Here is a 72089-nt window from a genome sequence, read left to right on the forward strand (position 1 = left end):
ATGGTTACTCGTCACTGCCTTGTGCAGTGGTAATTCAAGGATCATCCACCAGATAACATTTCGAAGGATTCATAAATTTAAAACATGAATTACCTACCAGCTATTGGAGAATTATGATGAAGCAGGTTATTCTTCAAGACTCCATTGTTCACCATTAAGAGCCAAGTGCAAGGCCCATACCTGTGATAAGTGTAATCAATCTGCCATTCAGGAATTATTCATGCATATGCAATGATAATGATAACAAGATATACACAGGTCTTGGAAGAATTAAGAACCATCATAAAAATATTATCCATTAATTTTTTTGGATGAGTTATAATGGAGGCTTGTAGTATAATATGTAATAACAGATAATATAATAGTATATAAAATGAATAGATATTAGATGATAAACTGATATTTAAATACTATATGCTACCAGAATACATGGATGTTATAAAACTTCAAAAATGCCATCTGAAAAATACTGTATTTCAATTTCATCAATAACAAATATTTCTTAACAATTTACAAAATTGTATTAGCATTACACTAAAATCAATCTTTCACAATAAACTGTACATATGTACACATTTTCTTTTTCTTATGGCCTGGAAATGAGAGATAGAAAACAGAGTAAAAATTAACCTTTAAAATGTACAATTAATATTAAAATTTTTTTGCTGAAGATATTTTTGGTTATATGATTATAAACAAATACATTTACAACATTCCTTTAAACAACAATTATTTTATGGTGACGTTTTAATACAATACAAAAATAATATATACACATATTCACCAATGCTTTGGTAGAAACTTAAAATAGAATTATAATGTTACAACAAAAAGAATAGACAGCAACATATATTCACAAACAGAACTTAAAAATGCACATCAAGACTGCCAAAAATAATTTCTTCACTAGATATGCTGTACTGACAAATTTCTGTACTTTCTTCTATTTAGTCTTCCATATAGTCTGGGTGGAATTGAAACAAAGTTTACTCAAAATCTGGCAGAATACTTCAGACAACTCCCACAACAACAATTGTAATGAACAGAAGTATTATAATCATCCAGTACACTGAAAAGGACAAATCACCCTGGATTAAAATATAAAACAAATCAAATTAAAATTGATTGCAAATTAGATTAAAATATGTAGCAAATAACCCTAGACATGTTGGGATGTCAGTTACCATTTCAACATTGCTATCAAAATTTGCCCATGACCAAATACCCATTACTTTCGGGTCCCCCTCGTATACTATGTGCATTCAAGACAATGTGTGTATGAGGATTAAATATAATAATGGTTTGTAAATATATTCATTTCAAACAGTTATGTTGATTGTAAAAGAAAAAAATACTATGTGCATTCAAGAGAATGTGTGTATGAGGATTAAATATAATAATGGTTTGTAAATATATTCATTTCAAATGTTATGTTGATTGTAAAAGAAAAAAATTACTATGCTATTTCATACATCAGTTAGTTGGTAATGACAATTCTTAATTATACAGTACAAATATGAAATGAGTGAGTATTTTCAACGGCAAATGAAGTGAGTTTAAATGGGTTTAATGCAAATTTAACCCTCAAAACTTACTCCATGTTTTGTCCTTCTGCACAATGGTTCCGATTTGTTTTGTTTCCCTCCGTATTCTGGAGTCCGTATTCTCCATGTTCTCTGTGAGATCATCAATGATATCTGCAGGAAGAAAAGTTTTGTAATTAATTTCACAATGGTAAGAGTTGCCTGATTGTGTATAAACTAGGTAATTTATTGACTGAGTTATGCAATTAACTTTGACTCTGGGAGCAAAGAGCAAAACATCCAACTCACTCCAACAACCTTTATCAAATGTAAAAAATGTTTATATATACAGTAAAACCATGGTTTATCATTGCGAATCATCATGCTATTCCCTACTCCAAGCATTTCAAAATTTTTACATAAATTACATTCTTAAAGATTATTTACTTTTACTTTTTACTATTTAGACTTTAAACTTAAATATCTTCTTTAAAAAGTACTAGTCTTAATTCGTCGGATTTCTAAAATGCTATTCATTTTGATCACAAAATCAAACGTTGGCAACTGTATTTGATGCTGTAATTCAAACTTTTACTATCCTCACTTTCTCATTATTATTTTATTAGCCATGAGAATTCCATATCCCTATAAGGTGAGAAAATATATGATTTTATGAGAAACCTGTCAACTATCATATCATCAACTATCTTACACTGCACGATTCAATCGGTTATTATTAATATCAAACATAAATCCATATCAACAATCCTTTGCCAATTGTTTATTTTTTTCCTAGCTAAGCGAATGGTTTAGCTTCCCGACAATACCTACTCTATTCACTTGATGCAATTCTGTGGTCTTGAGAAACTAAACTTCCACTCTAATGATAATGGTCGGAAAATAGAAAAAAATTGTACTTTCCATTGCTAAAAAATACATATTTATCACAATGAATAAAAATGCAGAGAACACTTGTTTCCTAGTCACAATCACATTTAGTAATACTATTTTGATTCATACGAACTGAATCTGTTTATATCATGACCATATTACCTGCGTATTCAGATATCAATGTTTTTTTGTTATCCATGCTTCACCATGCATCCAGTAGCATGAATAATTGAAAAGTTACCAAGCATTAATTAACATTTATAAACACACACTCTTAATGAGCACTTCACCAATAAGGCCACTTAAATCAGTTCATTTGCACGCTTCAAATGTTTTGGCCTTTCAGCTGGAGTGCTTATCACATATTCTTACTACAGAGGAACTTGTTCGAGCAGTTACATTAACAAGGAAATTAGAATGCCAGCAAAGTGTATCGACACCCATAAAACAAGAATCAGAAAGCAACTGTGCAAGACCCAGAACACAGTCAATAAAATGTAAATATTATTTATTTTGATACAGAGCATGGCTTTTTACGAAATAATTCTAAGTCATCCATTTCAGTATGTTTCATTATTTAAAAAAACTATTTTTCACCTTTTGTTACTGACACCACAAAAAACTTATTACAGGTTAAGATACCAAATTTTACCATCTTAATACCAGATGTCTAAACTTATGACTCACCATTTTGAACATCCACTTCATTCCCTATCACCTTGGCAAGCTCCTTCTGTCGGGATATAACTTTTGATAACACATCCAGACCTTCATCCTGAACTGCAGAGAAAATGAGGGGAGACTTTAGAAACTTGGTCAATCTTTACATATGAATGATTATGATATAATATGGCATGGATAAATAAAAAATAAAATAAGACAACAGTAATAATTAAGTGTCTTACAGAACCAAAACTACTTTTAAGAGGAAATTTGGCATGATAATACACTTTTAGGTAAATATTGCTAAGCTATTGTACTTCTAGAAACAGAATTAGAGGAATGCTTGGGCCACTTGTAGCAGTAAACACATCTACAGTAAGTTTTACTTTTTACAGTGTATAAATGTAGACCTCTTTGTTTTTTCGATAACTATTTAAGCATTTGGATGCATGGCTTCACTTTGATCAAACCAAATTCTACAACTACTCTGTCCAATAAATATGATAACTGATGCCATGAAATCTTTATTTTACAATTTTTAGTATACATTGATTTTGCCCCCTTCAAAGTAATCTCCATTCATTGCTATTCACTTATTCCATCTTCTTTTCCACTGTTTAAAGCACCCTCGGAAGTCCTTGGTAGTTAAGCTCTCAAGTTTTCTCGTTGTTTCTTGCTTCATTGTGTCCACACTTCCCAGTGATGTTCCCTAATCACATTTTTTCATTTTAGGAATAGGAAAAAGTGGCAGGGGGTGAGATCTGGCGAAGGAGGAGGATGATCAAGGATGGTGATTGAATTTTTTGCCGGTTTGGTTAAAATGGTTGAATTTCCTAAATTCAGTTCATCAGCTATCATTTGGTCAGTTTTTCAATGATCGGTAAGTAGCAGGGTCACAAGCACACGATGAAAGTTGTCATCAACACAGGTGGTTGAAGGTCGTCCTGGCCTTGCATCATCCGTGACGTCTTGTCGGCCATCTTTAGAATGCGAATTCAACTTGAAAATGGATGTTTTCTTCAGAGCATTATCACTGTAAACAGCTCTCAACATTTCAGTAATTTCTTGACAAATTTTACAGCACTTCACTAAAAAACTTGACATTGACTCGTCGCTCCGTGATTTCGTCAATTTCCATTTTCGACAAAGAGTAAACACAAGGACAACAGAAACTAACATAACTGGCGCCATATGCACAGCTCGACGATCCGCCAAAGCACAGACGGTGCATCGGGTCTCAGGCAACTAGCACCGCTAGTGGGTGGGGCTATAGTCTGCATCTTGGCCACCAGATTGCACCAGTTGGTGCATTTATTGCACAGACCATGTAAAAATCATGAAATTACATTGATGGAAAGCAAGTTTTCCCTCGAATATTCTTGGATTGGCATAAGACAAATTTTTGAAAAACCAGAACAAAAATTAATGATTCATCAAGGGAGCTGTGATCTGACTCAAGCTATGGAATTGTAAATCTGTGAAGTACATGAATCAACTCCTACATAAACCTAGATAGAAAATTCATTGCAAAGAGGCATGGGAACATAATGAATGACAAAGTAATTGCAATTTTCCATTATAGAAATTATATTTTTACCAGCTATGTTTACAAGAATGAGAATGTGGTTGTGTAATGTGTAGAGCACTGAGCTACTGAACAAAGGGTTAAATTTTGGGTTAGGTTTTTTAGCATCCTCAGCTTCATCCATGCTGTGCAATTTTCTGGTGAGCAGAAACACCTGGGAAACCATAGGCGGCACAGGAAAGGGAACTGGCCCTTAAGCGTGAATACCAAACTGTTTAGGGTTTAGTACTAGGTGAGCTCTATTCTGACTTATCAAAACTGATAACTGTGGTTTAGAAGAGTAAATAAATAATTATAATTAAGTAATTTCTAGGGGAAAATTACAATAATTTCACAATTTACCTATACATATATAAATTGAAAATGAGATATTATTGCTTTAAATTTCATAAAATGTACGAGGTCTGTCCAAAAAGTATTGCAAATTTTGAATTTCCGCAGGTTTCGTATATTTCATTTTTGATTTTTTTGTGGCATTATGGATGGTACTTATGTCTCTCCCTCAAGCCAAAAAGTTCGGCCTTTTAGAATGTCCTGTTAATTTTTGACAGCTGTTTTGCTGGGACGTGTTTTGGCTTGTCTTCGATTTTTGCCTGTTCCAAAAAATGGATCAAAGAATCTGTACCAAATTTTGTGTGAAAAACAAAGTTAAGTACACGGATGCATTCTGAATGTTGACTGTGGCATATGGAGAAGCTACCTTGGACCGAAGCAACGGTTTATCGGTGGAACAAAATGTTCTCACAGGGCCAAGAAATTGTGAATGACAAAGAGCGTGCCGGACAACCGGGCAAGTCAACGACGGACGAAAACATTGATGAAGTGAAGAAAATAGTAGTGGCCAATCGTCGAAACACCGCTAGAGAAGTTGCTGAGGAACTAAACATATCAACTGGCTCGTGTCGAGCTATGGAATTGTAAATCTATGAACTGGCTGGCTCATTCTATTTTTACCAATGATTTGGGCATGACACGGGTCACCGCGAAATTCGTACCAAAACTGCTCAATTTCGACCATAAACAGAAATGCATTGACATTGCTAATGAGGTGTTGGACTCAGTCCGCGACGACCCAAATTTGCTCCAGAGGGTCATAAGTGGTGACGAATCACGTGTTTATAGTTATGACGTGGAAACTAAAGCTCAATCATTCCAATGGAAGCTGCAGCATGAGCCAAGACCAAAAAAAGCTCGCTAAGTTTGGTCGAATGTGACAGTTTTGCTTACAGTTTTCTTCAATTGCAGGGGTGTGGTGCATCATGAGTTCTTGCCACAGGGAAGAACAGTAAATAAGCAATATTACCTGCAAGTTAAGCACAATTTGTGCAAAACAATCTGCCACCAACACCCCTGCTCACACATTGTTACTTGAACACGAATTTTTGGCGAAAAAAACACACTAATGATGCCACAGCCACCATATTCCCTAGATCTGGCCCCCAATGACCTTTTTCTTGTTCCCGAAACTGAAGAGGCCCATGTAAGGATGATGCTATACTACGATTGACGAGATAAAGACAGCATCGAAGGAGGAGATGAACACGATCACAAAAAATGATTTTTTGAAGTACTTGGAGGATTGAAAATAACGTTGGCACAAGTGTATAATATCTAATGGGAATTACTTTGAAGGGGACCAAATAGATATTCATGAATAATGACAAAATTTTTGGAAAACCGCATAAGTCGTGATACTTTTTGAACAGACCTTGTATAACAAAGGGAAAGTACATCAACCGGGAAAAAAGGTAGGAAAATATTGAAATGTAATGAAATAATTGACTTAGTAATTCCACACACTTTATTTTAAAAACACGACCCAGGTTTCGACGTTGACCTGATGATGACGTTCATCGTCGAAACCTGGGTCGTGTTTTTAAAATAAAGTGTGTGGAATTACTAAGTCAATTATTTCATTACATTTCAATATGTTATGCGAATTCCATAAAGTTACGCCTGAGACAACAAAAAAAGGTAGGAAAAGATTACTGCCACTCTGTTCAACAAACTATCTGGGTGCCTAGAAAGTCCATACTAAGTAGCATTCACACCAAACGTTTTACAGGAATAAAACATGAACATAATATGGGAACATACTCAATGGCAGTGGAACCATTTAAAAGAACTCCGATTTGTAATAACATAAAAAGCTAAAGCAATCAGGTTGTTTTATTAGATACAAGACTCGGAATTTATGAACCAAGAACTATTGTTCACCATATCAAGAGTATAGTGTTAATAATTTGATCAGCTAATACAAACCAGATATGACCACAAAGAGGAGACCTTGACTAGTTAGCTCATACAGAGTTACAGAGGGGGAGGTCAGGACAGATCCCTTTTGAAATCCAGATCCAAATGAAATCCAAATCCAGAGAATATGATGGAGATGAGGATAGCTTACTTGATGCCAAGATAGAAAGGGCATTGAAATCAAATAGCGCCGTGGGGGTGGACAACATAATAGAAGGACTTAGGCAGAACTACTTAATAGTTTATGAAAGTATGGAAGGAAGAGTGTTTATGGATTAATTCATAATATTTATGAGGGAGGGATTTGGCCATGCTTTGACTTGGTCATATCATTGTTAGTTCTTATTCCTAAAAAGGAAAGGCTAAATCATAGGAGGAGAACAGAATAATAAGTTTGATTTCACAAGCAGCTGAATTGGTTTTCAGAATCATCAATAAGAGGATATAGAGCAAGGCAAATGATTACTTAGGGGATGATCAGTTTGGATTCAGGAAGAAGAAGATGCCATTGCAGTAATAAGATCAATAATAGGAAGGCACATGGAATACAATCAGGATGTATTTGTCTCTTTAGTTGACTTAGAGAAACCATTTGACAGAGGTAAGTATTTGTAACCCCTTGGCTGAAAGACTCACGTGATGCCATTGCAGTAATAAGATCAACAATAGGAAGGAACATGGAATACAATCAGGATGTATTTGTCTCTTTAGTTGACTTAGAGAAACCATTTGACAGAGGTAAGTATTTGTAACCCCTTGGCTGACTGCCTAACTAAAGCTTGATCACCAGCAAATCTAACTGATTTTACGAATTCACCCTGATTTTCACTCCTTCCTCCAGTTCTTCCCATGCCTCTTTGACCATTTCCTTTACATATATATTGGACAGAACAGAAGATAATGGACAACCCTGCCTGAGGCTTCTTCCTAACACTGCCCATCCAGAATCTCCATCTCCCACATGCACCTGAGCAGACTGAGGCATATACAGGTTGTGGCTAAATCTCCTATCCCTCCAATCTGCTCCTACTTTTCATAAACAATCATTAGTTTTTCCAAGTTACTCTACCAAACACCTTTTCAAAAGTGGAAGGCCCCACTACCTTGACATGTGAATTTCAGAAGCCATGTTTAAAACCAATGTTTAATAAAACCAAAACATGTTTAAAGTCAGCTCTACCCTCATCCTTCAAATAAACCTTCCAGCTGATCACTGTTGTTGTAGTATTTTGCCCAAAACCAACATACTACTATGCTACTTCCAAGTAAATGCAATTAACTACAGTTGACAAATCAAACTATATATGATGTAATATTAAGTGAGCCCCTCAAAAGCAAGAAAATGAATTAAAACCACAAAATTTACAGTAATCCACCTAAAACTTGGCTTGCTAGGCAAGATTAAATTTCTCCTCCCAAACTAAGGTGCGTAAAATTTACACATTTTAGGGAGGGAGGCACTTCTGTTTCCTTTGTCACATGAAGCTTTCCTGGAGATGAAAGCCACAAGCAGCTGAGATTATTACAAAGTGAGCTCTACCCAAGTCCTTCTAACAAACTAGATTGGAGGTCTATAAAACCATCACCCAGACATAAAAGCAAAGCCTCTGGTCAGTAGCAATATTCCTAACCTATATAACCTCATTTAGAATAATTTCATTAACAAAAGCATATGTATATATTGAGTAATTATTAAAGAGTAGGCGGTATTTAATAACTAGGTGGGAAGGATGAATAAAGTCAACTCTCACACCATAAGCAACTATGTACTTACACAAATTACCTACTTTGGCTGTGCTATGAGGGCAAGATATATATTGACAAGAGTACGAAAAATCTAAAGCAATACAAAAATGCTGATTCCTGAGAAACAGTGAAATGGTTTAAAATGTCTAATGTGATGTGGATTGGGTTAGTCTGCTTTCACAAAAGGACAGCCACTCTAATTCTTCAGTATTCTTTAATACACTTATTTCCCTCTTGAATCAGTCATATCCAATGAAAACTGGTGGCCACTCACCCATTTCTGAGGTTCACTTAGGGAGATTCTATACTGCAAAAATCAGGGTAAAAGACTTGACATTTTAGAGCAACTTAGGGGATCAGGATGGTGCCATGGCTAACGTACTGGCTTCCTACTCTGAGGGACTAAGATCCTGGCGGCAGCAGATGCTTTTCAGTTTCAAACGTTTAAGTGAAAAGTTTCCATCAAATCCAAAAGGAGTTTTTGGCAGTGGTTAATAGTAATGCCCTAAGGAATATAATACTGATTTTATTTGCAAAACTAATAATTTTTCTTTTTAAAATACAGAGATATTAACAGTTGAAGAAAATGGACAAATAACCGAAGGGAATTGGGACGATGCGGTGACTAAAGTACAGGCTTCCCACCGAGAGAGCCTGAGTTCAAATCCTGGAGACAACAAATATTTTCCAGTAGTATTCCAATCCTTACAAGAGGTGCTTTGTGGAGGGCACTTGGAGTGAGTACGCTGTCCGTTGAATGGGACGTTAAGCTGCGGACCCCTTTACACCTTTTTTATGAAGGCTAATGCCGATGCCGTGTTTCTCTCCACCCTTCATCCTTTCCTGACCATCCCTAGTGGTGCAAATGACCTCAGCTGTCGGTCGCCTCCCCTAAAACTACTACTACTAGAGCAACTTGGAATTATACAATTAAAAATGAATGTTCTTTTCATTGAAAATATTTTTATAAACCATTCTCCTCTCTGCAAAATCCTGTTTCCACAGCAGACAGTGAAAATCCCTCTCTCCAACTGACTCCACTCTTTGCATATATTCCCATCCAACCACCCTTACTCGATAATGTCCTTCTTAGAATCACTAATACCTCATCTCTCAACCTGCCTCTATCCCTTCCATGTCCCCTTCCCACCTAACCCTTCTTTATTCTTCCCACCTTCCAACTGACAGAATACCAGCTACCTGCCACAGTCCTCTCAATAATGACCACTAATGCTTATCTTCCCCCCTTTCTACCTCTCCATTTCTTTAGTTTCTCTGTTTCTTTGGGTTTTCCATATCTTCCCTCTTTGTCCCCACCTACCTTTTCTCCTTATCCCCCCTTCCTCAAACAGGTATAAATATGATGTATCACATGCTGAATCTTGTCTTGTACCTGAGGATGGTTCGATGAACTGAAATGCGTAGTACATGACAAATAAATCGGTGGGAAAGTGCAAATTTGTTTTTCTCATAATCACACACTTCCACTATATCTCGTCTGAATCTGTTGAATGTATTAAAAGTTCATTGTGAATACAAATAATTACCTACAGATGATCTAATAAATATTAACAAAACATTAAAAAAGGAATATCATTCATCAGTACTGAAAGCCAAACTTCCTTAACTCACTAGTGCAAACAGTTCTAACTTTAAAATTTTGTGAAGGAATGAAATTATTTTTATTTCAGTAGGTATACTTTGATGGGATACAGCAATATTTATTCAGGGGCCCATCACTGCTTTAACTGTTGCATTGAGGCAGTGCAAATAATGCCAGTTGTCAGTCACCAGTTTTTGGTTTATCTTCATCATGTTTGGCTCAGTCATTTTCATTCCTTACAATTTTGACTCGGGGCAATATTAATAATCTCTCTCAGATATCTTTCCAATATATAAATTGCATTGCTAACTCCTACTCATGCAATGCATTCATTTCATATTTCATTTCCTTCCAGACTAAGATTGTGAGTATGCGTACGAGGGTGGACCCAAAAGTTATGGGAATTGGCCTGCGGTGGGGAGCGAGAGTGGGGGAAGCCTTTGTTTGGCCGGTCGCACGTCAGGCTCACGCCGTCTGCATCAGTATGTGCAGCGCCATCGCTGTGACTGGGTCGGTCTGTCCATGAGAGCTGTTTCAGGACAACAACTTTCTTCAAAAAATATGATGGCAGATTATCATGAGTAAGGCGCTGCATTGAAATTTTGTTTCCTGTTGGGGAAATCGGCTGCGGAAACTATTTTAATGCTCAAGGTTGCTTATGGGGAAGCTGCCCTAAGCAAAACTAGTCTAAGAGTGGTTTACATGTTTTAAAAATGGTGAAGTGTCAATTAAAGACCAACCCCATCCAGGCTGCCCTTGAATATCAAGAACTGACAAAAAAGTCGACAAAATCAATGCCCTCATTCGTGAAGACTGTCGCAGAACCATTGATAAACTCTGTGAGATGTCTGGAGTGTCATGGAGTTCAATTCAGAGGATTCTAGAGTGGATCTTTGGCACACAGGTGACTGGTTCTTCCATCATGACAATGCGCCGGCTCATACCGCCCTCTCTGTGATGCAGTTTTTGGCCAAAAATGGCATGACATTGATTGCCCACCCCCCCTACTTACCAGATTAAACTCCCTGTGACTTCTTTTTGTTCCCCAGACTCAAATCGGACATGAAAGGATAGCATTTTGATACTATGGAGGAGGTAAAACAAAAATGGCTAGAAGGAAGGAAGAAGCATTCAAAATTTGAAGCAAAATACGGTGTCCGTAATTACATTGACTTTATCAACCGTGTTTCTAAAGTGACTATCCCCAACAAGTGCTTCCTAGTGTCTTTCGATGTATCCAACCTCTTCACCAGTGTGCCGCCTAAAGAAGCTATAGACATTGCAGAAACCAAACTTATCCAGAATTCTGTGCCTTACCCAGTTATCTGTGAACTAATCCAACTACTACAGACATGTGCTTCACAAAATTATTTTAAATTTAACGGAAAGTATTTCAAACAGCCCAATGGCCTAGCTATGGGTTGCCCTCTGTCACCGATTCTGGCCGACATTTATATGAACCATTTCGAAAAGAACTTGTTCTCCTCGTGTAACGAACTAACAAATAATGTGTTGTGTTGGTATCGATATGTGGACGATGTGTTTTGTGTGTGGAGAGGCTCCAAAAGGCAACTTCGGCTATTTCTTACGCATTTAAATTCTTTGAACGAAAACCTAAAATTCACCTGTGAAGTAGAAGAAAATAATACACTGAATTTTCTTGATTTAAAAATTTCAAAATTAAACAACCGGCTTGATTTCTCTATCTTTCGGAAAACTCATACACAGATCAAGTTATCCATTTCAAGTCAAGACATTGCTTCTCGCAAAAACTCTCCGCCTTCCATTCAATGATACACCGGTTGGTGAACGTCCCAATGTCGCAATACAACGTCAAAAAAGAACTTACCACGATTAAATTGATTGCAAGAAACAACGGCTACGATGAGGAACTTGCAGAGAAACTATACCGCAAAAAACTGAATAAAATGGCATTGAAAGATATTTACAGTACCGAACCGCCACAGGACCCCGCAGCCAAGTGGCGCAGAACCCTTTATTTAGACGATTTTTCACAAAAAGTATGTAAGAAACTTCCAAAATGTGGAATAAAGATAGCCCATTATAACAAATCAAGCCTCAGGAGCCTGCTCTCCCACACAAAGGACGGAATCCCATATAAGTAAAAGAGTGGAGTGTATAAGCTAAAGTGCGATTGCGGAGCAATATACATCGGACAGACAGGGAGGAAATTCCAAGAACGAGTGAAGGAGCATCAAGCGTGTGCAAGAAATAAAAAGATGAACTCTCAATTCGCAAAGCATTTGATTGATAATAACATAAAAGTGATTTTGATTTCGAAATTTTACATGTTGAAAGCAAAGGCTATAGATTAGACGCCTTAGAACAGTTAGAAATTTTAAAGGGTTTATTTAAATGAAAATATTGTTAACGAATTTCTGTATGCCTCCCACTCTCCCCTCCTTAAAGTCCCAATCCTCACGGTGGCCGATGACACCCCCCCTCCCCTTCATCTAACCCTCTCTAATCCCCTGACTCACGAGAGCTCTACAATGTAGACTTCTCCCTCCTGCTCCACATTCCTGCAACCTTGCGGAGGTGACGCCAAACTGCCCTCCCCTCCGGCACGCAAACCCATCCTGACTTTACCCCTCCCAAACCTTCCTGATTATCTCCACCCCACCCCCACCCTGGCTGTATATATAAGAAGGGCTGCATATGTAGAGAACTCACCTGATGATGAAGTTTTACTTCGAAACCCGGGTCGTGTGAATAAATCGTTCATGTAGAACTACAAAGTTAGTCCTTTCATTTATTTATAATGAACCGGCTCCATAAAGTTATGCCAGAAACCATCAATTATATGGCTAGAAGGCCTAAAGGACATCCCCATTAACGAATTTCAGAAATGTTTCGAACAATGGAAGCATTGTTTGGAGAAGTGCATTGTGGTAAACTGGGAATACTTTGATGGTGAACAAAATTTAATGTAAATATATTGAGACTAAAATATCTATAACAACATTCCTTTTATTTTTGGGTCCACCCTTGGGCTTCAAATTTCTGTCACTAGTGGCACTCTGTACTGCCCCACTGTATTTAAATTATTCCCTACAACCGCTCACATTACTGCTCTATCTTGTATTTTTTAAGTGTGTACGTACAAAAAGAAGTCAAAAAAGTTCCTTTATAAAGGCTGACGCACAAGAGTACTAATTGTAAATGTGAATTTTTTTAATCCAGCATATAGTGATGCAAATAATGGAAAATTGAAAATAAAATCATACAAATATGGCATCCCATACATGTTGGAAAAATAGGAAGTTGCATGGGATGTGATAAAAATATTTGACATTGCAGGAAAAACTAATACAGAATTTGACTGCATTAATCCAAATTTTGTTTGAGCATACATGCATTAAAACATTTTTTATTTCATTCTCTGGTGTGCACCCTTTAATAATATATCATCTGTATCATAATATATCATATGTATCATAATATATCATCATATATCTATTTCATCTTTCTTAAGGTGTATTTGTTCATCCTTTAACTCCTTCCTTGCTACAGAACTTCCTTGGCTCACTTAATGCAGTACACAATTCATAACGTACAAACAACTGGTAAGAGATCAAAGCATCAATGACTTTGATAGCCTAATGTGGATCATATAATGACTAGTTTGGTTCCATTTAAAATTGATTTGCAATCTAATGATCAGTCTGATGTCTACCCTAGTGATTCCATTAGTCAAAAGTTATGAGCCAAGATGGAATTCAAACCCCAGGGTGAATCAGCAGTCCTTTGAATTATCAGGCCAGTTTTATCCAAAAATGAATTATCTCACCTCTGACAACAGCTTGTTGCTGCTGCCGAATTTCATTGATGGAATATTCACTAGAAGGTAAATCACTGCCCCCGATGGCATTTTCTTCGTCTTCATCATCTCTCCAACCACTGACACCCATATCAGCAAAAGGACGAGCCGCACGACCACCAACCAGTGCAGAATGTTTTCTAAAATGTACTTGAAACATTAATCTGATGTCACGGAATATCATCATATATTTTTTTTATTTGAACCATTTGACATATTGCAATGACCCTCATTTATTTTGAATACGATTATTGCTAAAATTAAAATGATGCAGAATAGTTCCAATATAGGGAATTTTTTCAGGTACTTTCTAAAGTCTAGACAAAATGTCTATTTGAAGACAAAAATTTTAAAAGAATTTAAAGAAAGAAACTATTACAATCAAACAGTTTCATTTGCTGATTATTTTCTATTTTCCAATAAATAATTTTTGTGGAAATGGATACACAGTTACTTTTACCCAATACCATAGTGTAAATTTATTTAAAATCAAAAGAGATCATAAAATATTTCTCTTACTTGCTAAGTTATCTGTCTTTTTCAGGATTTTCAGACAAATGCCTGTTTCCTAGGACTAACCTTGTGGGAAAATATTGCCTGCATTTACCACAATTTAATGCTGTGGATTGATATAATTATATAATATCATAATGATATTATACGGTGTAATTGAAGGGTTACTGGCACAGGAGGAATCATCGTAAACCCTCGGCGAGTGAGAGTGTACGATTCACAGAGGCTTCACACACCCGAGTGATTGACTGCGAACATGAACTTGGTCCTTTCTTTTTGATTTTTCAATTAATTTTCATTCCTGTGTGACGTCAACTGGTCCCTGACACAGGAGATAACCTTACAAACCCTGAGTGTGTATGTGAATGAGATTCACGAAAGTGACAGATATTCCTTTACACATCCTAGTGATCGTGTGGTTGTAATCTGTTTCTTTTTGCATTGTTTGTGTTTAATTGAGGTACACGAGAGCCACTGTTTCCCAAACACCGGGTGTGGATTTCCTTTTTCCTCTGACTTGTGAAATGGTTTTTTCCGACCCCCTTAAACAAACTATGCGCCAATCAAGTTAACGCTTTTGGATTTTTTGTTTTCCATATTAAAAATTGAACTGTAGAAATCACACAGAGAAATTTATGAATACCACGATGCATCAAACCAGTGCAATTAGATGGCATGAATTTCAAGGGAAAAATAGTTTGAACATATTAATATTCTCACATTCATAAATAATCAGTAATCTCTTAAGCTTGAGTATATAATAAATGTGTAATCACTGCGAATTAGTGATTGATTTCCTCACTGTAAATATAATTTCCAGCCCTTCCGAGAATGATGGTGGTATGGTGATAAGTTAAATCCTCTGTTAAGTCTTGTTATGCATTAATATTTGGATATCGAAGGTTCATTTCACAACAGTCATGTTAAATTCTCAGATCTTATAAGTGTACACTGCCACAAGTATATTAATAAAACTGTGCTATAATGACATACCTTTCATTGAACAACTCCTGTAGTTGCCTTTCCTTGCTTTTTAAAACTTCGACAAGTCGACTTCTCCTTTCAGCTTCTTGCTGGGTGCTACAATGTTAACAAGAATTATAAAAACACCCATGGAAATGCCTCAAATCAAAAATTCATTCCAAATCACCCATATAATCACGAAAGACTATAATTTGAAGGAACGATTCCTTTATTAGCTACTGAGATTTGAAGGGCACTTACATCGATCTCGACAAAGACGCTTCCATGATTTTATCCTTTAGCTGAAAAACTTCCGATGAAAACTGTTTCATTCTAAATCTAATAGACGACGAAATACGGGCATATTCTACGGAGGTTTTAAGTTCTTGACTTCGTAATGTGAATTGTTCCATGATTTCACGATACAATTTTTCACAGCCTTCATGTTCGATTGCCCTGTAATATCACAGTAAAATAAGTATTAACACAAGGTATTAGCCCCAAGAGCCTTCTACATTAACCGAAAATAGAAAATAAATATAGCTAATTGTGGCCAATTATTGTTTTTCGTACCAAGTGTCCTCTCCAACAGAAATGAGCGCCATATTGATTACACGTTACCAAAATACCAGATTTTCAGTCATGTTGATTTCAAGACTCATATTTTTTTCATATTCGGTGCTGCAAGGATTTACAGTATGAAAATGATATCCCCTTGAACTGCCAATTTCATAACAAAGGTGCGACTGACTTGTTCAATCATTTATAAGTGCTGACGAACCTATTGAATGAAGCGCGAAATCTTACTGCATTTTTTTATGGCAGGTTCGCGGAAATCCAATTAAATATTATCTCATAATTCTCAATACACGAAACTTCAGCGAGTTTTGGGTAAACTACCATGAAAGACGAATCGATGCATGGTCGGTTATTTCGCTGGCATGGAGAGAGGCATGCGAACTCATCTTGGAGCATGAAAAAAAATAAAATGACGCTGAATATAATTATATTAATTTTTATGACTTTCCCTGAATAGCAATAGTGTGTCCAAACAACACAATTTTCTTTCGGCATATGCGCCCACCTTGGTTTTTGTCGTAAAGATTTACGGTTAACTCTCGAAGGTCCACCCAAACCGTGACATCAGGATCCGCGAACTTGATTAAACAAGGATGCATATTTTGTTCAGAAGAGAGCCACAAAATTGGTGTTTTCCAATCCACAATGCGAACTCGCTAATTTGGCACATTAAATTGAAAACATCTGAGAACTAACACCACAATCATGAAGAAATTGAATAACTTCTACATGGCGACGATTAATAAAAATCTCTTCTCGTGATTATTGCTCCTTTAAGTCCAGATCAAGATTATGTTTTTAGAGGTGAATATGCTTACCAATGTCATTAAAATACTAATTCAAAGTATAAATATGTCAATTTCAAAGGAAAAGTGGGAATAACTTAGTCGCATTCTGACAATTTCTACGAAGGGCAAAATCTGCTTATCAACTCATATTTCGTAGAAATTAATGAAAACAAATAATTTGGCATCTTTACATCATAGGGCAGTGGGCATTTTCAACTGCAGGCATCCACTTTGCACGAAAAAAATGAGATTTTAGATTCAAAACTGTGGGATATGTAATTTAAAAAATTAGTTACTGCATGAGACTAATATGATCATTTAGGGGATGAGGAATAAGAGAGGGGAGAAGTACACACGTGCCAAAATAGTAATGACGGTACTAACAGAGAGGAACGTAAGAGTACAACCAGGGTGCATCTATCACGGCTTTCAAGAAAACCGAAGGAATTAAGGAGAAGATAGGGGGAGTGCGATTTCCTGCGCATTTCTCAGACTGTTCAGGTGCATGTGGCGAACAGTCAGGATGGGCAGTACGATGGGAATGCAAATCGTCACATTCTTTTCATAATATAAGCAGAGTTAATGGCTAGATAGGCATGAGAGGGCCAGCTGCTGGTGTGAAAGTAAGTCGATATTTTATAAAACCAGATTTGCAGATATTCCAAGCTTTACTTAGCTGTTCAGCCAATTGGGTGCAATTTTTGTGGATCACATTATTATAAAAGTGCGATATGTAAGGGATGAGAATAAAGGTAACCAAAACTAAGTTCAGTAGCTTTTAAGAAAGGGAGACCAAATTAAACAAAATTGGAGGATAAAAACTAGAGCAGGCAGAAATTTATCTATTTTGAAACAAGATGGTTGAATTAATTTGACTTGTATTAAGCCGATAATTTTACAAGGATAGATTGATATATAGTAAAGATGAGATTGGTGTACAGTAAATATTGGAGGGCACTGTATAGGCCAGTGAAGCTAGAGGGTAAGTGTAGTTTGGAGGTTTCTGAGATGTTGAAAGAATGAAAAAAGTAAAATGGATGGAAATGAAAAGAACAAGAAATACTAGGCATAGATGAGAGAAATTCAAAAGCCAGAAAAGTGGGTGCAGGGCACTTTGATGAGCAAAAGAATGTTACTCTATACTGGGACAGGAGGATGTTAGAAAAGCAAGATAGTGAAGAATATATGTAAATTGAACAGTATGGAGGCAGAAATAATGTAGAAGGGTTCAAGATTTGTGTTAGGTGAAGCTTATCAATATAACAGCTTGTTTATCTAGCAGAGCCTACCTGGTAGACTACCAAGTAAGAAAAAGGAGGCTTGGTTAGTTCTCAACCATTTCCAAGTTAGTCATTATATTAATCCAGTAAATAGAAAAGCAACAGCAGGTGAAAAATTCAACAGTAATAAATACATATGTGTTGATTTATTCCGGTGGTAGAGCTTTGGATTACTGATCATGGAGCCTGGGTTCGATTCTCAGGCAAACCTCTGGGCACCAGCAGCTCAACCCAATCTGTGTGATTTTTTGGGTACAAGATCTTCCTGGAAAACCATAACCAGCACAGGGAAAGGGACTCACCTCCCTACCCTGATGCTTGAATTTCACATGCCATTGGGCTACTAGGTGACCCCTACCATTACCTACCAAACCTCCCTTTGGGTTGACTACTGTGTTTATGGTTTTTTAACACAATGGATATGAAAAATCACACAGAGTGCCATGAAAATTGTATTTAATATTGAATAGGAAGAACTCACAAATGACTGAATACTCTTGTCTTATATCCTTAAGAACCAAACCTTATTGCTATGAACTTAATAGAGATTAGCATAGAGTTGTTAAAATAAAAAAGACATTCCAATATGTTGCAGATAACTCAATGGTCAACAGGCAAAGAAATGGAATCGCACAATATTTTGTATTATCACAGGTAACTAGTCCTTTATAAGAACTAGGAATGTATGTGGCATTCCATTTCAAGTAAAAATGAAATTGCTTTTGTATTTTGTGGAAAGCATAGCGATGCAGTCATCATCAAACGAGAAATACTCCAGTAAGTATATCATACCACAATTGAAATATTTCTCAAAAGGAATACAATGAAGTAGCATATGTGATATAAACAAAGAGTTTCAAATTATTCATTTATAACAAACTTATTTTGTACAAATTTTCCATAACACTCATCGCCATTACAATCTCCACCACGTTAAACAAATCTTGAGCTAAAACCTACGACAAACAATAAATGTTGGCAGTTTTCCTCTTGTATCCATAATAACACTTCCTTTTCCCACATAATTTAAGGTAACAAAGTCATCATACACACCATCCTTATAAAGGAGATCAAATTAAATTAATGCATTTGGAACCACTCATCACTTCATACAATTTCCTGTACATTTGTAGGAGTAATATTTATATAATTGTATTTGCTTAGAGTAATGGTATTTCACCCACAATAAAGTACCTTGAGCCTTTTAGTATTTATTCAATTTTGGATAAAAGAAGTTTTTTTTTACAGATAATTAAATTAAAAGTAGCAATAACTGGGCACTTCCTCCACATTTTTTTTTATTCTTCCAGTCAAGAGTTACTACCTTCAATAAGTATTCATGATAAATAAATAAGCTCAAAGGCATTACCTCTTTGGAAATATAAATGGCAAAGTCTAAGACCATCATTACCACTCAGCCATTAGCATGCTGACCCGAGGTGGCATTTGATGTTGGAGCTGATAAACTCCCACTACCAGGATGCTCTGGACTGTGTCTCTGTTTCTTTCTTTTCTTCTCCTTCTTTCGTTTTTTGCGTTCCTTCTCCTCATCGTGCCGTTTCTGTTTCTTGTGTTTCTTTTCATGTACCTCTGTCCCCACAGTGGAACCGGCAATTTCACCACCTCCACTACCGCCCCCGGGTGTTGACCCTCCTCCAGCCCCACTAACAGCCACACCAGGGGTACCAACTCCCCCACCAGCACCACCTGAGGCAGCACCACCACCAGAAGCGTCTTGTCCCCCTCCTGGAGGATCCCCACCTATTTTGTGCTTATGTCTCTTGTGGTCTTTCTTATGTTTCCTGTGAGGTGCTTGATTCACATACCTATACTGCTCTGGCAGCTGGAAACAAAAAAAAATTAAAATTGATCAGTTACAAGTATATTATTTAATTCCCTTTCCTTACAACTATTACAACATTTCCACATGGCATATGATGTGTTTATGGGAGTATGTATTCATACATTTAACATTTCGTTTAGAGAAGAAATTAACAGCTGCTGATGCTCAGTAATTAGCTTAAGCTAATTCCAACGATTTGGCCAAACATTTAAATCTCAAAATTTACTTAATGCACCATTAAACATGCACCTTTACCCAATAATGAACAGAAATAGGGTTGGCTATTCTGACATCTTAAAATTTCAACGAGGAATGTATTTAAAATATTATCATTAATTATAAATTACTGGTTTTATAAGAAAGTCTACAATTAATGACACTTAATCAGGGAACTGCATTATCAAATGTAAGAAAATTATTTAAAAAGAGCATACGAAATGCAAAGTCTCAACTACATAGTCGCATGCCTACAACATTGACGCACGCAGCACAAATTTAAGAAAATTCAATTACAAACAATTTTCCACAGAAAACTTTCATTGTGTTAATATTATACCAAAGCCGAGATTCACTCAGTGGCATATGTATGGGATAGGGTTATACTTTGTATTATGACAGTTGTGCAGTACTTCCATTACTTCAATGCAATGACTGCACCTATGAATGCAAACTTAAACTTCTGAATAACACCAACAAACCTGGGCTCATGGGGTTTCTACCTTCCTAAAGCCACGTAACTTGGGTCATTTTAAGACCGTGACTGCTATACACAAAACTTATAAGAACCTAGCTTATTTTATGATATACTTACTGGACCAGGATGAAGCCGAAAGCCTGCTAACTGTACGCTGGTTAATGGGAGAAGTTCTTTTCCTCCAATGGGTGGCTTATCGATAACTGAGCGCAGAGAACTAAATAAAAATCAAAAATATATCAGAAAATTATGCCCAAAACTTTATAATACGTATTACAAAGGGTTAACTTAATACCTGTTGTCTTGATTTCCAGGAGCATCTATCATACCAGGGAGATTTGGAAGGAAAGATGAAAGTTGTTCTTTAACTTTCTTGCCGCTGAACTTACTATAAGAATGTTCTAAACCATAGTATGCCATCAAGTTCGTCGCCCCGGTTAAGTCACTCTCGCCTGCAAAAGTGATTTCACGTAAAATAACCACTAAAATCCACATAATTAAGTAATTCCCCCAACTGCGTTACCCTTGTTTATCTTACCAGGCGGTTCCTTCATTAAGTAGAAGGGTCCGCTGTGGACGATGGACGGATTTTTCCCGAGGGAGATCGTCGTTTTCAGCGTTCCGGTCGAATCTTGACGAGAAACAACGGGGGACCGTGCCCCTCGGGGGGAAGATTTTGGCGAATATTGTTCCACCTTCCGAAACTGTTCAGCCATCATTTTCCCTCATCATTTCTCCGCTCCACTACTGTCAGAAAAAGAGTCGCTGCTGCATTATGGGATAGCCGCTCGGAACGCTACCTGCACAACAACCTACGCAACCAAATTTTAAATTGGTGGGCGCCAACTTCAACAGGTGGAGACAACGGGCACTCATTCAAGTGTATATAAAATTTATTACGGATTTTACCTTTTTAGTACATCTTATTAGATAGTCCTTTCTATTTCAAAAATTTTTGAACTAACTTTCCCATATTTCAGTATCTTCTGTGATTCAACGGCTACAGCTTTAGAGTCGGATTTTAATTTCCGAGAGATTGGAAATTTTTGTCGAAATCTGTCCATGAATAGAACTAGTTATACAACCATACTGTACAGAAACATACTGTAACACTCGAAACTACATGCTTTGGTTCCAATAAATTACCTGAGTAACTGACTTTAGGTAAACAACAAAATAGTGTACCAATGAGATTTAACTCCCAAAACCACGAACACTAAGAGATATCTTGATTTCTCCATACACCTAACTTATGACCTATTTTTTCTGCTGAGTTATTTTACTATTTTAAAAATAGGCAATTATCTCTCGTAGACTTAAATAGCAACAAGCAATTTAAATGCATTGATACAGGGTATAAGTCAAGTTCAGATGGGAATAACAAAATGAAGTATTGACTGGTTGAGTTACATAAAAAAATAACCTAAGTAATTTGGTTGCTCTATGAGGGTGATAAGAAAATTATATTCAAACAAAAACTATTAGAAACCTACTGATTACAACAAGAGGCCAAAAATAATAATGTGCACACATGCCTGTAAGTTTTCGTCTTTCTCCTCTCTCACACAGGCTAGGAAACCCCCTTCCATGTTCCGCCTAGGTGGAACAATTGTCTTACTGCCGTGGTATGGGGAATCTGGGCAAATTAATCCAAATGAAAATCTTGGGGTGCAGCTTGGGCACAACCCTGAATGGCAAAAACTATTAAGCTACAGCAGTCTCTAAATTTAAATCAAGCACAGTTCAACCAAAAATTGGTGAAACTGTCTCTACCGACAAGATACAATTCCTGATAGAAAAGTCCTATTTAATTATCATTTCGGATTTCTTATGGGTGTTCAATGCAATTTCCTCCACTGATTTATTGATGCTGTTCTCAACTGCCTCAATTATAATATAAATTGTGTCGTCATTGTTTATGATCTTGCAAGGGATTTTGATTTAATCAACTGTAAAATTCTACTTTAGAAAATGCACACAAATGAAATATGAGGTATTTCAAATGATCATGCCTGTGGATGACACATAGCACCCTAAAAAACACAAAGGAAACATTAAAGATGTAGCTAAAAATGTCACCTTTATGATGAAGAACTAGTGCATCCCTGAAAAGTGTTATGATAATAAATAGTCATGATTACAGGAAACAAGTTAAATAGAACCTTTCCTCCCAATGCAAAAAAATATTAACTTTGACCCATATATTAAAATGAATTACAGTCTTATGCATGAAATAGACCAGCGGCCTCTGGCTGCTTCACTTTTCACTACTGTGAATTTAGTTTTACCGCCAAGGACTAGTATAATGCAGTCACCTCTTTTTCCCTGGCCCTTTGACTCCCCACCAAAAACTTTTTCATCTTTTGAAAGTGTGTGAGTCAGTCTCCAAGAAGTTTGCTTATTCATTGGATGGAATGAAGGAAGTTTTTAAGTATGTTGGGCTAAAAAATGGTTAATTGTAATTCATTATGTTAGGATTACTTGAATCCACCCATTGGTTGAATCGTAGATTGGCTATTCTATGAACCATGATGACTTTTTGATAGTAAAAATTGTACACAAAGTCGGTTACCGGTAGGTGTTCCACTTTTAATATAGAAATTGTAGTGATAATGGTAAACTATTACTGAATTTGAGAGTTGACAAAGTTTAGGAAAGACAAGAGATGGGAAGTGACCAATGAGGATAATGTATGAGAAATAGCATAGGAGGTGGTTATATGTTAGGGGAATATGGAATATTTAAGGCTAGAGGAAAGAAAATAAGATAAGGGTTACAACCCTGTTTCAGGGGCAAGGATACATTCTCAGATCAGGTCAATGTGTTCATGCAAATGTATTGCATGCTACCACTGGATAAATTGTGGTGGTGATCAATTGAGCTATCCATATACACCGTGCTTGGTAATTGGCTGTTTCATACTCAAAGAACTCGTACTCTACCTAGGACATGTGGAATGGGAAAGCAATCTGTCCCATTTTTAATTAATTTTAAAGTAATTTTAACTGCATAATGTATATACAAGTTCTAAATTTTTATACTCTTTTGAGGCTCAGTTCACTTCTTGAAGCACTCACTGACAAGGAATGATTTTTTACAATAGTTTTTATTGAAATGTGAGTATTATCACATACTATAGATAAATTTCATTACAAACAATGTTGAAAAACGCTTGATAAAAATAACAAAATCATTCATAATTACTGAGTTACATTTCTTTTTCATTTTCCTCGATGCTTAGAACACTCTTGTTACTGCGTTTTGGTGCACCTGCAAAGTAGAATATAAAAGCATTGAGTGCATGAGGATCAACAGTGCATACATTATTTGTTCTCTCCAGTCATTTCTTATATGGTAAACTTGGCTAATTTCACAGTGCAAATCTTAATTTCATTTGGTGAATTGATCTAAACATGAAAAAATTTTCCATTATTTCTGGCTCAACCTTGTGGAAATTCATTTTAATGAAATTAAGAATACAAAGTAACTTTCCACTGTCCCTGATGATGACGCTTGAGCGTTGAAACCGGTTGTACACTAATAAAGAACAGTGGAAAGTTACTTTGTATTCTTAATTTCATTAAAATGAAAAAATTTGTTGGGTTTCTTGAAACTTAATCAAAAGAGAACATAATATGTATACTGACTTTCACTATAATGTTCCGCTGTTCTTTTCCGAAGTTCATCTACATCTTCCTCATTGGATGCCCATTCTAACACCAACCGCCTCCCGTACAGATGGGTGCTGAAGCTTAGCGCTTTGAATGCTTGCTATGAAAACCAAAAAGGATAACCAAGTTTTATAAGCAGTTAGTGTAGATGCAACAGATTTTTAAAAACATTTGGCAAATCCTCAAACCTTTGCAGCAGCCTTGGTGAGGAACTCCACAAATCCAAAACCACGATGGGATCCTGTGCCAACTAATTTCTTTGGCAATCTGACTGATTTCAAATCTCCAAAGGTCCTGTGAAGAATAAATACTTCTGTATGCTCAAAAATTAACTACCCAAATGCAGATGCATTTCCCACTTGTGTTAGAGAACCTAAAAGTGCAACAAATGTGGGAAAGTACTGGTATCTGACCATTTATATAAAACTGTTTATAGATTATTAAAGCTTTATCTAGCAATACATGTCTATCTATTGATTTTGTACCATCAACTTTCTTTTTCAAACTGAAAAAAATCATTGAGATTTTATGTAAAATTTTGAGAATGCATGAAAATTCATAAATTATGTGCATATCTTCTAATAAGGAGATACTTTCTTTTAGCAAATTTTTTCTTAGTAGCAAAAAGGCTACTGTGGTTTACTACATTATTGATGGCTTAATACCTATGATAGGATACAACTAAGATCTGAAGCTAGGAAATAAACTGGAACCAGAACCACGAAAAAAGGAACAGACTTCACTAGAATGAATTGCAAATTGAAGGTAAGTAGCAAAAAACTGAACTAGTAGGGCAGTTTTCAAGCTGAGGTAACCAACACATTTACAATACAGATAATTTGGTATTACTTACTGGAAAAGCTCTGTCACTTCCTTTGTTTTCGCCTCAAATGGAATGTTCCGGACTAAGATCTTGGACCCTGTTTGCTTGCCAGAAGCTGACTTTTTCCTAGCTGTAGCCACCTCAGATCTAAGCAAACAAAAAAGAATTATTTCATATCTTCACAATAGGAAACAAGAGTAAAGCAATGTTGAATAGCTGATAACTATATAATTTATAAATATAGTATTACTGGTATGGATATGATGTTCCACCTTTGGTATACGAATACTTACTGGACTGCTCGATTTGACCTCTTCAATTCAATGGTGTGGCCCTCAATGGATGAGTTCTGGAGCATCTTCAACGCTTTATCCGCACTGGCCTTCTTCATAAACTGCACAAAGCCAAAACCCATAGAGAGCAATTCTCCTGGCTTTCGAGCATCCTTCTTCTTAGCAATTGTAGCACTGTAGATCTTCCCACACTTATTAAAATGCTGAAAAAATACACTAATTATGATTTAAAAACAGTGACTGTAGGGAAACCAGTTTTGCAAAATTATTACGCTCAAAAGAAACCTCTTTGTTATTTTCCAGTTTTATTGTAATAACAGCGTGGAATATAACAATAATTTTAATTTAAACATGACTGAAAAACTCACAAATATCATTTCCCTGTAATGATTGTATGGTTTGTGGTTGGAATGTTTTTATAAGCAAATGATTATTTTTTTCTAAACCTTCAACAGTTTTATTTGAGCCCAACATTCCCACTAACAATTCATATTTTAATAACTAAATATTGAACAAACAAGGAAAATTTTTGTTTAAAACATAGTAAATTATTATCTAGCTGCAGAGGAGGTAAGTAAAACCAAAGGACAGAGTGAAGTGGCCTACTCAAACAGGAAATAAGAATCCATTCAAGGGCAGCTGTAAGACCAAAAAGCATCTAGCTGGACTGAGGGTTATCTTTTGCCATGTGCATATAAACCATACTAATACAATTATGAGGCTGTATCATCAAAACATAAGATAACAAAGAAAAAGAGCCTATTTATCATAACTATTAATCATAACCGCAAATACAGTGAAGAAATATGAGCAGGTGACCATTTTAAGGGAAAAATTGATTCAAAAAACGTGACTATTGACTCAAAAAGGGACCAATTGTGTATAATCAAAAGATTAATTTTTGATTCAAATTAGGAAGCTAAAAAAATGTTTACATTTTTAAAACATTATGCTAAAAACTCTCAATAATAACAACAGAGCATACTTTGAAACATACTGTAGAACTTTAGGACACATGGATCCAGGACAGCCATCAATTTAGGCGATTTTCAGATTTTAAAAATGGACCAATTAGGGACCTTTCTCAATAAGTTCATGGTTAATAGCTGGCATAAAAAAAATTAGGGCCTCGTAACATTTTATCCATTCATTAAGTAGCTTGCCTGCTGGCTATTCTATCTCTACTATACTGATAAACTTCAATAATCACACAATCTCAAAACAGAGGTACTATGTCTGGAAAATGAAAAATAGAGGTTGCTAACAGGCTAGTTTTATAGTTATCCTAGAGTTACAGAAAAGAAATTCCTAAAAGCAAAACTTGTTTTCTTCTAGCTTTATACTGAAATTTGAAAAATTCAGCATATTTTCAACTTCAATGAATGAATCACACTACAACCAGTTTCACTATCAAAGAAAGCATGAAGCACATAAAATAAAATACACAATTTGCATATCCAGTAGCTCAGGGTATAGGCATAAAATAGAGTTTTCAGATAATATACACAGATTACGATAATAAAAAAGATAAAATAGAACCTTTGAAATTGGAAGGAAAACGATATTATAAATTCACATGACAAAAGTTAGGGCAATACACTCTTATTTTTGGCATCCAAAACCAAAACAGACATTCAAAGAAGCCATACCTTTCACCTACTTCAACTGAAATATCACACATTATAAAGAGAAATGGCAAACAAACAAAGAGTTCTTACGACTCTATGGTGTAAGTAATTGGTTAGCCAAATGGTACAACCACTTACCTCAACTAAATCTTTCTCTTTAGTCTCAAAATTGAGATTTTTAACAAATAAAGTTGCATCTGGCTCAGGTTCTTCATCAATTTCATCTTCAACTTCCTCTTCAGCCACATTTGGTTTAGTATCTACGCACCAATTCTCACTGTCCTCTGGAAAAATAATAGAAATTAAAGTCTAGCCTGTTCATTGCTATACTTTATTGAGAATAATTCAATTTTACAAAATTAAAGTTTTAAATAAAAAGAGGTACTTCCATTCAGAGGATTTTGTTTAACTTGTGTAAGCAATAGAAAATAGGTGTGCAAGGTCTATATTCTTTCCAGAACTGATGCAATATAAAGCATTATCAGCCTAGTAGTTATGGCACTACAGGTGAGTTGCGGCATGTTTATTCCAGATGCCATAAGTAAAAACAAAGGCAAGAACAGAGGCTTGCCTTCGAGGCTCTGAGCATAATAGCCTAGGCCTACTTTTATCAATCTAAACAAGCCAGCACATATTCATTTTGAAAGGGCTACTTTTAAAGCCAGCAAAACCATTAACCATGACTGATCCATGAAATGGACAATTTAGTGAGAGATGGATGTCACCATTGGGTAGATGTGAGGATTAGGGATATAAATGTAACCACTCTTATGGTCTCCAATCATGCAGAATTGCTAGCTAAGAACTCAGAAGATTTACTGAAGGCCATGAATAGCCAACTAAACTAAGGTAACACAGATAATGAAATTAAGGGCAAATGATTCCAAAATGAAAGTAGTCTTTTGGTTAAAGAGACCTGCAAGAATGATTACACAAGTGTGGGGCAGCAATGAATCTATTGAACAGGAAGATGATTTTGCATATGTTAACTGAATGTTCATGAAAGATAGAACACATTAAAGATGAGATCAAAAGATTCCCAAATCATGACAGAATAAGAGAGTAAATGTACAAAAGGGTGCTCCTTCCCAAGGCAAAACTTGGGTACAACAGGATAATCCTTAACATAACCCTAAATGGAATTGGCATGAACTACTTGAGGAGTGTTTGTAGAAAAAAATGAGCGAGGGTTAAAAATAAAAGTTTAGGTTGGCTATGAAATAATGTGGGTTGGATGTTCCAGCGATTAACAATTAAGAAAAACATGTATTCATTTTATTTAGTGCTAACCTAAAATAGCTAAGTCTTGACCAATTTTATTGAATTATAGACATTAACAAAATAAGGACAATGACAACCACCAAAGCCCTAGGCGGAGGAAAACCTAATTAGGTCGAAATGGAACCGATGACCTTAAGGCAGGCAGGCAAAGATATAACCCCACTGCCAATGAGCCAGTTAGGTAAGTAATGTAATATAAAAGTGGGCAATGCAGACTTGGTCTTATGGAAAGAATGGATGACAAATTACCAAATGAGTATATGACAAAAAACTAAATGATTTAAGATGAAGGGATAGATTGAGCCAGTAATGGGTAAATATGGTTGAAACTAGTCTCAAAGTAAGCAATTTTAAAAGTTACAGAAATAGGAAACAATGTCAATGAAAGTGTATGAAGTATGCAAGGACAGGAAAGAAATAAGTAAAAGACAGTAAGTTCCTCTTGATTTTCATCTATGTTAGTCTTAAAAATAAATTCAGAATCAAAACAGGGATGCAAGGGTGGTGTCATACACTGTAACTATGAACATCATGAAACAAAAATCATCAGACTTCCCCAAATGAAATGTCAGCTGGTTTGGGACAAGGGCAACAGAAGAAATAATTGGTGACGAGCTCAAAGGGACCGGAAGAGGGGAAGGAATCGACTGCAAAGAATAAGGAAGGAGACAGGTAAGATTTACACAAATGAGGAATCAGACACGTAATCTCTATTCTTCAAACGGATGCCCCGAATGGAGGGGAAGGTGAAGTCTTCCCATGAAGGTGGAAGCTCTTTCTTTACCACATAGTAGGGTGTTTAATGAATGAATTAATGTCACCACACATGTAAAACTATTGGTAACCTTTAATGGACTGAACTTCATTTGTTCCCTGGTAAAACAGCAATCCTTATTTTAAACTTTAAGGAATGTGTGAGATACATGATCTAGTTTTAGGTAAAGTTAAGATTCCATCCCAAATCATAAGAAGGGGGAGGTAGGTAGAAGTAGGTAGTAGTATTTATTGTTAAGGGAGGTGACCAACAGCTGTGGTCATTTTTGCCAATAGGCATAGGTGGTTAATTTGTTCGGATGATAAGGGAAGTAGGAAGGGCGGAGAAAAACCGGACATCAACTTTAGCCAACTCTTAATGAATAGCAACAAGGGATCCGCAGTTTAAAGTCCCATCTGGTGGATTTGGTACTCCACTTGAAGTTCAGGATACTACTGAAAAATCTTGCCACCTTAGGGATTTGAGCCTGGGCTCTTGGGGTGGAAAGCTAGTGCATTAACCACCAAACCATCCTGATCCACTAGGATGGAGGTGATACATTTCTATACAGATATAATTCATCATGGCAGTCATGACCTGTGATTCAATGCTGTTGCATCATATTTTAACATGTTTGATATACATATATGCTTAATAGTTTACCTTCTTTTGTGCTTGCATCCTTCTCCACACCACAAGTACTCGGAGAAGAAAATGTGTCTTCTGGAGCCCATTCAAGGTATAATGGTAAACTCTTAAACTTAGTGTAGGCCACCTTTCTGAAAGTATTTCTGGCTTCAGTTGGGTCTGAGAATTCAACAATGGCTGAGAACAAAAGAAAATATTTTATTGCACTTTCTCAAACAAAATATGAAAATCAAAACACTAAGTAACAAGTACAAGTGATGGTCAATGCTTTACCTTGAATATTCATATCAAATTATTTAAACATACATAGGTTTAAGGCGAATAGCAAAAAAAACCACAAAAGCAAACAATATTTTAGCCATGAAGGTTTATTTAGAAGATATAACCACAACATGGACATACCTGTTAGCCCACTGGGAGGAAGAATAACCCGTCCCAACAAAGCATGCTTGTCAAATATTTCTCTAATTTCAGATGCCTCAGTTCCTGCAGGAAGATTTTTGACCAGTAGAACAGTTTTAGACCTCTTCTTTGGGGCCTGATCAATAAAATAAAGGTTCAGAATTCATAATCCAACTCTAAAGACTAATCATAACATCCACTCTAAATAAGTTCTTATGTATGGCTTAAACTACTACATCGTTTATATTTTTAATTACTTCACTCACCTGTTCAAAGGCACTCAGTGAAACTCCATTTTCCAGAAGGAAGTCTCGGGTTTTGTTAACTAATTCTGTTTCTCCTAAGGCAAGTCTAACAGCAACACTATTTCCACCACTGGAATCTAACACCTGCCGAGTAGCACATGAATTAAATGCATTATTTCACTGTCCACAATAAATGCATACATCCTGATAATATAAAAACATAATAGTTTAATTAAGCTATGAAAAGTCATTGAGTTGAAATTTCACCTTTTTCAACCACATACTGTGTGAGTGTCATGCGGAGCACTATAGGATTCACAAGTCATTGGCAGGTTACACATTACTTATGAAATTTGTTATGGAATGCATTTGAAAGCAAAGAATAAAATAGCTCCAGTATTATTTAATGAATGAGGAATTTCAATGAGATATTTTTTTGCCAGTAACCTAAATTACTTCCATTTTATGGATGAAAATGATAGAGGTCCCATCATTTGCAAACTAGTTCACAGGGATAACACCAAATAGTTTCTTCTTCAAAAGGTATCAATACAGAGATTCTCTTCACTGCATATGTATAAGCTCTGATGAAAACAAGGCCCATTTTAGTTTATTTACTGGATGATAATGATTTAGTGCCACAGACATAGTACAGCTGAACAGTGAAATCATCTGACCATGGTTCAAGGAATAAGGAAGGAGGCAAATATGGTGATTAGGATCCGAGTCACCAATTACAAAACTATACGACGCTTAGCCCATCCATGTTACCAATCACTGAGAAACAAAGCACTTAAGAAACACATGCTTAGCATGAGCTGTTCTAGAATTTGACCATTGTCCATTGACTAAACCAAATGCCAATATACATATGAACCATTATTATACTAAAGGTTAAGTGGCTGATATGCATATAGATAAATTCATCAGCCACACTTGAAAATGAACAGTTATAAAATATGTTAAAAAACTAAAGAGGACACATTTCACCTCACTTGAAACAAAAATGCAGCAATATGTTCATCAATTAATTCTTCTGTCATTAAAAGTATTCAATCTAATACGGCAGGTTTTTGGAGGGTCCTAATGCATATGCCTTCTTATATCAGCAATCTATAGAGAATCAGAATGACATAAAGAGGTTGGTCCCAGAAGTATCCGGCCTGACCTATAGATGGCGGTAGTTGGTTGAAAAATATCACAGTATCAGATAGTATGCAATCTATGAAGCATATGTTTCAAGTTTGAAGATGCTATGCTGTTTAGTATTTGTTTGGCAGCGATCAATAGTGAACATTTTCAGTGAATTAGTGAAAATGGAGAAAATTGGTCATCGTTATGTGATACTGTACTTTTATTTGAAAGGCCTCAGCACAACCAATATAAAAGCTGAACTGGATTCCACTCTGGGTGAGTCTGCTCCTTCATTAACAACAGTAAAATATTGGGTAACAGAGTTTAAATGAGGCCATGCGAGCTATCAAAATGAGCATCGCACTGGTCGACCAAATAAGGTGACAACTCCAGAAACGGTGAAGAAAATCCATTAAGTGATACTGGATGATCGTCGACTGAAAGTGCGTGAGCTAGCAGACACAGTAGGCATTTCAAAAAGTGCGATAAACTGCATATTAACTGAAAATTTGGATATGAGAAAGCTGTGTGCAAGTTGGCTACCGCGTTTGCTCACACTTGAGCAAAACCAGTGTCGTGAAGATGTTTCAATTGAGTGTTTAGCAAAGTTTCACAGCAACAAGGCAGAATTTTTGCCTCATTCATAAACATGGATGGAACATAGGGCCATTACTTCACACCCAAGACAAATGAACAATCAAAACAATGGATTCAAAAGGGAGAACCGGCTCCAAAGAAGGCAAAGACTGTTTCATCTGCAGGCAAGGTCATGGCATCGGTTTTTTGGAATGCGGGTAGATAATTTTCGTTGACTATCTTAAAAAACATAAACCTATCAACGGTGAGTATTATGCGAACTTACTGCAATGTTTGAGCGAAGTAATCAAGCAAAAGCAGCTGAATTTGGCTAAGAAGAAAGTGTTGTTTCATCAAGGCAATCAAGGCATCAAGACACCAGCTCACAAATCCATCATGCAATGACCAAAAGTCATGAATTAAAGTTTGAATTGCTACCTCAAGCACCCTACTCACCAGATTTATTCCTCTTGGATTATTTTCTATTCGCATACTTGAAAAAAATCGCTCGGGGGTCAAAGATTTTCCATCCGTGAACAAGTGATGTTGGCAGTTAATGGCTATTTTGAGTAGCAAGACAGTTCTTATTATAAAATGGGTCTAACTTATTGAACATCACTGGGAAAAGTGTATAGAGCTGAAAGATGAATACATTTTTTCCCAAATTTTTTGTGTTTTCTGTTTTGGGTCGGGTACTTCTGGGATTACCCACGTACATATGGTGTCATTGCAATTCTTTTAGAATCATTTTGTCACAAAGCTTGAGCAAAGAATTTCCATTTGAATTACCTTTTCCTTGGTAGTATCATAGGCTTTGGCAATCGCATCTGCTACAGCATTATGCCCCAAAAAAAGTGTATTCCAGTTGTGAGATGACTTGGCTTGACTCTTGAGCTTCTTTTCTTTCTTCTGTTTGTAAGTTAGTCCATCTGAAAAGATAGATACCACAGAAATAGCCAAATATTAGGGCATGGAAATTTGAAATATATTTTTAATAATTTGTTGCACGATGAATTTTCAAGCCTTCATTACTAAAACTATTTTATGGCTATTGTACAGGGTGCGGCAGCATAACTTCCTTTTTTAAAGGAAGTTTGCTCGATAAAAAAGGAAGTCATGTTGCCGCACCCCGTACAATTTTCGACTCTTGGAAACAATATAATAAAAAAATTTGATACATTTCAACAAATACATATTTCCTTTTTAGACTTTTACAACAGGCAACATTAATTGAAAAAGTGTATGGAATTCATAAACAATGCATCCCACACTGTATTTGATATTTTCAGGCTTCACTTTGTGGATATTCATTATCACTGAAGTAAAAAAACGATGTATCTTTCTGCCAAATACCTAATCCACCTAATACCTAATAATTACCAAATCCAAAACAAAGCTATAATTTACTTAAATTACTACGATTTATGGCAAAACATACCTAAACTCTCATCATCCTCAGGTTTGGCTTTCCCAGGTAAGAGATGCAGCATGCGACCATGAAAGACTTTCCCATCCAACTCTGAGAAGGCCTTCACTGCATGTTCTGGTATCATAAATGTTACAGTCCCATAACCTTTTGGTTTCCTTGTTATCCAATCCACAGGAACATTCACTTCAACGACAGGTCCTAAAATTTACCAATAACACATCGGTATAACAATTGATTCTGGGGGAAAATAATTCACACAATGAGATTGAATTAAGCAATAAAGATCCAAACACCAATTCTTTAAAAATTGCTTCCTTTCACATTCAACCCCACGAACTTAATTTTCTGTTAGTCAATTAGAAAAACAGAATCTGATCCCATAAACAGATACATCTACTTTGGCATGAACAAAACTTAAGTAAGCAATTCTCAATTTGTAAAACTGACCCTAGCACTTTTAATGCTTAATGTGGTCTTATAATAAGTTTATCATACTGTAGAATCTTTATCTGCAAGTAATTGTTTGAAAACTGAAAATACATAAAGACTGACAACACATCAATTAAAAAGTAAGTAAGTACTTTTGGAGAATAAAAATATGGTTCATATAAAATCCAGCTCTGCAGGTGATTAAAACACATTACCAATCTCTCTTCTAAAATTCACTTTTCTGCAAAGGTAAAAAATTAATATTTTAGAATTTTTTAAGAGCACAATTTTTTGTAATCCCTTGCTAAACAAGAAAAACATATAAATGAGCTATTGGTCCTACATTGTACATATCCCTAGAGATGTATTTGTATCCTAAATAAAAGTGAAGATATATTAATGAAATTCAATGGATCAGGTAAAACTTAACTCTTCTCAGCAAACACAAGGATGCAATTTGCAGTAGCTTTCAATTCAGCAAGACCGTAACCGATTCATTTGCAAAAACTTTCCATGTTTGTTCAGAAAAGTAAATGTAGGGAGTTCCTGTGTAAGCTTATTGCTAGTTTAAATTATTACTTCAGTTTATTTTTAAAAGGTTACCATAATATTTATATTTACTGCAAAAAATAGAATATAAAAAAAACACAATATTTTGTCTTAGAAACAGAAGAGAATGGGTAAAATAATTTATTAATATGACTGAGCTGAAACTAGAATCAAAGGATGGGACATATGGAAGAAATCACGGATATAATGGAATTTTCCTTATGCACATGCAACTGAAACCAAGGCTTTTCTTGACAGTTCCAACGCAAAAGGATTTTAACTGTCAAGAAAAGGATGACGGGAATGTTTGTATGCACTTGGTCTAAACAATTTATCTAAAGCATAACGTCTCTCTTTCTCCATCTAATTTTCTCAATCTTTCTTTGCACCAATCAAATAAAATGCCTCAATCATCAATTTTGTAACAATCAATCATCCAAATACACTTCCCCACATGTCCTCTATACCATGCACATTTCTAACCAAAATACTGCCCACATACATGTGGAAATTGTTACACCTACTCTAATTTCATCTTACTTTAATATACCTGTAAACCCTAGTTTGTCTACTTAATTATTTGATTTCATTTGCTTTCTTTATCTTCATCCCATTTATGCTTTCATTTATGGTCACTTATTCAATTAGAATTGATAAGTTTAAAAAGTATTTTAAAAGTATAAAAGTGCATATACTGGAGAGATGGGTGCCTCATTAAAAATCTTTTCATGGATGTCTTCTTCAGACTATACAAGTACGGGAAGCACAAGTAAAATCAGGGTTTTGTTAAGAGCAAAGGCTGCTACGGAGTTTAAGGACTCAATGCATTAGAAAACTCACCGTATTTTGCAAAAAGTTCCTCAACATTTTCCATAGTAACAGTATATGCCAGATTACGAACAAATATTCTTCCAGATTCACCAATTGTCTCTTCATGCTGCAAGCTTTCTTCTTGATCTTTCCATTTCCAAGAAGAAGGCTTATCTTGTTCTCCAGCGGCTATGCTATCTTTCTCCTCATATTTATTGACCATTATTTGCCGACCAGCTGAAAGGGATTATTTTTACAATAATAAAAGTGCACTGTTTATTGAAAAAAAAGCCTGATTCAAACATTGAAAACAAAGCACCAGAGAAAAAAGGGCCTAGTTCAAGATTTCCTAGCCTTTTATGAATTTAATGTTGGTATAATTTGGAAAGCCATAAGTGTGAAATACAAATAAAGGAATAAATATAGTTTTTATCCCACAAGGAGACATTTCATGCTTATGAGAATTCTTTGTTTTACTGATTACATATATGTAGTATATAGGGCAACCACTCTTTAAAACTCCTAAATTTGCTTCATTAGGCATTTATTCATGAATACTCGGAATTGTGCCTTCCCAACATATATTATGGTGTTGACCATGGAACTGCACAAAAACTTACACTAATGTCAGATTGTATTACATCACAATACTTTTATTTAAAGACAATACGTACAAAATTCAATAATTTCAAAGTATTTTGATTTAACTAACTGACATTCCCAATTCATCAACTTCCTTGAATTTTCAAAGGTTAAAGCAAACTTAATAAGCACTAAGAACTTGAATTACGATGCTTCCTTTTTACTATAAGTATGAACAATCAACTTTGGGGAAGGCTTACTTTTCACTAGAACCTTCATGGAGATGCAACAACTTCCAAGTGTAAAAATCATTCTCCTTGCCCTGGATTCCAACAAGGCAATTGATTTTCACATTTTAAGATTGTTGCATAGTAATGCGCATTAACAGATGACCCCATTAACAGTTACTGTTGTTCCTGCAGTCTCTTTGAACTTCTTGGGGATATTTTCCAACAAAAGAATACCATCCAGTGCTAGCTTTGACTAAATTTAACCACCTGTGATAAAATTGCACATTTTAAATGGTGGAGGAATTGGAGTCATGATTTGTCACTTGGCATCCTAGGAGAAATTTCAGATTGGTTCCATACTACAATCATTTCATTTGAAAATGGCAAATAATAAAACCTTGAGTGAACTTTGGTAGCACTCATCACTTATACAAAAACCAAAATCACATACATATTCTTTACACTTCAAAGTGTGCTATCTCAAAATTCTATTTCAGGTTACCTTTTCAATTTAAATTGAATTTAAAATAATTCCGTCGCCTATAATAAGACTTCTTGCCTGTAATTTGATTGAGTTTAATGATACACACCTAATTCAGGTCCCCACAATTAGGTAAGCATGTGATAAATCAAGGAAAAATGGGGAAGGGAAAGAATAAGCCCAACTATCGCAGGTTTATTCAAGTTTTTTTTCCATTCTCAATGAATAAGTAGAAACTCCAATCCTGCATTTTAATATTTCAGTCAATATTTTTATCTCATCAACTGTATCATTAACACATATCCTTATTTTATTGGGCTATTATCTAAATTTTAAGCAATTTAACACAAGGTTTTTGATGACATTTTTGAGAATTATTTAATGCATAACCTTTATAAGTGAAATTCAATTTAAAAAAATATTATTATAAAATGCCTCATTTCAACTGAATTTTTTTAAATTCTATCTATTGCAAATTACCAATGCTGAATATTATATGCTAAAGAGCTATTTATATTTTTCAATTTAATACGATTAAAATAATCTTCTCGTATGCACTATTGCTTTATTTAAATCTAAAAAATTATACCCTGATACTGAATTCGGGAGCATTTTGTTCTATGAGATACATTTAATGCTGTAGGCTGTAATGAGAAATGGCCAAGTGAACTGTCAAGAACATGTGGATCAAGTGTGTACTGTTTTCATAATGGGAGGGCAGCTGGGAGATTAATAAACAGATGATGAAAAAAATAAAGAATACACACACAATAACTCATAAAATACCATCATTGGATTAATTTACCAGTTAATCCATTACATTTCAGAAGAATAATTGCATACACTATGTAGATTGACAAGTTTACATAAAGTACCTAGCCATAAATTTTCACTGCTCAAATATTATGTCAAACTTCTGGTGAAAACAAAGTGATATTAAATTATTAACTCTAGGGTGAATCATGCTTTTCAACATCTTACCTTTATTGGCATAAACCATTCAATCTTGGAGAAATATTTTTTTTACGCTACACTGGATTATAAATAATGAACTAGCACTTGCACTACAACTGAAATTTTACATAACTCACGGTAAAAGGTGGTAGTTTAATGGGAGGCGACCGACAGCTCAGGTCATTTGTGCCATTAGGGATGGACAGGAGAGGATAAAGGGTGGAGAGAAACCCAGTGTCAGCATTAGCCTATTCTTAACAAAAGGCACCTAGGGGTTCGCAGCTTAACGTCCTATCCAATGGATGGCGTACTCACTCAAAGTGCCCTCCATAAAGCACCTCAAGTAGGGATCGGGACACCACTGAAAAATATCTTTCGCCCCTGGGATTCGAACCCGGGCCCTCAGGGTGGAAAGCCAACACATTAGCCACAGCTCCATCCCAATCCCCCTACACAGTAACAAACAAAATTCATGTGTGAAATCTATAACTGAAACAAAGAAGCTACCCGCATTATCTAGCATTAGAGTAAATACAATGTTGCACACCGCTAATGACACCAATGATTCAGTGAATTTGGGAAAAACAACAGAATAACATAGAACCCTGAAACAAGGTATAAATCAATAAGAGATTGAAAGACCCCCATGAAGTGGTGTACAGATTACTGTGAGATTTTCAGAAATTGCTGTGACTCACCTAAAAATCCTTTATTTTTTCCAAGTGCCTGCTTCATTTCTCTCTCAGTGCGAAAACCAACATAAGCGATACCTTTGATGCGAGGAGGCAGACGAATGGAGTACGGCTTGAGGGGATGAAAAAAATGTCGAACATGGCTTTTCCTAGCTTTGAACCCTAGGCCACGAATCTTAACAGTGAACAATTCAATCGGCTCCTTCTTTGGCTTCTTCTCTGTGACATCCGCTTTCTCTGACTTGCCATCTCCTTTTTCATCATTCTTCATGCCTTTCAGATTTTGCAGGTACTGAAACATTGAAATTACAACAGTAACAATATGAATAATCAACAAAGGTACTTACTAACAATAACAGTAGTGAACCAGTGGCATACCTGTTAGGAGTGTATATTGACACACTAACTTATCTTAGTTTAAAATAATCTCAGATTAGCAACAATCAACATAAACTGTATCATCCTTTCAAATTCATAGAAAAATATTATCCATTAATCTTTGCATGATCCCCATTTAACAAAATAGTATTCCTTCAGCTGACTCCAATCCTCCAACCGATAAAAGCTAACAACTTAAATGTTGGCATGTCTTTAAGCAAGGTACTACAGTAATCAACTTAATGAATAGCTTGATATGTGAAAGTACAGCTCAATGAAAACTAAGACCAATGTTGAGTGAAATTCACACATCAGGTTAGGAGGACGAATTTCATTCCCTGTGCCACCAGTGATTTCCCAGCAATATCTAAAAATCACTGAGTTTCGGTGACGATGAAGGTCCTTAAAATACCCCTAAATAAACAAAGAATAGTTTGAAATATTTTATTAAGATGAATATAACAATAATCTCCTTCATTTAATATATCCATGCTCCCTAGTCTACTTTAAAGTTACAACTCTGTAAGGCATAGTGTCTGGCGCAGTACAGGGATTTTAGTTTGATGAGATAATCTCCTATAGCAATTCAAGTGAATCAACTTAGTTCCTCGAGTTTTGTACGATAACTTATCATTTTAAATAGCACTAAAAATCATAACACACCTCAAAGTCTGAAATATCTTTGTTTGCAAGGTTGTCATTTTCATCCTCTAGTCCTTCAGCATCATCTGAATCTTTATCATTGTCGGTGGAATCCTCTTCTTTGCTATCGCCCCTACTTCCATCACTTTTTCCTTCCTCCTCATGGGAGATGTTGCTGATGTTCAATTTACTTTTCTCCTTCTTTGATGCCGAAGAAGATAACATTGCTAGTTTCTCATCAAGAATAGCATCATTGCTCCAAACTGCTTTCTTCGTCTTCATGTGAGTTTCCATGTATTCAGCAAACAATGGATCATTCTTGTGCTGTGGAACATAAAATTCTATCTCAAGCAATTCAAATTACACATTGTAAATCACATTCAACTAATTTAGTAAAGATCCCAAATCAAGCACAACATCAGCTATAATAAACTAAAATGATTCCTGATTTATCTATATCCACAACTGCAGAAGTCTCCATTAAGATACCTTATTTATTTTATCAATAATTCCTTTCTCCTTTTCTTCCTCTTCTGATTCATTGTCTTGGATCTCATTTTTGATAACTGTGCTTTTCTTTTCTTTACTTATAGAAGAATCACTTGCATACTTACTCCAAGATTTTGGCTTATTTGGATCACCTGGGAAAGAAATGAATGGCATAAACTTGATGGGAAAGAATATTATAGGCACCCTTCTCAATGAAGAAAACTGGGAGATCGATTTCTCATTTGAGCTATAAATCAAATGGCTTATGGCAAAACAATCTAGATGAAAACTCTGGGAGAGAAGAATTTAAATAAATCAATACATGCTATTTTAGTAGGAGTGAAAGTATAGTTAACTAACATTTAAACAACAAGCAAAGAAAACATTGTAGATTCTCAGCAAATATATTGTCTTTCTACTGTTAAAATTTATTTCATAAAATTCAAATTTAACACATATTTAGAAATTAGCTTCTGGTTTTTAAAATGCTATGTTTTCATTGAGCTTTACTTAGACTTAATCGTTGACTTCTGAAAACTTTTCATGAAGCAGTTATTTTACATTGACCTTCTAATTGTTTTTTCTACTGCACAGATATATGAATTCTAAATCCTCACCGTAGCATAAAATAATTATACTAGCTTCAGCAAAAGTTATGTAACTATCCTTAAACCAATTGGCCACTCACATTTCGGACAAGAAAGTTCTATCGACAGAACGCTATAATCAACAAGAACATCTTAGCTGGTGTAAGCTGTCACCTTAGGAGCTCCATGATTTGTCCTTTGGGGTGATGAAGTCCAATGGATGGAGCATTGCGTTACAGACCAGAAGACTTAATGTTCAATTCTGGATGATGCCTCTAGGTTTCACCTAAACTGTGCGATTCTTAATTACCAGACATTCCTGGGAAGCCACAAGAAGGGAGCCGGTTCCCTGGGATGTTGTGTAAGTTTCACGTAATTGGGCCAGGCAATTCCTAGACCAACTCGCCAACTTCTTTGCCCAAGCAATTCTTCTTCTAGTATCCCCACTACTTTGACCCTATTGTTCCAAAACACTTCCAAGATATATTAACAGTCCTAACCGCTCCAGGTTTTTAGCTCCCATTTCAGGCCCCGTTCTCGTAAAACTCAACCTGTTTTGTTTACATTAATGTTTGGCATCAAGCCATTGCTCAATTACTGCATTAGTTAACATATTTTACAGACTTTAATGGTTATTTACTCGATTGTATCGTCTTTTTACTATACATCTGGATTCCTAGGGCAGGTTTTCAAACATTTAAACGAAGAAAAATATAAATATTTATAACCGTGTCATCAACAATGGCATCGTTAGAATTTTACCAAAAAATACCCGGTTTAACAAAATCAACTATTTACAGAATAACTTTACTATTTCTTCATTACTTTTTCTGCATTACCTGTATTAATACAACGATTAGAAACTTGTACTTACCCAAATCTGCGCATAATTCCACTTTAATCTTGGTAGCATTTAAGTATGTGTTATTGAAATACTCGAGAGCTGCCTTACTCTCTTCTTCTGATTTATATCCGACGAAACCAAACTGACGGAATTTACCATCCTTAGTATATTTCAGCTGAATATCAGTGATTGTCCCTTTCGAACTGAAAATTTCTTTTAGTTTGTCAGCCGTAATCTGCAAGAAACGGATATTATGGATTGCACATGAAAAATAATTTCGGAAAATAGATCATGTTTTGCTGGCAATATATACTCACAGAATTCGGCAAATTTTTCACGATTAAACGAGACATAACACAGTATCTATCTAAATATTTGTCCCACGTGCAAACGACGCATTTCGTTGCGTATTTCCTCAAAAACTTTAATGGAGTGTTCGGCATGGATTATTCTCATAGTTTTGAACGTTTCAAACGCATGCCCTTTCATCCCTGGTGAAAATTTAACAAACCTTTCCTCCCGATACAATTATAGTTAACTCATTCAACTTTTACCCGATTAATTAGTTATTATAGCTTTACCTTCAATCAACGCTTGCATCACTGTTTCACGAAGTGTGTTTAAATTTCCATGAACGCAATAATGTGCATTAAACGAGGAAAAAGATTCATTCCTATCAGCCTTTCAGTATAAGAGTTTATATTTGTGGGTCGAATGCCAGAAATCTAAACAGCAATTCTAGGACTGTGAAGAAATAAAAAACATAAATTATGATTTCAACAGTTTATTGCCACCTATTGCAATAACTGATATTTCTTATAAAAATATTTTTAAATCAAGGAAAAACCGGCCATGCTTTTCACATTCATGCTAACAGTTTTCTATTCTCTTTTTTCAACCATCTATCAATTGCACTACCCATTCAATAGTATTGCGCAACTGATTCCCGAGTTGGATTAAATGCCATTGATGGGCAATTCTAATTGTGATGGCCAACGGCCTCAGAACGAGTTGACAGCCTTTATGTCCTGAAAAAAAGGACTCAATAGGTTATCAGTAAGTCATATGTCATGCAGGGGAAAGAGTTTGTTTAGGAGAGGATGGGGCGTTAATAGGTAAAAGAAAAGATAAAGGTGGCAATGCCATTGAAAAAGATAGGTGGTCCAATTTTCTCATCTTAAAACTTTTTAACTTACCTTCTCTCCACTTCATCCTTATCCATGCTCTGGTGAGAACTGAAATCTTTTGGCACACCCAAAATTTAAGTACATTGAACATCTACACTAGAGTCTGCAATCACCAACATATTTCCCTCATCAACAGCAGAAAATAACACAATAATTAGCAGAGCAAAATTACAGCTCAACCAATGAAAGGAGTTATCAGAGTTCAACAACTCTTCTACAATTTTGGCAAGTCACTAATCCCTTTTAATTTCCTCTTCCTTATATCACCTTCTTTTCATCCAGCTCTCTTTCACAAAATAATTGGCTATTTAATTTTTTTGCACAAAGCAATAACCCATTGGACTGTAGTTGAGTTCTATTATCCACATGAAAAACTGTAGATGAAAGACTGTTTTGTTGAACAATATATTTTTTGTGGTAGTTAAAGGACATTATACACCATGGGTTTTTCTTCTGTATTTCCTCCCTCCCAAAACCCACACACTGCCACTACATTCTGATAATTTGCATTCAATTGACGAATAAGAAAAGCCTGTAAAAAACTGATGATGGCTCAGTGAAAGTTCCAGTGAATTATTAAATAAAATTCATTTCAAGTGGAAAAGTTATCAACCCTTAAAAAAAAACAATTGGAGTATTCATAGTTACATCAATATAATGTTTCCGAGCACCTATTATTTATGCCTTATGGCAACATGCATAGCTAGAAATAGATTAACTAATTCACTAGTTAAATTCATAATAAATAACTGATCGAGGCACTTTTCCACTGGATAATTTTTTTATTTTACGACCGGGTTTTTAGACCTGATGATGTAGCACATTGAACCCCGGTCATAAAATAAAAAATTTCATCAAGTGGAAAAGTGCCTCGATCAGTTATTTATTATGTTCGACTTCCACCACATCATGCTCAAAGCTACTCAATTTGTAGTTAATTTCATGTTTAGCATGTGAACAATTGTAGACATCATTTGACTTAGCCTGAGGGTAATGCCCATTGCATTTCTATCCAGGTATGCAGTATTATGAAACCTTATTAGAAATTAATATTAGCACTCAAATTAAGTAGTACATAAAGGTGTTTAAACACACTTTTTCACTAAATTCACTTTTAAATAATTTTAGTGAGGTAGTGCACAGCTAATGGTAAGGGAGGCAGGAATAAAGTACGTAGGGATTACATAAAATTAAATTTCTCATTGAACACGCTTTAGTTAACCAGTCTGCCAAGGAGTTATAATCATTGCACATTAGCAAATCAGAGTGACAGGAATGGAATGAATAACAATGTAAACAAAATAAAGGCTAAGAGGCTTTCGAGAAGGAGAAAGACTTCCTTAACACTAAATTTTGAGGGCAAAAACTAGAGCAGGTTTTTATACAAAGATGGCCAAAGTATTTCGGACAAAACAAGTAGAATTGTGTTAAGAGTAACCAGCTTTTACAAGGAGTTGGCGCCAAGGACATCAAATAAGGTTTAGAGAAGAAAGGTGAAAACCTTGGTAAGGAGCATTTAAACCATGTTTACAATTTAAGCCATTTTTACAAACCAATTTAAAAAATGGTGCAGAAACTGGAGTCATTGATGGAAGATGATAGGCATAGATTGGAGAATTTTGAGATGTGAGCATGGAGGATGTAAAATGACCACAAACCAAGAATTACTCGGTATGGTGATGGAGGATTGTTGCAAGAAATCCAAAGGAGGCAGGCAAGTTGGATGCAGGGCACTTTGATTGGTGATGGAATGTTGAAGACTGACAGAAGGGAGAATGTTAAGCAAAGGAGGTAATGAGAGGAAAAGGATAAGCATGTTGGATGAATGGAGATTGAAAGCATAAAAAAAAGTTTATCGTAGTGTTGTGTCATGTTATGTCCCATTAGGTTAGGCTAAGAAATGTGTGAAAGTTCATTCAAACCCATTCAAAGCCACCCTTAGATAGCTACCTAACAATGAGTCCATTTTTAGGATATTTTTAAAGTAAGTTTTCAATTGTCTTATCAAACTTTGAGTTTAAAATAAATTAACATTTTTAATTAAATGTTATAATAGTATACATGTACAGCATACACTAGGGGAAAACAACATTTTTGCCTCAGACTTGATTCAAGTTTGGAAGCTTTGTATATTCCATATCATACCCCCATAATTAGTAATCACAACTATAAAATAATTGCAATTTACAAAACCCAAGGAAATACCATCTGACTTTTGGTTGGTTCAGATCAAAACCACTGGCAGGCCATACATAGGTTACTGACTCCTGGGGATTTATAATAAGTTGTTGCATTAGACAACAGTCATTGGAGGGAAAAGCTAGCATTCAATAACTACGAAATTATAAATGAATAAGAGAAACGTAATAATTCATGGATTATATAAAAATAAATCTTCACATGTATTTTCAAATTTCAACATTAGAATTTTCACTTTATAGAAGAAAAATTGACCCATAGGCATGAGAAGTTCTCAAATTCACAGCTTTATGTTATGTAAATAACCAACTCTCTGAATAATCATGAAAAAATAAATTAAATAGATACAATAAATATAGATGAAAAACTAATAACCAAACAGCCACAATTTTTAACACTTCCCTCCAAATGATCATAAAATTTTCACTAATTTACACATACTAAAGAATACAGGACTACCTCCAAAATTATTATGGAAATAATTCCTACTTGAAGAGAGTAACTCGGTGAACAGTGTACAATTAACGGAGTGAGCATGAGTTACAAAGATTTAACAAGCCAATATTGTGTGAGTGCTTTTCAACAGAATTAACATCCATTATGTAAAATGGGTAAATCATCCAAAGATGATGGTCAAACAGTGAAACATGAGGCAAAAATTCACACTATGTCCTTGAGTGAAGATGCTCACATATTAACAACAACGATTCAATTTTTACAAAACAAAATAAATGGTACTGCAGTCTGCACATATAAGGTAGAGACAAGAGTCCTCTTTTGTGAATGTAAACCCAGGCACAGACAGACAATTTGAGTGGGCTTTCATTGCTGTGTCCAGGCGCATCCGAATGTCAGTCAACCCATATGGGACTTTTTTTGAGAATGCACAGTTGCCACTGCAACTAATCTGGTTCATTCCATCACTACCATAACAAACAAATAACTTGTTTTCACTGCAAAGGGGACACATCAGTTCTTCCTGAAGTTCTTCCAAGTATCTTCCATACTCATCTTCTTCTCGGGATAACCTCAAGAGATATTCTTCAAGCTTTGCTTTCTCTGAAAGTGCACATCAAGAAAATAGTATTCAAAACACGAAAAATGTTTATTCCATATTGATCTACATAGTTTTATATTTTTTTACAGACCCACTAAAAACCATGCAGCAATTTACTAATTAATGTAAGTGCAATATGAGAGGTATGGAAGCTTAACTTCCTTGTTTAAAGTATTATGGCAAATCATACATCCCCTTCTTTTTAAAAAAAAATGTATGGCAAGATAGTTGGAATTTTTTACCATTTTGAAACAGAGTAAAAGGAGTGTGGCGGAAGACGCAGTGTGAGGATATGGTAAGTTTAAAATGGAATTGTGGTAATGATGTGCTGTACAGGAAGGTGAAAAAATAATCAGGAAATAAGAGGGGAAATACCATGATAACAAACCAAGTCAGGAAAAAAACAAGAAAGATTTAAGAGTATGGAAAATATACATCTACATACAGACACACATGCATGCACACACATATATATAACCATAAACACAGTAATCAACCCAAAGGTCGGTTTGGTAGGTGACTGAGTTCACCCAGTAGTAAGCCCGACAGTGTGTGAAATTCACACTTTAGGCTATTGGCCAGTGCCTTTCCCTGAGCCTATATGTTGTAATGTGATTTCCCAGAAAGATCTGGTATTAAAAAAATCACATAGCTTAGGTGGAGCTGAGGGTGCCCGGAGAGGCTTGCCTGGGAATCAAACCCAAGACCTCTGATCAGCAGTCCAGCGAAGAAAATATGACATGGATTAGGCCCAGGCATACTTGATGACAAAATAGAAAGAGAATTAAGGGAATTAAAATCAAATCAGGCCTTGGGGAAATACATTCCCACATTATGAGATACGAATTGGGTCGTTTGTTAGTTCCCCATACAAAGTTCCCTTAGGACTATTGAACAATAAGTTTGATTTTTCATGTTTCTAAAGTAGTGCTAAAGATAATAAGAGAATGGATAGGGCAAATAATCATGAAGGGATGAGAGGAACACATGATGCCCAAGCAGTCATAATGTTACTAATAGACAGAGACATAAAATACAATCAGGATGTATTTGTCTGTTTTGTAGCATTCAAGAAGGCATTCAATAGTGAACTGGGTAGAATGAATGAATATGCTGAAGAAAATAGAAGCAGACTGACGGATAGGAGACTTATCCACAAACTGCATGTGTCTCAGACTGTTCTGGAGCAAGTGACAGATGGAGAGCCAGGATGGACAGTGTTGGACAATGGGCAAGACAGTCTAATATCACCCACGTTATTGAGCCTATATGTGGAGGAAATTGTTAAAGTAGCCACGGAAGAATGGGAGATACAAATAAAAGTCGATATAGAATTCATGAAATCAGTTTGCAGATGTCAAACTTTAGCTTGCCAGTAAGCCAAGGGATTTCAAGCATTGTCGAGCACAATGCGAATGGTAATGGATCAATGTAAAGAGAACAAAGGTTGTATGGTTTTCGAGAAAGATGAGAGCAATGTTAAATATCAAAATAGGAATGCATAAACTGGTGTAGGTGGGATGTTCTGTACAAAATGATGAAAGTAGCACAGACATAAGAAGAATTGCAAAAGAAGTATAAAATATAAGGGGCGTTTCGATTGCCAAGAGAAGTTGAAGACTGTGCTAAAGGGGAGAACTTTGTGCAAGCGAGAAAAGGGTAGGACTAGGATGGGAATATTGAATGGAATGAAGGGAGGAATTAAGCGGAATTGAAGGGTTTATTTTAGTGATGGATGTAAGGTTGTGCTTTGACAGGATAAGAAAATAAATTGTTGCACATTCTGGAGCCCATCCCAAACCTATCTTCAACGGTGGAATACCAATAATAATAATAACATCATAAGTAATAATTTATAATATCTTGTAAGTTTTCCATTACTTTGGTTATTTTATTGATTTGGAAATTGCCCGAAAGAAACACATTTCCAATTATATTTTGGCGCATCCAGTAATATAAAATGGAAAGAGCAATCTAAAAATACTATATTTAAGAAAGTTTACAAATGATATCCTGAGTAATAGTTCCGCGGTACCATGAATTTACATCAAAGCACTCACCATGACTTAATAATTCCTCTTCAAGCTCTTCTAGCAACATTTTTTCATCAAATTCTTGATGATGATATTCAATCGATGGACTACAATAAAACATTCCGCGTAATAACAATTCCGGAAGTTATCATTTGCATGATCTTAAAATCCACAATCTATAAAGGGAAACATGTACAACAGTACTCTGACAATATATAGGGGACAAATTTTACCTGTATTCCATTTGATCAGAATATTTTAATTCATTCCACTGCCCTTGAACTGTTTCCATAACAAAAGTCTTGAGTTCTTCCTTATTTGGGATGTTTCGGTAAGAATTATATAGATTAGTACGCTCCTCTTTAATCCTTCTTTTACACCGCTACAAAAAATAATAAAATGTTACAAAATATTACATTAAAATTTTAGATACAATAATTCATAAACAGAGAACGAATAGATTCAGGTATTTGTTCCGATATGGGACACATTTATTTGACATGGAGGTTAAATTATTTAAGTCAAACAACAGCAAAAGACAATGAAACCTTACCTCTCTTAGATTTAATTTCCATTTGGAAGCGTCGGGAGAAAACTTCGAGCCGCACTTATTCATATTCCTCGGCTGATACATGAGGACTCCTGATTTGAGTTGGTTAATTACTCTGTTGTTAATATCTTTCACTCTGTTTTCTTTATGACTCCCGCTCAAAGAGGGAGCTGTTTTACAATGAAACCACGACGTAGTTACATTCTTAGTTGATATGTAGCGCTGGCGTCAATGTGGCTTTCAAAACCCTTTCTAATATATATATTCTTCTTATTTTAAATACCATCATCCTTACATTTTACTTTTTTAAATTTTTTATTAAATTTTTTACCGAAACATCTGCATTGGCCATTAAATATTTATTGAACGGAGATGCTCTTACACGTTCAATTCAAAAACCAAAAATTATGGATTAAAAAATATACTTCACATTTAAATGCCTATATTTACAACAAATCTCTACGAAAGGAATGCCAATTTTTTTATAGGCAGCAATACAATCTTCCAAAAATGTTTCCATATTTTATAATAACTGGCTCTGCAATTAAGAAAAAGAATTATATTAGAATTGTGCACTTATGAGAAATTTACATATGGAATCACTAACAAAGTAATATAAGAAGATGATATCATGTAAAAGTTGTAGAAAAACAAATATAATGGCTCAATATTCTACTATCACCCAAGAGGTTATTCGCTTGGTAGAATTTCTCTTATTTCATAGATAAAACCCTTGAGGAGACGCGATCCACAGGAGAGATATGAGAAGAAGTGCCTGTACATTGCACCCCGCCTGAATAATGTGAAATACACAGCACAAGATAAAAAATATATCAACTGCAAAAAATATAGGCAATATTGTTCATGTCCGGTATTTAGCATTTGTGAAAGTAAATAACTGAAGATGCTCTGAAGAATTAGTTGAAATAGTGAATTAATTTCCAGGGGCATTGAAGATAGACAATGCAGAAATAATTAATTAGTTCATATCATATTTCGTCAAAACTGCTCTTTGGATACGTCACCGATAGCCAAAAGAAGAAAATTTTTAAAATCAAATCTATCCGAGTAACGCCTGAAAAGGTGAAAATCAACTACTTCTGGCAGTATTGGGGTTATTAAATTGGACAAATGTTTCCTGTGACTTAATTGTGTTAATTTATGCCTAGCTGCAGTGACGCTTTGGCCAACAACAGAAAGAAGGTCTTCAGAGGGACAGGTTGTGTTTTGTTGGCCATCATCTAAAAGGAAATATAAAAAGGCATCCTGCTATAAATTAGGTTTGTTGTAAGGGTTCCTCTACATTAGTCACAAGGATGAACCTTGAGGAATGTCTGTGCCATATGAACACCCACCTATGGAACTTATTCTATTTTTTTTGTCAATGAACGTCAACTCCTTTCCTTCATTGTCAGCAGGTTTTCTTGATTGAATTGTATTGGATATGTTGATGAAAATGAGCAGATAAGTAAATTAAAAGATTACAGCCATCACCCATGGTATATCCTTGGGTCTTGTTGGAAAGCCAATTATTAATTAATTCAGTTTTCAATGCTGACCGGAACTGGTCTGTACTGGGATTTTGATTATCCCCACAGTTTTGCCTAATAATATTGGAAAAACTTTCTATGGGATCTTGATTAAGGTTTCTGGTGTTGAAGTCCAGAACTGCTTGGTTTCCAGTTCAGCCCACACCCAAATTACCGCTCTTATGGTTGTTGACTACCCCTCCTGCCAAGGGGGATGTATAACCTTATTCTTTCTCAGGAACTTATATGACCTGATTTTAGCAGGGGCTGATTGCCAGCGATCCATACAAGGACTCCCATTCCTGACAGCTATATTAAAGGGTTCCTTGTATCGGTAATCCATTGTCCCATTTAAGCTGTCAAAATACAATCCACTTACATAAGGAATATTAATCTGGCCAGCCCTTCCATGCCAAAACACCTGCAAGAACAGAAGAAAGATGTACATAAGGCTAAAACACCATAAATAAATAAATAGTTAAGAATTCTCATATCCCACCTCTTCCAACTAATGTATGTACTCCTGTGGCAACATGATTTCTACAAAGTTGAGCCGCCACATTTGCACGCATTTTATGGAATGGTATTAGGGACTAACAAACCTCTGTGAGGTTAAAGAGTCTACATAAATAAAATATGATTTGGAAATAAATACATCAAACACAAAAGTATTAATACTAATCAGATTTGAGAAATAGAAAAAGGTAATGTAAGAAATCAATTTTGAACCATGATAGTGTAAAAAAGATTGCTGTAAGAATTGATTAACTTTTTGAAAACTTGATTAAACCACATAGTTAACTTATAAATTACCTCAAAGGTAGCTATTCAGGGGAATGGTCATCATCAGCTAAAGTTAATGATCATTAAGTTTCTTTTTTCTAGCAGAAGCTGCGATATGGCGGACAATGTGTTAATTCAGTCCTGTAGAAAAAGGAATACACCTTAGTAACAGCAATGAAGTACATCTTGATGAAAGATGAATTACTGTACAGAAACAATTGTGTCTTAGTGCCCTTCTTAAAAATAGAAAGAGCACAGAGTTTTTAGGAATGAATCTGCCTCCTCCTCTTAGGCTTACTGTTACTCCCCTTAAAATGGAAGTCAACAGAATTAAAAAAGAATCACTGAGTGATGTTTTGAAATATTTGTCAACATCAAAATTAGTTAAGTCAGTCATATTCTTTTGCTATGCTTCAATTTTAATCCTGCCCTTGGCATAAGACAAGGATTGGCCTCTTTTGATCACTAAGACATGATAAGAGGCTAATTGATGGAGGTGTGTTAGCACAAATGTAAATGACTATACAGTTGCAAATAATAATTTTATTTTCCCAAGGATACCATAACAATATAGGACATGCCATAACAGAGATTCAGGGCATTCATATACAGAGAAGATTAAAAAATATATATATCTGTATATATGAATTTTTATCATATACAGATATACATACATATGTCTTTTTATATGTTTTATTTCACACATACATCATATTTTATCATTAACAAATTCAGATACAATAATGATTTTTCTCAGTTAGAAATATTTTTATTTGTCTTTCAAACTGTTTTATGTCTCTTTATGTCTTTGTATTTCTGTGGTAATATATTATTTAGGTTTAGTTCCATTGAATTTTGTCCAAGGCTTGAAGCTTTGGTTTGATTATATTTGATATGCAGGTTTGACTGGGTTCTGTTGTGGTGACTGGGTAGTGAGAATTTGCAGGGAAGTCTGACAGATGTTGTTTCACTTATGTTACTGTGAATAGGATGTATTTGTACATGGATGGGAAAGGTAGTAGCCCAAGATCTTGAAAGAGCTCTTGAGCTCTTTCTCAAAAACCACAGGGCATGTTGCTCTTTGAGGTTTAGGCCAATAGTACAGGTATTAACACATAAATTGTCATTTTGACAAATGAACTGCATAATAAGCATCGTATGCAGGCTCTACAAATAAACCTGTCGAGTTGAAGTTAGCAGAGTACAATTTAGGATATATCTTTAAATTATAAAGAAGTTACTACCGTATTGCTCACACAGTACCGGTTCAAGTATGTTCAAAATTTCCTTATTCTTCATTATATTGTAAAGTGATTACTTCAATGACTCTTTCATATCCTCGACTGGGCTTAACTGAACTTGGCCCATGACTCTCCTGTGGACGGGCAAGCCTGAAGATTTATCAGTGATAAAAACAAATGTAAGGGGAAAAATGTAGCAAAAGGAAAATTACTACCTTTGGTACATAGAATAAAATACTAATTACATAAGGTAACCAAACTTAAAAGAGCCATTCCCTAGGTTGTAGCAAATACATTGAAATTGCAAGAGACATTGAGAATGACAAAATTAAGGTTTGTTGAGTGCATGAGTAAACTAATTTTTGTGTAGTGGTAACATGGCTTGGTTTTGCATGTGGTTTGATTCTAGTTTCCGAGATGACCTAATATCCCCCGCCACACGCCCTTGCGGCGGCTTGCGGGGTATTGTGTAGATGTAGATGAAAATATTGAACCAAGTCCAATCATTACGCGGGCTCAAGGCTGTACTGAATCGATTGAGGAGAGGGAGTAAGTTTCCTTTCACAAAACAACAATAAGCTATTGTCGACAGTGCTTATCCTCACAAGGGAACATTGCGAAGGATGTGTGTGGAAGACAAATTCACAAAACAGAGAAACATGGTGTATGCATGCTACTTACCTGTATAGTCACTCCCGTCCTTGTATTCTTGGAATGTATGTATGCATGAATTCTTGTATTCTAAGTGTCCAGCCCATCTAATTCCTTTTTTCGTTCCTCACTTTCGGTTACATTCCTTCTTGTAAGCCCAAGGCCTTTTCTTACCTTGACCCTTCTTCAAGAATATAATTCCTATCGCATCACTCAGGCAGCTGAAAAAGTTGAAATTACATGTAAGAAGACTATACAACCAAAAAATAGGTATATTACCCTCAGAGTCCCTTGAGACGTATCTTGAAGTAGGCGGACGAAGTGCATGCTTCAATCTGCATTTCCCTAAGTTGCGAAGTTCTCGGGGAAAAGTAATGTAAACATGCTTTTAGACCACATACAAAAAGAAATAACTACATCTGGCGAAAAGAACATTATAGCGAAAATCTTAAGTTTTTAAATCGTTTATTTATTTTTAACATGATCACCTTTAAGGCTAACACAATTCTTTAAACGTGTAACACGTTTTTTATTTCCGTCACTGAAAAACTCTTTCCGACTTTCCTTGAATCCAGGGATTGACAGCTGCCTTCATCTCTTTGTCCGAGGTGTAATGATTTCCCTTGAGGTTTGTCTTGGGTCGAGGAAAAAAATAAATATGCAAGGTGTAAGATCAGGTAAATATAAGGAGGATCTGGAGGGTATGGCTCACCGGATGCACGCAATGTGCGTGGAGGAGCGTTGTCATGTCGCAAATTTATTTGCGCCAGGCCGCCTCTAACATGACAAACTCTGGATTCCCTGCCACCGAAGCACCACTGCCAAAAAGATGCACGCACGGGGAAGCAGCTTCAAATCTCATAATTTGAAGTGATTGCTTACTCACAAAATAGGATATTATGAGAGACCAATCACCAAATGTAATTGTAATATTTCTAAACATAAAAAGCAACCCAGAATAAGAGCAATGGGGGCCAGAGAGTATCCTCCCTAGCATGTTTTCGTGGGTAGCCTACGCAAAGTGTAAATTCAGGTATTTTCAAATGACTTTTGAGGCACCAGCAAAGCAACCCACCAGCCATCATGGATAGCTGTTTGAGGTGTGAATATCTATGACACCAGATACGAATATTTATTTCTCTCTAGGGTCATATTTCATGCCAGGGAAAATAATTTTACAAAATAAGGACATTTTTGAATTTTGATAGCATCACAATCCTGAAGCTTTATCAAGAAAACTTTCAAATAGGGTTACTCCTTGAACCTTACTATCATTATCAGTAATGCACCAGTAGTGGCGGGTTTCAGATGGACACAAGCTTATGAATGGTGAAGTGCAACATATCGTCATCTCCCCTAAAAATAATCACATTACAATAAGCCCCTCATCTCTGTATACTCTTTGATCCTGTGCAAACTCCCCATCCTATTCCTTCCTTTCCACCATTTTTCTCTGCTCTATCATGGTCTTCGGTCACTGTATCTATGCCAATCAACACCCTTTGCATCCATTTTTTCTGTCTCTTTATGATTTATTCCAAAAAGTCATCTCGTTGCCCTCCATAACCAACACTTCCTCGTTCGTTTTCCTTTTGGTTCATTCCTACTCCTTCCTTATCCTCGCATCCATTACCAAACCCGCCAATCTAAGGTTATTGGCCTGCTCCAATGACCATTTTCCTGTGGTGTTTATAGCTGCGTTCAAAATATCAAAGTTGTGATGAACCTTTTTTTAACATTTTTAATGCAATTCCCAATGGTTAGGGATCAGAAAATATAAGTAATTTTGCAAATTTCCCATTCCTTTTCCAACTCCATTTCAGTTTCTAATTCCTATTTCCGTTTCTTCCAACGATTCTTTAATCATTTCCTCTACATATACGTTGAACGACACAGGTGATAACAAACACCCTGTCTCCATTCTCCTTCAAACACTGCTCTTACAGCCTCCTTCACCTACTTGCACCCAAGAAATCCTAGACATGTACAAGCTATGGTTAGCTCTTCTATTCTATACAAAATCATCTTATTTTCTGCAATACATTAATTAAATATACCCAATCTACTCTATCAAATACTCTCTCCACATCTAAAAACAGGCACATACTTCCAAATAGTATTCCATTGACCTCTCTCATTAGTGACCTCATTACTGCCATGGCATCGCACATTCTCTTCTCATCATCCTAATTCATAACTGATCATCCCCTATGGAATCATTTTCCCTGCTCTCCATCCTGTAGTTGATGAACCAGAAAATCACTTTAGCTGCTTGTGGATCAGCCTTTTTGTTCTGTAGTCTTCACATGATGTAGCCATTACTTTTTAAAGAATACAAACTAACATTGATCATTTGAAATCTTACTGTTAAATTCCCTTAGGCCATTACATCTCCCAAACATTACTTGGTAATCTGAAAGTATGGAAGGACCAAGCCCCATGTGAATGCTATGAAATGGTTGCTTAAATGACAGACAGAAAGCAGCCATTTAAAAACATGGATGTGACGAGCTCACCATTAGAAAGGTCAAATACTCTCCTGCAGCATCCTGTAAAACAATAAAAGAAGGATCAATGTGTTTACTAGTGTATGTCCTTATTATTTCTTGCAATGAAGGAAAATTTATGTTAACCCAATCCTTGTATTTTAGGTTTTAAAAATAAATATAAAGGAAACAACACGTAATTAATAAACCAGATGGGGCTGAAAGAAGCATCTCAGAACAATTAAAATGCTCGGGTAAAAAATTGACATCAGACCTTTCTTGAGGTGTACACTTCAGGAAAATACACAAGTTGGCCTGAAGAGGCTAGGTTCCCTTGGAAGGCAAGAGAGGAGTTATTTCGCACTAAGGTCGCATCCAGTCTACGTCTATCCTCCTGCTTCAATGATAACGTTTCCGCAACTTACATAGTTACGCTAAAAATCAAAGTTTTAAGAGTCTTTCCTTAACATCCTTACTCAAAGTCCTTGTCATCAACTCTCTCCTTCTTGTGAAAGCCTCTTTGCCTAGCGAAATTCTTCTCTTTACGTCCCTACTAAGTTGATTGTGTTGGTCCAAAACACTACCGAGATACGTAAACTGTTCTACCTGTTCAGGTTTTTGCCCTCCTATTTTAAAATTCAGTTCAGCCTTATTCTTTCTGGAAAATCGCATAACCTTTGTTTTATTCATATTGATTCTCATCCCATACCTGTCGCACTGAATTTCCATTTCACTAAGCAAGGCTTGCAATCCCTTGGTTGACTGACAAACTAAAGTTTGATCAACAGCAAACGTAAAAGATTTTATGAATTCCCCGCCCACTTTAATTCCTACCTCCACCTCTTCCCATGCCGCTTTAATCATTCCCTCTACATGAAGGTTGAACAGCAATGATGATAATGGGCAACCCTGCCTTACACCTTCCTAAAACTGCCAATCTGGACTCCTCGTTCCGAACTCGCACCTGAGGACTCTGAGACAAGTACAGATTGCTGATTAGCCTCCTTTTCCTCCAATCTAATCCTATTTTATGCAATATACTCATTAGTTTTTCCCAATTCACTCTATCAAACGCTTTTTCGAAATCTACGAAACAGGCAAATACCTCCTGGTTTTATTCTATATTCCTCTTGATTAATGATCACATTGCCGAAATAACAACATGCGTACCTCTACCCTTCCTAAACCCAAACTGGTCATCCCCTAAGTAATTATTTGCCCTACTCTCTATCCTTTTGTTTATTATCCTGAGAACAACTTTAGCTGCGTGGGATGTCAAACCTATATTCCTGTAGTCCTCAAATGACGTAGCCTTTACTTTTTTCGGAATAGGAAGTAAAACTGATCTCACAAAGTCCTACGGCCAGATTCCTTTCTCATAGATACTACAAATCAGCCCATATAGCCTCTTCCTCCCACTTGTTCCTAAACATTTCAGTAATTCCGCGGGAATGTAATCCAACCCCACGGCCTAATTTAGTTTCATCTCCCTTAATGCCGTTTCTATCTCATGGTCGAGTATGCCTGGACCTAAGCTATCTTCCTCTACGTCATGATTCTTGCCCATGCCTAATTTTTTTGGTCTATGTTCTTTCCTATACAGTTCTTCTATATACTCCTTCGATCTCTCTTTGATCATTCTTGCTTCATCTCTTATCTTTCCCGCCTTATCTCTAAATGTTAGCATAGATCTTCCTTTCCTTCCTTGTCGATAAAGATTTCATTTTGCTGTACAGCGCACCAATTTCACCCTTCCTCTGCAAACTTTCCATCTCACACTGCGCCTACCATCATGCTTCCTTTGCTTTATTTGTTGTCCAACTCAATTAGTTATTTAACTCTTTGTACTTCATTTTTCCTAAATCTAAGTTTACTATCTTCCATTTTCTCCTCTTATCCCTCCTGGTAATCATATCATCCATAATCCATGCATTCGTAGCCCTTTTCGCGTTAACGGTTCCAAGAGTGTCCCTTTCGGCTTTAGATAACCCTTTCTTGATACTTTCCCATTTTTCTTCGATAGTACTTCACTCTTTTTCATCCCCTATGATTTTTCCTACGGCCTGTTGAATCTCCTTCCTTTTCAAACCATTTAGTGCTTCTACATTCCATTTTCTAACCCGACGCCCCTGCCTAATCTTTTTGAATCGGACGCTACATTTGATAACAACTAAATAGTGGTCATAGTCCGCATCCGCTCCCCGGAAACTGCGAATTTATCACGCTGTTCCTAAACCTGTGCCTAACGAGAATATAATATAGCTGATACCTCTCTGAGTCACCTGGCATTTTTCCTGTACACCTGTGCCTTTTTGGGCTCTAAACAAGGTGTTGGTGATGACAAACTCCCCGTCTCCTGCAGAAATCAACTGCTTTCTCCCCGAGGTCATTCCTCGTGCCTAAACCGTAGTCCCCCACCTCACCAGCATCTCTTCCTTTGCCAACGTCGCATTCCAATCCGCCATCACTATCAAATGTTTCCCTGCAGCAACACACTCGATTATGTCCTCTAATTGATTGTATTACCTATCGACCTATTCCTCCGTTTGGTTGCTCGGTTGCATGTCGAGTTTTTTGGTTCTGCATTTATTTCTACTAGTCAGATTCTATCCGTTACCTGTTCTATGTTGACTAAGCTTCTTCCTACCGTTTTTATTTAATACTATGGCAACCCCTCGTGAGCTCTCGTCCCCGCCACTGTATATTATTCATAATTATCACTCTATTAATACCCGCTATCGTTCTATCTCACCTTTTATAGACCTAAAATGTCTATTTTTCCCTTTCATCTCTCGCTTATCATTTTCCAATTTCCTTGTCGGAATCATTGTCCTAACAATCCACGTTCCTATTCTAACTAATTTGGTCTTCTTCTCCTTCGTCTTGTCCTGCTGCTGTCGGTTTTCCTTTCAAAGGGTTTTGTGGGATGACAACCACAGAAACCTTGCCTCTCCCGCTGCCGGGCATGGCACATGGCCAATTGGGCCGAGGACTGTACTTGCCATAACTCATATTCTGTGTGTTATCCATCAATTAAAGCTTACGAATGATAATTGAGGTGGTTTCCCGTTGCCTTCCTCAATAGTGTTTTTAACGTGACACCATCAGTTACTGGCCGCCCTACTGAGGTCTGAAGCCATTGCAGCCGCCTTGCTGAGGAACAGAAGCTGCGTGGACTACCTTTCGTCTGGCCAGTAACCTTCGACCTATCTGGCATGGGTGACCCTACCAGGAGCATGATTATTAATCCCGCAGGCACAGCTCGAGGGGTCATCGGAACAAGCCCTTCCACCACGTCAAGACTGTAGCATGAGTACATGTAACCTCAATGGTGACGTTCAAATTTCTGGTTGATATAATGACATGCAATTCTTTGTTGTAGAGATATCCTTATGGTATAACATCATTTGTATTTACATTCTAGCTGCCGCACAAAGTGTAAGAGCCGTAAAATGATAAACTTTGCTGTTTGAGGTTCATTTGATTTCGCTGAGTACTTATTTCTAATTACCAAGTATTTTGCCATGTAAGAATACAAAAGGTTGTGGGTCCATTTTTAACCATTATACCTGGCTTTCATGTACATTGGAGTATTTTGACATGCCAAAAACCAAAGGTAAATGTGCATTTTATATATTTAACCGATACACCTGGCTTGTACATCCATCTATCACATATTCAAATTCATGAAAATGATTCATCACCAGGGTGTCATTGCAACTTCTTGTATCATTAAATGACATGCATTGCTTTTTATTTAAGATACTCCTAAAGTATATCAACATTTGTGAATATCTTCTAGCTGCTGCACAAAGAGTAAATAACTATAAAGTGATAAATGTTGCTATTTGAGACCTACTTTAATTCTTTGTTTACTTTATTGATTGACGGCAAGTATTATTGCTTGGCTGGAATACACTAGGTTGTGGGTGCATTATTTTTATTCAATCATTACACTTTACCTCTTTGTTATACATCTATCAGCCCTTCATATTAATGATCAGCCATACACAGTCAACATCAATTTTATTATACCATCAATATCATACAAACCCTTAATATCGCCAAGCATTGCTATGTTCAAGACACAGGGCTTTAGTCTGCATTGCCCTCCTTTAGAGAATGAATGATAATATTGTATAAAAAGCATACGACATATTTTTTTCAAGTTGCAAGCAGCTATTTATCTGCTTAAACAAATAGGAAAAGTAAAATGTGGGAATATGACACAGAAAATATAGAAACCAAATGGCTATTGTGCTAATGATAAAATGGCGTCGTTCAATAGAAGTGATTTTCCCAACGGAAAGCAGTGTTTTGAAGATAAAAGAGTTTAGGCAGTTTATTTCTTTTATTTGACGCACGCACAATGGTTTCTCAAGACGCTTCCCAAACACTTGCGCTTGCAAGTGAGGGCGTGAATCAAGTTCTTGATCCGAAGAGAACCCCACAGCATGGGGGAAATGAAGATACGAAACATGCACTTCGCCAACTTACTTCAAGATATGTCTCAAGGGACTCTGAGGGGAATATACCTCGGTAGTCCTCCGAAAGCGCACGAGCCGCTCCCCCAGCACATACCGCTACAAGATTCATCTGGGAGAAGCATCCGGTTGAAGAAAGTCAACCCTCAGGGGAAAGCGCTTTTCAGATTCCTGACTGGGTGACAAGACTCGTTGAAGGAGGCCAGCCATCGCCTGCAGAACAGCCCAAAAACCCACAAGTGAGTCACACCTCTAAAGATGGAAGACTATATGTTGCCACCAGAGCTCTCCCTGGGCGGCCGGGTGCATACGGCTTAGTGAGCATGTCAGGCGGTGCCGGTGATGACATGAGAAGAGGTGGTCCCCCAACAATTCCAGAAAGAAGTGGGGAGGACGCGTGGAGATATGCGTCGGGTCGTGAGCTATGCTGTGGTCAACGGAACCCTATTCACTGGAAACAGGCAACGGCTTGAGCTACGAAACATCAATGCATTCCCAATACCGCACCTCAACGCATTAGAAGAGGCCAGTTGACTGAGATACAAAATGGCAGTGAGGGTACTGGAAGAGGCAATGGAAGAGAAGAAGAGAGCATTGGCAAGAAATGTCAATGCACTTTTGAACAAGATTGATGAACTCGAACGCCGAAATGTGTACCTTTTAGATTTAATTGAGAAAGGAATGCCTGAATTGTATGAGACTAGAGGACATGTAATGGACATTAAGGCATTGCGCGCCAGCGAATTAAAAGAACTCGAAGAAAAACTATGCATGAAGCAGTTGTAATAACGGCTGGATTTTACAAATTACTATGAAAAGAATTCCCAGGTTCCTCTTGAGTTCACTGGTTAATATGCTCCTGGACAGCTATTCAAATGATCCTGTAAATAAAATATATTTTACATGATTAGAAGTGTAAACATTGGGTGTTATAAATAAATGTTAGTTAATACGAGATATCCCGATTGATTTGTATAAAAAATGTTTCAAAATGAAGTCTTTTGCATTTAAATTTCTTAATTGGCATTGTGTCAATTACATCTATTTAGTAAGATATGCAAGATATTTTACTACCCTGCAAGCCACAACTCGAGTGTGTTGCAGGGCAAGAATGCAAACCAACCTAATTTTGACCCAAACATGACATTTCCGCGGTCTGTAAATATTTTTCTAATGCACACTCTTTTGAGGAAAAAATGGAATCTAAAATCTGTTCCACATTTAATCTCTCTACGTTTAAAGGAATAATCTCCAATGGAAGTTTGGAAGAAATCTCCTAGTTTGCGAGGAATGTGAACGCAAACAATATCCCTTCGTAGTAATGACAACTGAATTGATAACGCTCCGGCGTGGAATTCCCTGTTGGTAATTCCACGCCGGAATGTTTGGGTCAAAATTAGTCTGGTGTGCGTTCATCTTCTTTCGGATGTCTTTTCTACGGAAAATCACGTCACTCAAATCCATTACAATAAACTTTTTTCTCGTAACATTTAATAGGATATTCCAGAGGATTTCGTTGATTATCCCCTCGTCCTTATACATGAGGGCGTTCCTTTAAGGTCTTTTATTTGTAGTTTTTCTGAACTTTTTTAAATTTTACTTCATGATGAAGAGAATAATACAATAACGTACATGTTAAAAAACTGTCGAGGCGAAAAAAAAGGTGAAAGTACGTATATAATGGCAATATGCTGCGAACTGACAAACATTGACACTAGTCATTTAAATTTGAGCTACTATACCTCAATGCCTTGGCCTCGACCCGTCCCATATCTCCACGCTTCCTCTCCAGCTCCTTCGTGGATCGTCGGGGGACCAAGTCATCGGATGTCTTCTGCTTCATGTATAGTTCTTCTTCGAGTTGGCTCAATTCTCTGGCGCACACTGCCTTAAAGTCCATTTTACATTTTCTTGTCTCATACGATTCCAGCATTCCCTTCTCAATTAAATCTAAAAGGTAAACATTTCGACGTTCGAGTTCATCAATCTTGTTCAAAAGTGCATTGACATTTCTTGCAAATTCTCTCTTCTTCTCTTCCATTGCCTCTTCCAGTACCCTCACTGCCATTTTGTATCTCAGTCAACTGGCCTCTTCTAATGCGTTGAGGTGCGGTATTGGGAATGCATTGATGTTTCGTAGCTCAAGCCGTTGCCTGTTTCCAGTGAATAGGGTTCCGTTGACCACAGCATAGCTCACGACCCGACGCATATCTCCACGCGTCCTCCCCACTTCTTTCTGGAATTGTTGGGGGACCACCTCTTCTCATGTCATCACCGGCACCGCCTGACATGCTCACTAAGCCGTATGCACCCGGCCGCCCAGGGAGAGCTCTGGTGGCAACATATAGTCTTCCATCTTTAGAGGTGTGACTCACTTGTGGGTTTTTGGGCTGTTCTGCAGGCGATGGCTGGCCTCCTTCAACGAGTCTTGTCACCCAGTCAGGAATCTGAAAAGCGCTTTACCCTGAGGGTTGACTTTCTTCAACCGGATGCTTCTCCCAGATGAATCTTGTAGCGGTATGTGCTGGGGGAGCGGCTCGTGCGCTTTCGGAGGACTACCGAGGTATATTCCCCTCAGAGTCCCTTGAGACATATCTTGAAGTAAGTTGGCGAAGTGCATTTTTCGTATCTTCATTTCCCCCATGCTGTGGGGTTCTCTTCGGATCAAGAACTTGATTCACGCCCTCACTTGCAAGCGCAAGTGTTTGGGAAGCGTCTTGAGAAACCATTGTGCGTGCGTCAAATAAAAGAAATAAACTTCCTAAACTCTTTTATCTTCAAAACACTGCTTTCCGTTGGGAGAATCACTTCTATTGAACGACGCCATTTTATCAATAGAACTAAAGCTCCTTGGTTCCCATTGTTGTCAAATCATATTGGTATATTTTTTCTTTTCCTGTTTGTTTAAACATTTGAATAGCTGCTCGCGACTGGAAAAAAATGTTTCCTATACTTTTAACACACAACCATCTTTCAATCTGCATAGGAAGGGAAATGGGACTCAATCCCTTTGTCATGAACATGGCAATGTTTGGCGAAATTAGGTTGTGTATGATATTGATGATTTACTAAACCTGATGTGGACCGTATATGGCGGATCTTTACCATTGATGTCGCCCGACAATTATCATCGGTGTTCGAGACCGTATTTTTATTATCTATATTTGAAGTAATCGATCAAAACTTAGTAAATGTTAATAATAGTATCAAATTATATTTTTGTGCCAAGTTTGCTCATCGGGTTGTATATTCCAAGGGTAGGCTGAAAAGTAATGCAAACATGCTTGCAGACCAGAGCCAAAAGAATTAGCTAGTTTGGGCGAAAAGAACATTATAGTGCAAATCATAAGTTTTGAAATCATTTATTTATTTTGCAACGTGATCACCGTTAAGGCCAACAGAATTTTTCTGACGTTTAACAAGTTATTTCATCCCATCACTAAAAAACTCTTCCAACTCTCAACCTGTATGCAGAGGAAATGATTAAACAGGCATGGGAAGTACTGGAGGTAGGAATGAAAGTGGACGGGGAATTCGTAAAATCAGTTGGGTTTGCTGATGACCAAGCTTTAGTTTGTCAGTCAGCCAAGGGGTTGCAAGCATTGCTGGGTGCATTGGAAATTCAGTGCGACAGGTATGGGATGAGAATCAATATTAATAAAACAAAGGTTATGCGATTTTCTAGAAAGAAAAAGGCTAAGCTTAACATTAAAATAGGAGGGCAAAAACTAGAGCAGATAGAACCGTTTACGTATCTCGGTAGTGTTTTGGACCAACACGGTCAAAGTAGTAGGGACGTAAGGAGAAGAATTGCGCTAGACAAAGAGGCTTTCACAAGGAGGTCAGACATTCAAATTCATGAATATGTTTATAAACCATGGTCCCTTTGACTTCTTGTATCATTGCTGTTGACAATGTTGGCAATGACAGGCATGGCTGTTTAATTAAGATTTCCCCATGGTATGACAACATTTGTGTTTACATACTACCTTGATCAAAAATTTCCCGGAATTTATTCAGAAAATTAAAAATACAAGTTTATTCATCTAAATCTATATTGTCCCCTTCAAAGTAATCCCCATCGACTGCAACACACTTATGCCAGCGCTTGATCCAATCCTCGAAACATTTTTTATATTCGGTTTTCGGTATGTCCATCAGTGCTTCCTGCGATTTTTCCATTACTTCCTCTCGGCTGCTAAAACGCGTTCCCCGTAATGGTTTTTTAACTCGATTGAACAGAAAGAAGTCACAGGGAGCCAAATCAGGTGAATTCGGTGGCTGTTGGATGGTATTTGTTGCATTTTTCGTCAAAAAATTACGAATAATGATAGCACTGTGCGACGGTGCGTTATCATGGTGCAAAATCCACGAGTTTTCTGCCCACATTTCTGGTCTCTTTCGGCGAATTGCTTCACGCAAACGTCTCATAACGCCCAAATAATACTCTTTGTTTACTGTCTGGCCTTCTGGCAAAAATTCATGATGCACTACACCGTTGTAATCCATGAAAACCGTCAGCATTGCCTTCTTTTTTGACTGAAAACGACGTGGTTTTTTTGGTCTCGGCTCATTTGGTGAACGCCATTCACTTGCCTGATGTCTGGATTGCGTGTCGTACTCATAAACCCACGTCTCGTCTCCAGTAATGATCCTTTTGATGAATGTGGGATCGGATTCAGCCTCGCAAATCATGTCTTTTGCGACGTCAACACGGTCTCTTTTTTGCATGAAATTGAGGTCTTTTGGCACCAACTTTGCTGCTACACGACGGAAACCCAAATCATTAACCACAATGTCTTGGGCGGATCCATAGGCAATGTTCAAGTCCTCCGCTATTTCTCTGATGGTTAATTTGCGGTTATTGACCAACATTTCTTTTACTTTATCAATTTTTTCACCGACTTTCGATGTCGATGGTCTGCCACTGCGTTCATCATCTTCGATTGACTCACGACCACTTCTGAACCGCTCGTGCCACTGGTAAACGACCGTTTTTTTTAGAGAATCGTTGCCGAAACACTTTTCCAACATTTCCAACGTCCGTAGTAGTTTTAAGGGGAGGCGACCGACAGCTAAGGTCATTTGCGCCATAGGGGATGGACAGGAAAGGATGAAGGGTGGAGAGAAACCCGGCGTCGGCATTAGCCTGCTCTTTTACGAAAGGCGCCAAGGGGTCCGCAGTTTAACGTCCCATCCGACGGACGGCGTACTCACTCAAAGTGCCCTCCACAAAGCCCGTGCGCCACTAAATCCGTTTTTTACGCAAAATTTAATACAAGTTCGTTGTTGCAAATTTAAATCCATTTCTGAAATTGTAAAAAATCGCCAACACACACAGAGATAGATGTACTCTTGGCTACGTAACTTTTGCAAATGTCAAGTTATGACACTAAGATTTAAAGGGAATATCAACAACAGATGTACCAATTTAAAAAAAAAAACAGAACTCAAATCGGAACGATGGGAGCGCCACACGGTGGTTATTCCGGGAACGTTTTGATCAAGGTAGTACATGCCGGTGTAAACACTGAATAAAGCTTTAAAATTATAAACCTTTATATTTGAGTTTCACTTGAGTTTGCTGTATACTTTGTTTCGTATTAGCAAATATTTTGCCATGCCAGAATACAAAAGGTTTAGGGTCCATTTTATACATGTTCAACCATTACACCTGGCTTTTTTGTACATCCATCTATGACCTATTCACATAGATGAATATGTTTAACCACCATAGTGACATTGCAACATCTTTTATCATTTAATGAAATGCATTGCTTTTTAGTCTATATAACCCTAAAGTATAACAACATTTGTGTTTACATTCTTGCTGTTGCGAAAATGGAATGACGGGTACGTTGAGTAAGGATGTTAAGAAAAGACTCGTAAAAACTTTGATATGGAGCGTAGCTATGTACGGCGTGGAAACGTGGTCATTGAAGCAGGAGGATAGACGTAGACTGGAGGCGTTTGAAATGTGGGTGTTGAGAAGAATGGAGAAGGTGAAATGGACGGAGAAGAAAACAAAAGAGGAAGTACTTGGTATGGTGGGCGAAGAGAGGGGTTTGTTAGGAGAAATCTTATGGAGGCAGGAAAAGTAGATGAAGAGAGTTTTGGCCGGCAGAGGGATGTTGAAAACTGTAATAGAGGGGAGAATGTTAGGCAAACGAGGAAAGGGAAGTAACCGGATAGGGATGTTGGACGGGATGAAGGGAGGAAGACCGTACTTAGACCTAAAGAGGGACCTGATGTAGATTTGGACGCTGGATTTTGTTTTGCTAGGGGTCACAAAATATTTATTTAGTAATTATGTCCATCCAAAAACCAACCTTAACCGGTAGATTATCTAATAATAATAAATAATAATATTCAACCATTAAACCTGGCCTACTTGTACATCCATCTCCCAGACATTCAAATTCATGAATATGTTTATAAACCATGGTCCCTGTGACTTCTTGTATCATTGAATGACATGCATGGCTGTTTAATTAAGATTTCCCCTTGGTATAACAACATTTGTGTTTACATACATGCCGGTGTAAACACTGAATAAAGCTTTAAAATTATAAACCTTTATATTTGAGTTTCACTTGAGTTTGCTGTATACTTTGTTTCGTATTAGCAAATATTTTGCCATGCCAGAATACATAAGGTTTTGGGTCCATTTTATACATGTTCAACCATTACACCTGGCTTTTTTGTACATCCATTTATGACCTATTCATATAGATGAATATGTTTAACCACCATAGTGACATTGCAACATCTTTTATCATTTAATGAAATGCATTGCTTTTTAGTCAATATAACCCTAAAGTATAACAACATTTGTGTTTACATTCTTGCTGTTGCGAAAATGGAAAAAGCTGTAAAATGATAAACTTTGCTATTTGAGGCTCACTAGAGTTCCCTTTTTACTTTGTTATTTTTCAACAAGTATTATAGCGTTGCTAGTATACAAAAGGTTGTGGGTCCATTTATATATTCAACCATTACACCTTGCTTATTTGTGCAACCATCTCCTACACATTCATATTCATTAATATGTTTAACCACCCTAGTGACATTGCAACCTCATGTATCATTGAATGGAAATAGGATCATATTTTTAAAAATTTTATGCGACGCAAGAAGGAAGGATTCCGGTGACGGATTTTGTTTTTTCTTAAAAATTGTTAACAAAACGGGCTCCCCGGCGTTGAACCGAATTAGGCCTTTTCTCACTTGGATCCTTTACGCTATATACGTATTCTAAATGAGGCCTTACAAGAGCGTGGTAACAACGTTCCTTGACCTTCGAGTCACTTTTGCCGACAATGTGTCCAATAAATCCCAAATTTTCATATGCTTAACAGCAGACTTTACGTATGTCATTCGCCAAAGTTAACTTTAGTGAATGTGACTCCTAGGTATTTACCGTATCAACTGCTAATTTGTGAGCAAATTCCGGGTATCGTTTTAAGAAATTTACCATCAATCATTTATTGTAACTTGATTACAATCCTCAGGTAGAACATCACTCAGTAATACAAGCTTAAACCTGCGCTAGAATAAAACGATCCTCATCCCCAGATATCTCCCGATAGATCACCGTGTCATCCGTGAATATTCTAATAATACTTTTCACTTTGCGGTTAAAATCGCTGAACAAAAATCCCGAAAAGCAACGGCCCGATTACACTTGCCTGAGGTAACCCCGACGTGATTCGAACGCCGTCGGAACTAGCGCCATCAAAGACTACCCTCTGTTCCAGCTCTGAAAGAAAATCATCAACCCAATTTATTTCGCCCTTGTGTGTAAACCTGTAACCCTTAATTCATGAATGAGTTTATGATGTGGAATCTCATCAAATGTCTTTTGAAAATCGAAAAAGATTGCATCCATTTGCCAACCTCTCCCACCCGATAAAAGTAAGTCACGTGTAAACAATCCTTATTGGCTTTCGCATGATCGGATTTTCCTTAATCCGTGTTGAATGTCACTTTGAAAACTAAATGTTATCACGGTATCACATTATTGCACTAATAATTCTGTGCTCTGAGATTTTGCAACAGATAGAATTGAGAACTATATAGGTTAGTAATTACTAGGGGTCCTACCTGTCACTAATTTAAAAAATAGGCGTTATTTTCGCGGTTTTCCAATTCTTAGGGACTTTGCACTCAGTGAGGGATTTGTTAAATGTAAATTCAATGTACGAGGCAATGTTAGGAGCTAATAGTTTGGTCGCCTTAGCTTGTATATTTTTGGGACCCGGGGATTGGTTGGGTTTAATCTCATTAAGAAATTTTGGAGTTCCTTGTTGGCCTGCTGTTCTTTGTTCCATGGGTTGAGTATGCATTGTTTCTTGGAGATATGCGGTGCCAACATCGTTCGTGAAAACTATTTGGAAGAATTAATTTAGGACATTAGATCCTAATCCTGTAAATCCTGTTATAATCTTGCAAACAAATTTTTTTGTTTCTGTTTATCATTGTACATTTGAGTTATATTTCATATTTATTTAAAAAAATAACCCCGATTGCATTAAATAAAGAATTGTATCAATATAAAAAGCATTAAAATTTATAACAGCCCTGTTTGAATTAGTGCAAATAGATTTTATTGAAAGATTTACTAGATAATTTAGTACCCTGCAAGCCGCTGAATGGTTATGATCCACCATGGTGGCAAGACTCAAGATAGTTTGGACCTAGGATATATAAGAGTTTAATTGATTGGCAAAAGTTTCAATGTCTGCTTTATTGTAATTATCAATTTTTCGTTTTGGTTTAACAATCTGTTTTTTTCTATTCTCAGGTTCATAATTACTGCTTTATGGACAATCAAGCCCTCGTCAGTTGATACACTAATAATTCGTTCAGGCGTTTTTGTAGTAAATAGGTCCAATATGTTCTTTCCACGGGTGGGCATGCGTACTGCATGATGGAGGCAACCTTTTTGAACTAGTTTTATTAAGGAATTAAAAGATTCACGATCGCGGGTCTCGCATTTAACACTATTGCTGTCCCAATCGATACCAGTATATATATAATATATATATATATATATATATATATATAATATATTATATATATATATATATATATATATATATATATATATATATATATATATATATATATATATATATATATCTGCATGTGCCTATGCGGTCGTGTCTCACTACCATGGAGTCGTGGGGAAAAAACTGCACACATCTTGCAGCATATTCACAGCCGAGCTGTCAGCCATAAGGACGGCCCTAGGAGAAATAGAAGAAAGCAATGGCTCTTTCCTAATCTGTACAGACTCGTTGAGCGCCCTAATATCTATATCGGTCTTTGCACCTGTGCACCCGGTAGTTCAGGAGATCCATTATGCCCTCTTGTCCCTTCAGAGAGGAAGACAAGATACATCACAATAAATATCCTTAAAAAGATAATGTAGAGCCAGATAATTGTATGGAATACATACAAGAGTTTGTTAATGGTTGCTAAGGACACCGATTTTATAAATTAAAAGACACGCTCAACCAAAAATATCTAATATGAGCCCTTATTCATTCTCCTTAATTTCCTTATGATACAAATAAGAGTACGGAACTCCACTTATGGTACATTAGGATGAGAACTGAAGATAGCACAGTTCTAAATTTCAGAATCAAGCTCTGAGAATCTATTATCATAATTTACATTACAAGTAAATGTCTCACTGTATTTGATATAGAATTTATAGAACACTAATGAGCTTAGTAAACATTACATGGGCCACTGACAAAAGAATTGCGAAGAGAATCACGGCATATGCAATGAAATATTAGACTTAGCATATGAGAAGGCGTAGGTAAATACAACTCCTAGGGTGAGAAGTATTAGAAAGGGAAATCACAATGAATTGATCACAAACAGACCTATCTCCGTAGTGACAATCAACTACCGTAGTTTGAAAAATAAAATAGGCGAGATTTGTCCTAGGGGTTTTAGAATTTACAGAAGGGACAGAAAAAATAGGATTGGGGGGGTGGGACTTGTCCTAGCTGTTAAAGACATTTGTGAAAGCAAAATTCACTTTGTGGAATGGTTTGATGTCCATATCTAAGAAGCCGTCCACTCCTAGAAAGCACCCCCCCTATAAACTCGGACCATACCCAGTCATAAAAAATCTCCTCTTTTTCCTTTAATCCAAGAAGCCACGACCACCGGCATTGAAGTCCCAGAAAACCTACACCCCCCCTTCAACTTCCCCCTCTCATCAGTCTGATGGGTATATATTCAACAGCTGTGTGTGTAACTTGTACCTGATGATGCTGCAAGTCGGTGAAGGGCGTTGTACGGTGATTTGAAGTCTGTGGAAAATTACAAACTCATTTTAAATGGACATAATTTTAGAGCTAGAAAGAGAGATTGCTACTTTGAATTCCCATTTACACAATAGAAAAATTATAATCGGAGTGTATTTCAATCTTCCATTCAAAGACTGGGAAAACTATAGTTTCATATCAGGAGGTAAGAACAAGGAGACATGCGAGTCATTGCTTTGTGTTTTAACATCACATTCGTTAAACCAATTAGCACCAACATCCACCAGAGGAAACAATATACTTGATCCAGTAGCCACAAATTCATCCGAAGTCGTCATAAATACAGCCACACTTGATGGACTTAGAGACCCCAGAGTACTACTAGTTAAAATTTACTTGATGACTACGAAAAATCAGAAATCCAAAAGAAAAATTTACTTGTTTAACCGGGCCGATTACGAAGGATTAAGGCGTGACCTAAAGCAGTCTTATAGTACATTTAAGGAAAGTAGTAGAAGCAAAGACAGCGAGAGTTTGTGGCGTGCTTTTCTCGACGTCACATGAGCTACGATACAATAGGAAAAAACTTGGATAGTAAATTTAAAAATGACAGGAGTAACCTTGATGGTACAACGCAGAAGTATAGTATGTAAAGCATTAAAACACCTAAGAGCATGGTATTAAAAACGATGAAATCACAAAAGGACGAGTCTAACAATAAACAAAATGAGATAATACAAAACTATAAAACAGCTAATTCGATAACAAGAAAAATATGACGCCAGGCGTCAATAGAATTTAAACATAAAATATTGGGGGAATATTTGGACGATAATCCAATAGGGTTATGGTCATATATACGGAATTTTCAGGGATACAAGTCGACAGTGCTTGAATTCGGAAGACTAGTAATTGCCCGTTGTTATTTAGAGTGATCACGGCCCTAAATAACAACGTGCAAAAACTTAACACCAATTTAGAACAAGAAAAAATATTAAACCACTATTTTCAAAGTGCTCTTTATAATTATTCCCAGTAACAATGTAGGTCACTACCCGATCGCTACCATGAATCCATGCCTGAAATTGTAATATCTTCTCTTCGAATCGCCTCTCTATTTTGGTCTCGGGAGAAAATAACATTCAGGTCGATGCTATATTTCTCGATTTAAAAAAGGCATTCGACAAACTTCCTCATAAAAAGCTGCTGTAAAAGTTGGGAAGCTACGGAATTGATAAACGTTTAAAAGATTGGATTGATAACGTTTCAACAGGCCGCGAGTAAAGGGTCGTGATATACGGGGTATCATCGGACACAATTAGCGTAACATTGGGTGTCCTTCAGAGAAGTGTTTTTGGTCCGCTATTGTTCCTTTTATACAACATTAATGACATCGGGTCTCAGGTTTCCAGTAAACTTCGTCTATTTGCTGACGATGCAGTGATATATAGGGAAATATCCGGTCATGAAGATAAATTATCATTAACTGACAACGGAGCTTTGTTTTTTCACGTTAGTTTAGTCCTACAATTGCTGCAATTGTATGGGATACCTTTGGAGGAGACTTATTTTCAGAACTAGGTCGATTGCAGCGATGAGCAACTGGGTTTGTGAAAAGTTGTTATGATCAAGGTCGTAGTGTCACGACACTATTGGAAGAATTAGGATGGGAGCGACTATTTGACCGTAGGCTTAAATACAGGTTAAATTTTCTGCGTAAATTTAAGGCAGGTTGCTTATCTGAGGATACTATTATTTTTATTTAATAGGCATATCTTTCTAATTGTTCTACAGCATCGTTTGATTTTACGTATCCTGGTATTAAATAATGTTGCATGTATGTAATTTCTTTCGCGCGATTAAGGTTTGTTGAGTGCATGAGTAAACTAATTTTTGTGTAGTGGTAACATGGCTTGGTTTTGCATGTGGTTTGATTCTAGTTTCCGAGATGACCTAATATCCCCCGCCACACGCCCTTGCGGCGGCTTGCGGGGTATTGTGTAGATGTAGATGAAAATATTGAACTAAGTCCAATCATTACGCGGGCTCAAGGCTGTACTGAATTGATTGAGGAGAGGGAGTAAGTTTCCTTTCGCAAAATAACACTTAGCTATTGTCGACAGTGCTTATCCTTCACGGGAACATCGCGAAGGGTGTGTGTGGAAGACAACTTCACAAAACAGAGGAACATGGTGAATGCATGCTACTTATAGTCACCCCCGTCCTTGTATTCTCGGAATGTACGTATGCATGAATTCTTGTATTCTCAGTGTCCAGCCCATTCAAT

The 72089-nt window shown here is 36.5% G+C and overlaps 4 protein-coding genes across 4 annotated transcripts; all 4 read right to left on the bottom strand.

Moving 5' to 3' along the window:
• Window positions 1–460: 460 nt before the first annotated feature.
• On the bottom strand, window positions 461–16394 carry Syx8 (syntaxin 8). The gene is made up of 7 exons (XM_071590116.1): window positions 16155–16394; window positions 15843–16037; window positions 15612–15698; window positions 14076–14245; window positions 3102–3194; window positions 1596–1697; window positions 461–1069 (listed from the first exon to the last, which is right to left on the bottom strand). Exons 1-7 carry the CDS (start codon window positions 16184–16186, stop codon window positions 1011–1013), a joined length of 738 nt encoding a protein of 245 aa, XP_071446217.1. The 5' UTR covers window positions 16187–16394; the 3' UTR covers window positions 461–1010.
• A 2292-nt stretch (window positions 16395–18686) lies between these two features.
• MED19 (mediator complex subunit 19) lies at window positions 18687–21519 on the bottom strand. Its single transcript, XM_071589997.1, has 4 exons — window positions 21304–21519; window positions 21061–21217; window positions 20883–20982; window positions 18687–20071 (listed from the first exon to the last, which is right to left on the bottom strand). Exons 1-4 carry the CDS (start codon window positions 21482–21484, stop codon window positions 19643–19645), a joined length of 867 nt encoding a protein of 288 aa, XP_071446098.1. The 5' UTR covers window positions 21485–21519; the 3' UTR covers window positions 18687–19642.
• A 2401-nt stretch (window positions 21520–23920) lies between these two features.
• Window positions 23921–41706, bottom strand: LOC139691902 (probable RNA-binding protein 19). Its single transcript, XM_071589838.1, has 17 exons — window positions 41634–41706; window positions 41347–41551; window positions 39886–40037; window positions 39418–39720; window positions 38383–38668; window positions 35468–35674; window positions 33659–33847; window positions 33010–33149; window positions 30532–30654; window positions 30266–30401; window positions 29879–30040; window positions 27319–27464; window positions 25553–25755; window positions 25290–25406; window positions 24625–24730; window positions 24413–24536; window positions 23921–24035 (listed from the first exon to the last, which is right to left on the bottom strand). The coding sequence occupies exons 1-17, from the start codon at window positions 41667–41669 to the stop codon at window positions 23974–23976; spliced, it is 2697 nt and encodes an 898-aa protein (XP_071445939.1). The 5' UTR covers window positions 41670–41706; the 3' UTR covers window positions 23921–23973.
• A 2881-nt stretch (window positions 41707–44587) lies between these two features.
• LOC139692242 (RPA-interacting protein-like) lies at window positions 44588–48474 on the bottom strand. Its single transcript, XM_071590313.1, has 4 exons — window positions 48346–48474; window positions 48026–48174; window positions 47820–47899; window positions 44588–45761 (listed from the first exon to the last, which is right to left on the bottom strand). Exons 1-4 carry the CDS (start codon window positions 48424–48426, stop codon window positions 45418–45420), a joined length of 654 nt encoding a protein of 217 aa, XP_071446414.1. The 5' UTR covers window positions 48427–48474; the 3' UTR covers window positions 44588–45417.
• Window positions 48475–72089: the final 23615 nt, after the last annotated feature.

The sequence above is a fragment of the Hetaerina americana genome, unplaced genomic scaffold (genome assembly GCF_022747635.1).
Source record: "Hetaerina americana unplaced genomic scaffold, ioHetAmer1.1.p SCAF_4, whole genome shotgun sequence".
Taxonomy (NCBI): Eukaryota; Metazoa; Arthropoda; class Insecta; order Odonata; family Calopterygidae; genus Hetaerina; species Hetaerina americana.

What these genes read in the sequence shown, in the direction of transcription:
- Syx8 (XM_071590116.1), bottom strand. Translation starts at nt 16,186, where the DNA reads ATGGCGCTCATTTCTGTTGGAGAGGACACTTG. An exon ending in TCTGTTGGAGAGGACACTTG is followed by an intron (nt 16,038 to 16,154) that starts GTACGAAAAACA and finishes GTGATATTACAG; the next exon opens with GGCAATCGAACATGAAGGCT. An exon ending in CAGGAGTTGTTCAATGAAAG is followed by an intron (nt 14,246 to 15,611) that starts GTATGTCATTAT and finishes AGTACATTTTAG; the next exon opens with AAAACATTCTGCACTGGTTG.
- MED19 (XM_071589997.1), bottom strand. Translation starts at nt 21,484, where the DNA reads ATGATGGCTGAACAGTTTCGGAAGGTGGAACAATATTCGCCAAAATCT. An exon ending in CCTGGAAATCAAGACAACAG is followed by an intron (nt 20,983 to 21,060) that starts GTATTAAGTTAA and finishes ATTTTTATTTAG; the next exon opens with TTCTCTGCGCTCAGTTATCG. An exon ending in TTCGGCTTCATCCTGGTCCA is followed by an intron (nt 20,072 to 20,882) that starts GTAAGTATATCA and finishes TTTTGTTTCCAG; the next exon opens with CTGCCAGAGCAGTATAGGTA.
- LOC139691902 (XM_071589838.1), bottom strand. Translation starts at nt 41,669, where the DNA reads ATGTCTCGTTTAATCGTGAAAAATTTGCCGAATTCT. An exon ending in CACTGAGTGCCTTTGAACAG is followed by an intron (nt 30,402 to 30,531) that starts GTGAGTGAAGTA and finishes TTTATTGATCAG; the next exon opens with GCCCCAAAGAAGAGGTCTAA. An exon ending in AGGTCAAATCGAGCAGTCCA is followed by an intron (nt 25,407 to 25,552) that starts GTAAGTATTCGT and finishes TTGTTTGCTTAG; the next exon opens with ATCTGAGGTGGCTACAGCTA.
- LOC139692242 (XM_071590313.1), bottom strand. Translation starts at nt 48,426, where the DNA reads ATGTATCAGCCGAGGAATATGAATAAGTGCGGCTCGAAGTTTTCTCCC. An exon ending in TCTGATCAAATGGAATACAG is followed by an intron (nt 47,900 to 48,025) that starts GTAAAATTTGTC and finishes GTTTTATTGTAG; the next exon opens with TCCATCGATTGAATATCATC. An exon ending in AGAGGAATTATTAAGTCATG is followed by an intron (nt 45,762 to 47,819) that starts GTGAGTGCTTTG and finishes GTGCACTTTCAG; the next exon opens with AGAAAGCAAAGCTTGAAGAA.